General features: G+C 35.7%; 8 protein-coding genes across 11 annotated transcripts; 4 read left to right on the top strand and 4 right to left on the bottom strand.

The window, feature by feature from the left end:
- Positions 1-16,066: 16,066 nt before the first annotated feature.
- LOC108227658 (transcriptional corepressor LEUNIG) lies at positions 16,067-26,256 on the top strand. 3 transcript variants are annotated; one of them, XM_017402935.2, is made up of 18 exons: positions 16,067-16,350; positions 16,685-16,782; positions 16,870-16,979; positions 18,072-18,509; positions 18,629-18,717; positions 19,160-19,244; positions 19,416-19,491; positions 19,654-19,694; positions 20,543-20,851; positions 20,935-21,129; positions 21,767-22,012; positions 22,090-22,228; positions 22,929-23,038; positions 23,161-23,310; positions 24,070-24,225; positions 24,359-24,475; positions 25,526-25,732; positions 25,887-26,256. In XM_017402935.2, exons 1-18 carry the CDS (start codon positions 16,319-16,321, stop codon positions 26,028-26,030), a joined length of 2,742 nt encoding a protein of 913 aa, XP_017258424.1. In that variant the 5' UTR covers positions 16,067-16,318; the 3' UTR covers positions 26,031-26,256. The 3 variants fall into 3 exon arrangements, with proteins under 3 accessions (XP_017258424.1, XP_063935490.1, XP_017258425.1); XM_064079420.1 differs by having other exon boundaries at positions 16,181-16,350; positions 20,579-20,851; XM_017402936.2 differs by having other exon boundaries at positions 16,181-16,350; positions 20,576-20,851.
- A 3,624-nt stretch (positions 26,257-29,880) lies between these two features.
- Positions 29,881-30,354, top strand: LOC108225699 (gibberellin 3-beta-dioxygenase 1-like). The gene has a single exon (XM_017400630.1). The coding sequence runs from the start codon at positions 29,881-29,883 to the stop codon at positions 30,352-30,354; it is 474 nt and encodes a 157-aa protein (XP_017256119.1).
- Positions 30,355-30,793: 439 nt separating this feature from the next.
- Positions 30,794-31,339, top strand: LOC108225698 (gibberellin 3-beta-dioxygenase 2-like). The gene has a single exon (XM_017400628.1). The coding sequence runs from the start codon at positions 30,794-30,796 to the stop codon at positions 31,337-31,339; it is 546 nt and encodes a 181-aa protein (XP_017256117.1).
- A 1,629-nt stretch (positions 31,340-32,968) lies between these two features.
- On the bottom strand, positions 32,969-36,164 carry LOC108226780 (gibberellin 3-beta-dioxygenase 1). The gene is made up of 2 exons (XM_017401771.2): positions 35,633-36,164; positions 32,969-33,617 (listed from the first exon to the last, which is right to left on the bottom strand). The coding sequence occupies exons 1-2, from the start codon at positions 36,103-36,105 to the stop codon at positions 33,056-33,058; spliced, it is 1,035 nt and encodes a 344-aa protein (XP_017257260.1). The 5' UTR covers positions 36,106-36,164; the 3' UTR covers positions 32,969-33,055.
- Positions 36,165-40,426: 4,262 nt separating this feature from the next.
- LOC108224741 (protein TIFY 8) lies at positions 40,427-45,424 on the bottom strand. 2 transcript variants are annotated; one of them, XM_017399457.2, is made up of 6 exons: positions 44,880-45,423; positions 44,220-44,410; positions 43,632-44,056; positions 43,446-43,533; positions 42,121-42,352; positions 40,427-40,671 (listed from the first exon to the last, which is right to left on the bottom strand). In XM_017399457.2, the coding sequence occupies exons 1-6, from the start codon at positions 45,091-45,093 to the stop codon at positions 40,580-40,582; spliced, it is 1,242 nt and encodes a 413-aa protein (XP_017254946.1). In that variant the 5' UTR covers positions 45,094-45,423; the 3' UTR covers positions 40,427-40,579. The 2 variants fall into 2 exon arrangements, with proteins under 2 accessions (XP_017254946.1, XP_017254947.1); XM_017399458.2 differs by lacking the exon at positions 40,427-40,671 and adding an exon at positions 41,752-41,991 and having other exon boundaries at positions 44,880-45,424.
- Positions 45,425-47,131: 1,707 nt separating this feature from the next.
- Positions 47,132-49,071, bottom strand: LOC108225697 (leucine-rich repeat extensin-like protein 4). Its single transcript, XM_017400627.2, has one exon. The coding sequence runs from the start codon at positions 48,899-48,901 to the stop codon at positions 47,264-47,266; it is 1,638 nt and encodes a 545-aa protein (XP_017256116.1). The 5' UTR covers positions 48,902-49,071; the 3' UTR covers positions 47,132-47,263.
- Positions 49,072-49,323: 252 nt separating this feature from the next.
- LOC108224708 (ABC transporter G family member 32-like) lies at positions 49,324-56,942 on the bottom strand. Its single transcript, XM_064080417.1, has 24 exons — positions 56,501-56,942; positions 56,218-56,338; positions 56,044-56,132; positions 55,879-55,963; positions 55,580-55,739; positions 55,399-55,475; positions 55,249-55,302; positions 54,779-54,869; positions 54,382-54,683; positions 54,017-54,295; positions 53,545-53,861; positions 53,297-53,457; positions 53,099-53,202; positions 52,700-52,859; positions 52,481-52,603; positions 52,314-52,408; positions 51,890-52,222; positions 51,522-51,812; positions 51,135-51,218; positions 50,813-50,946; positions 50,511-50,738; positions 50,261-50,432; positions 49,903-50,157; positions 49,324-49,802 (listed from the first exon to the last, which is right to left on the bottom strand). Exons 1-24 carry the CDS (start codon positions 56,773-56,775, stop codon positions 49,530-49,532), a joined length of 4,263 nt encoding a protein of 1,420 aa, XP_063936487.1. The 5' UTR covers positions 56,776-56,942; the 3' UTR covers positions 49,324-49,529.
- A 4,363-nt stretch (positions 56,943-61,305) lies between these two features.
- LOC108192767 (pentatricopeptide repeat-containing protein At3g22470, mitochondrial-like) lies at positions 61,306-68,847 on the top strand. Its single transcript, XM_064079748.1, has 5 exons — positions 61,306-61,458; positions 61,683-64,704; positions 65,383-65,633; positions 67,748-67,976; positions 68,078-68,847. The coding sequence occupies exon 2, from the start codon at positions 61,768-61,770 to the stop codon at positions 64,327-64,329; it is 2,562 nt and encodes an 853-aa protein (XP_063935818.1). The 5' UTR covers positions 61,306-61,458; positions 61,683-61,767; the 3' UTR covers positions 64,330-64,704; positions 65,383-65,633; positions 67,748-67,976; positions 68,078-68,847.
- Positions 68,848-70,874: the final 2,027 nt, after the last annotated feature.

Genomic DNA, 70,874 nt, shown 5'->3' with positions numbered 1-70,874 from the left:
CAACGTGATGGACCAGCCCAGTCTAACCGGGCAGGTATAACATGAAGGCCTGATTAATTCCATTTTCGATGAGTTTAATTTTTCATAGTTGGTATGAATTCTTAGGATGTTAGAGATGGAGATTAGATATATGTGTTTTGTATATAACATGTGTTGCTCTTGATGTCGAAAGATTTAAATTAGGGTTTGTTTTTGTGTTCATTTATCACTCCCTCTTTTTTAGGATTTCGTGTGTGCGTATTGGTTGTAAACTTGTAATGTATCTTTTACTAGCTGGATACACCGAACATGTTTGGGTTTTGTTTTGATTGAATAATTGCTATTTTCTTCAGGTATATCTATCTAGGGTGTGTGTGTGTGTAATCAAATGCTATTGGTGTGTGTGTGGATGTACTAATTTACTATTTGCCATGGATCAATTGTTAATGCAAACTATACTAGTTAATCCCGAACCATTCTTGAACAATTTTACTGGAAAGCGTGTCATAGTGAAACTTAAGTGGGAAATGAAATACAAAGGTTTTTTTTTCAAGTATCTAGGATTCCTTGTCTTTGTGGATTCATACATGGGATGCGGGTATATCTAGGCTCCCGTCATTATGTATATAACATATTTTGTTTATCGACTTAGTGTTTTTTGTTTTAAGGTTGTTAATTTTTGAATTTTAGTACCATGTATGCCATATGATTTTCTTTGATATCACCGATGCCAAACGAGTGTCTCGTATTCATTCTACAGGTGTAACAATGTTATATATGCGTGGGGTGCAGGGTGCCAAAGGATGGAGACCTGAATGACTTGTGTTCTATATATGTATGTTACTTTGCCTGAGATTTCCTTGCCTAAAGATGCACTTCAAAATCAAGTGCCCTATTTCTCTTTGAAAGTGAGCATACTCTTAAATTGGGTTTGTAGTAATTCAGTTTCCTAATCTTTATATTTCATAAATACATTCACTCCAAAAAGGATGATTTTCCCATGATTTGAAAGTTATAGTGATCAAGTAAAGCTCACCCAGTACTTTGAACTTGTAGGATAGTAAATACCTGATAGGACCACAATAGCATTATAAAATTATTGTAATATAATGCAAATCTGTTCAACTAATTTGCAATGTCATGTGTGTCAACACTATTAGTGTTGAACTCCATCAGTAATGTCCTTTATTTTAGTGCTCTTTTTAACATTTTATATGTGGAATATCATCATTGGCATATCAATATCTGGTTTAAAAAAATTTTCACCTTGAGCATGCGTAATGTTAGGTCCTTTAAACTCACTGTATAATATGATATAGTGATCACAATCTGTAACACAGTATGACAATATAAGAGATTGAAAGCAATAAACTCTTATATTCACAAAGCTTTAATAGTTACAAAAACTCTCTCAGTGATTTATATTGTATCACTAAGAGCTGCTAGGGTTCTTAACAATATACTCGATAACTCAACTCATATAGAGTAACCCTAATCTGTGTTTATATAGACACAGTTACAAAATCAATCTCTGATTGATATCCTATAAATCAGCTAATAAATCTATCAATCAAAGATTGTTCCAGTTTTCTGTTTAGTTTCCATAGTCAGCAAATCACTCCTCAGCTTCTATCCTTCCTTGAAGTATATCCGCTTCTGAGCTCTTTCCACGTGTAAACTCTGACGAGTCTTGACTATGTAAACTCTGATCAGACTTTATTAAACTCTGATCAGCTTCCAGTTTAAACTCTGATGATTCCTGTTCTAAAACAAACTTTAAGAACATTAGTAATCATCAATTATATCTAACAATCTCCCCCAACTTGTGCATAAATAAGTTATGTGCAAGTTAACAGATAATTGATGATGTCAAAACAAATAAGTCAAATGCAACAGAGTTTAACTAATTATAACAGAAAACTTTTAACACTTACAGATACTCTACTCCTTAGCTGCATAGACACCATTTGCTGTCTTTAGATACTCTCTGAGGAGTTCTCTCTCAGCTTCTTCAAGCACTGTAATCATTTGTCTCTTGATCTCTCTCAGCTCTGGATCTGAAACTCCAGTTTGATAAATTGCAGCTCTGAGATCATAGATCTTGTTCTTCTTCAAGTCCCTATCCAGCCTGATATTGTAAGCTTTATCAGACTCTTCATTAAATGCAAGAGTTCTGATTCCACCTATTGTTTCAATCTTTGCTGAATTTTTCTTCATCTCCACCAGCTGTCCTTTATGATTGAGGTATTTAGGAATGAAAGGTCCAGCATTCTTGTTTCCTGTAATACCCATTTTTCTTCTGATTTGATCTTTAAGCAGGTTGGAAATGTGTTGTCCTGACTTGTTTTTCACTTGAAATATGTATGATACATATCTCAATTCCTCCCAATGTTTAGCATAGAGATCTGCTTCGAGTACTCTAAACACTGTTCCATCAGACATGAAGTAGATAAGAATATTATCTCCTCTGTCATTCTTCACCAACTGAACTGAATCTAATTTGTCCATTTTGTCTTGCAATACTCCAGTCTTGGGAGCACAGAGAGATGAGGGGTCATCTGGTCTTGATCCTATACTCTGATCAAACTTTTCATATTTGGATCCCAGCCCTCCTTTATCTCTTCCTGCCTTACGATGAGAGATTGGTTGAATTGAGCCCTTTTCAAAGCTTATCTCAGTCATCAGAGTAGGCTTTGCAAATCCAGCCAGTGGAGTTGTTGTTGGTTTGAACACAGCTTGAGCTTTGTCAGAGGTTGTGTCTGTCTTTGCATCCTTATTAACTTGAGCTATGTCAGAGGTTAATCTTTCTTTTTGGGGTTCTGCAACATGAGCTTTGTCAGAGATTGCAGCTTCTGTCTTCTTTTCCTTTACAACTTGATCCTTGTCAGAGGTTGTAGACTTCTTCTTATCCCAGCCTTTCTCCAGATGTTCATCTACTTTGCTTTTACCCTTGGAGGTGTATTCATCTTCAGAGTATACCTTTTTGACTGGTAAACTCTGATCAGCAACAGTAGCTTCCTTGATCAGTATTCCTTTTTCTTTTGGCTTGGTAGTTGACTTTGCAGGCTTTTGGATCTTTCCAGAGTTTATGGCTTCAATATGTTCCTTTTTCAGCTCAGCTTCCTCTGCAGCAATCAACTCCAAATCCAATTTGGCTTCTGGATTTTCTTGTTCAAAAACCAATCTAGCAAGCTCTTCATCAGTCAATGGTTTATCTGATCCAGCCACTGGTCTGTGCTTTGATCCAGATGTGACATTATGTGTTGGAGCAGACTTTGTGCTTTGCTTAGATTGTTTTTGACTGTCAGAGTTTGAAACTCTTCCACCAGTCCCTGCTTGAAATCTCTTGTGCTTTGTGAAATCATCAGCATCATCATCATCATCCTTCTTCTTTCTCTTCAGAGTTTGAGTAGTAGACTTGCATTTGACTTGAGCTACTCTCTCCCCCTTTTTGACATCATCCTCATCAGGAATCAGTATGGATGTGATCAGAGAAAGTGATGATTGGATGGCTTCAAGCTGTTTGGACATCTTTTCTTGAGTAGATTCAATCATGGTCATCCTCTTGTCCAGAGATTCATTGGCAGTCACCAGCTTCTGAACATTATCTCTCAGAGGGATTATAGTTCTTTTCTTCTCCAGCTCATTTGTTTCCTTGATATTAGCAACCTCTGTTCTTAGACTATCTATTGATTTAGATGTCTGGGCATGAGCAGGATGAAATGTCTTCAGATAAAGAATTGTGCCTTTGAGGCTTGACATAACATCAGAGTTTGAGATTTTATTCTCTGCCATAGATAGAAATTCTTCAGCTTTAGGTGGCTCCAGAAAATGTTGATGGCTCAACCAGAGTTTATCCCAGACTTCATTTGGAGGATCAACTTGAAGATCCCTGGGAAGTGGCTCAGAGTCTGTATTTAGAGTTTGTAGCCTTGCATTGTACTGGCTAGTAGACTCCCACTTTTGTTGTGTCAGAGGGACTCTATCATCTTCATCCTTGTCAGTATCTGAACTGTCATCATCCTCAGTATCAGAGTTTGCTTTGTCATCATCAGGAACAGGATCAGCAACTTTCTCCACAATGTCTTGAGCAGATTTTTCTTGAGCTTCAGACTGTGATTTGATAGATTCTTCACCAGTCTGAGCAAGAGACTGTAGAGCTTCCAAAGCTACTTGGTCAGATTCATCAACTGCATCAGACCTGTAGTTTTCTGGAGCTGTGTCATGAACTATGGCACCCTCAGGAATCTTCATTGGAGATTGAGGAATCTTCACTGGAGATTGAGGAATTGGAGTTTGAGTTCCATGATCAGATATGGGAGATTTGGGATCAGACATTGCTGTTTCAGTTTCAGCTGTAGCTTGCTCCTTACAAATAATTTCTTCATCTACTTCAGATGAAGTAGAAGATGCTGTAGCACCATCAGAGATTGGAACAGCCTGAAGAGGAAGTACCATCAGAGCTTGAGAAGGTTCTGGTAGAGTGGTGGATGGTGCTTGCTCTTCCTCAAGAGTGAAATCTGTGATTTCAGTGATCGGAATTTTTGCTCTTGCAGGCTTTTGAGCCCTTCTTTTGAATCTGGCTGGCTTCTGAGGACTGGCTTGAGCAGGTACAGAGGCTGTTGTAGGAGTGGGTTCAGAGTTTACAGCATGTGCAGGTTCAAGATCATCATAGTCATAAGCTGCAACCAGTCTTCTTCTTTTCTGCTTTTGAGGAGTAGTAGCTTCAGAGTGTACCGGGATCTCAGAGTTTGGAGCATCAGAGTTTAAGTGAGCCTCAGAGTTTACTGGCTCATCAGCGTTTGTTGCCACAACAGAGTTTGTTGGCACATCAGAGTTTGGTTTCAGAACATGTGTAGTAACAGAGGTTCTTGTTCTTTTGGCAGTAGAGGGGGCTGCATCAGACTTTGCAGCCCTCTTGGATTTGGATGCAGGTGTCCTGGCTGCTTGAGAAGAGACTGGAGATTGTTGATTTGCTGGAGGCATGTCCAGTCTATCTCTAATTTGAGCTGGAACTTGTAACGGCCTGAGAACTGGCCTCTTTTCATCTTTAGAGATGAGATCTTTGAAAGCCCTTTTATGCAACTTAAAAGGTCTGATCTCATCCTCAAATGCTATCTCGCCAACAGATGCATTGAACAATAATTGACAAAATCGAGAAAAATATACAACTTTACGATTTTCATTCATTCTTTCACCAATATTTCTAATAACTAATCTACCATAATCGAAATTAGTAGAATAGATTAGAGAATACCCAATTTGTAGCATGTCCATGGGTATTGCATCCCAGTTGGTAGACTTCTTCTGGAAAGCCCTGGTTATGCAATCAAAGAAGAAACTCCACTCCTTCCTGAGTCCTGGACGCTTCAGTTGGCCCAATTTGTCCAGAGAGTCATAGTAGCCCAAGTCAGTCATCATGACTCTTAGATTTGCATCGCCATTTGTGATGTAATTTGAATGTTCCGGTAGGTTAAGAGCTTGACGGACTGTGGCTAGAGTGACAGCATACTCTTCCCCTTCATAAGAGAATACAATGGATGGAGATCCATTTGTACCACCATTATCATAATGACCCGTCCTCCAAAAATTTATAATCTGACTTCCAGAGAGTCTGGCAGGAGCCGTAAGGGCTGTGGCTAGAGCACTCTGTGCCAAGAAGCGCTGGAAGGGATGATAATCTCTTGGGGCTTCAGTGGTGTCAAGTATGGCTGCGTAGTTGTTGGGGACAAAGTCCACACCTGCATGGGTGAATGTAGTAGTTGCCATTATCTCAGAGTTGAAGAAAGAAGGTGTTTGAGGAAGTGTGTGTGAGAAAATTTGAATATCAGAGAGAAGAGAGTAAGAGTTTGTTGAGAGTGTGTAAAGATTAAGTGTAAAAGTGAAGAAGAAGCAATAAAATCTGATGATAAACTCTTCAGATTTTGTTTAGCTGTACACGCTTGGGCTTTTTGTTTACTTGGACACCTGTCAGATTTTAACTGGTTGTTGAATGTTAGTGGGATGGAGAAAAGAGAGTAATAATCATGAGCGCAGTAAAACATGTGCAGTTATAAATGCTGATTACACGTTCTCCTATTAAAATGTTTTTGATGTAAACCCACTAACAATACACCCGTTTGGAATACTCCCTTCATATTCTCTGTATATTTGAACTCCTGTAATGTACAAGATTTTAAAAATCAAGATTGAATCTCTCGAATTTTAAACTCTGAGATTTTTATCAAAGAAAATAAATTTCTAAATACCTCAGAATGAAGACATAATTTTCAGAATATTCATCAATAGATCAGAGTTTGTCATAGAATCCATAGCTCAATAATGTGCTTGTGAAATAATGTGTGTGATTTAACATATTAAATCAGAGACTAGAGAATTTCACAATTTCGTAATTATAAGGTAGACAAGAATAATTTATTTAAACTCTCAAGACATAGACAAAAGATATACTCTGATGGAGAAATATATGAAATAAACCAACCCCCCCCTTCCTTTTTTTTTTTTTTTTTCAGGACGCTTTTCAGTGTAAATGAATCACGACCTTTAAATATTATTTTGCAACAGTATTTCTCCAGTAATCAGAGATTGTGACTGGTCACCATGGATTATAAAATCTTGGCAATTACTTAATACCAGTAAGTGTTTGGGTCTTTCCAGTCACTGTCATATAGACATCTAAGATCTCAAAGGAGTACTATGCTTATTTGCAGGGGTATTTATATAGCATCAGAGTTTGTAATCACTTGTCTAATTTTCTGAGAGAAAATGCAAATTAGCCAGTCTCACTTATAATTAAGATATGTGAAGTAATAGAGTCTCAATGATATCAACATGCATATAGTGTAAGGTAGTAGCACAAAATTGAGATCAAGATTAAAGAACTGAACTGAGATTCATGATTACTAATTCATATCATGCTTCATAGTATCTTCACAGGTTTATTTTCTCAGAGAAAAAAAATGAGATTATTAATCAAGATTCAGAGTTTACAAACATCAGAGAATATCGTCAGAGAATGACGATCAGAGAATATCATCAGAGTATAGCACACAGAGTATATCATCAGAGAATGTCATCAGATTTTAACAATCAGAGTATGTCAAGACAAATTTGTGAGCAATACATATGGTAATTTGACATTTGAAATTTGAAAGATCTGACCAGTATGTTTACTCAGTTCCTGATATCATTCCTAGCTCATTCACCAGCCTAGTAAAGGTTGCTTCACTGAGTGGTTTGGTGAATATGTCTGCTAGCTGCTGTTCAGTAGGAACAAAGTGAAGTTCAATGGTTCCTTCCTCCACATGCTCCCTTATAAAATGGTATCTTATGCTGATGTGCTTTGTCAGAGAATGTTGAACTGGGTTTCCTGTCATAGCAATAGCACTTTGGTTATCACAGTAAATAGGAATTTTAGAAAAGGATAACCCATAGTCCAACAGTTGATTCTTCATCCAAAGAATTTGAGCACAGCAGCTGCCTGCAGCTATATACTCTGATTCTGCTGTTGATGTTGAGATTGACTTTTGTTTCTTGCTATACCAAGAGACAAGTCTTCCACCCAGAAATTGACAACTCCCACTTGTGCTTTTCCTGTCAATTTTGCAACCTGCAAAATCTGCATCAGAGTATCCAATTAGACTAAAATCCGATTCTCTAGGATACCATAATCCCAATGATGTGGTACCCTTGAGATATCTGAATATCCTCTTTACTGCAATCAGATGAGGCTCTCTTGGATCTGCCTGAAATCTTGCACATAGACATGTTGCATACATAATGTCTGGTCTACTTGCAGTCAGATAAAGCAAAGATCCAATCATTCCTCTATAGTTTGTGATATCCACTGATGCACCAGTATCTTTGTCTAGCTTGGTTGCTGTTGCCATAGGAGTAGTTGCAGCTGAACTGTCTTGCATACCAAATTTCTTCAAAAGATTTCTGGTATACTTGGCTTGATTTATAAAAATCCCATCTTCAGTCTGTTTAACTTGTAAACCCAGAAAATAGCTGAGTTCCCCCATCATGCTCATTTGGTATCTAGACTGCATGAGCTTGGCAAATCTTTGACAGAGTTTAGTATTAGTGGAGCCAAAAATAATGTCATCAACATAGATTTGAACTAAAAGCAGATCATTACCATGATTCAAATAAAACAGGGTTTTATCTATGGTACCTCTAGTAAATCCACTTTCAAGAAGAAATTGAGCCAGAGTTTCATACCATGCCCTTGGAGCCTGCTTTAGTCCATAAAGTGCTTTGTCCAACCTGTAGACATAGTCTGGGTGTTTTGGATCCACAAATCCTGGAGGTTGTTCAACATATACCTCTTCATCCAGTTTCCCATTTAGAAAAGCACTCTTGACATCCATCTGAAATACTTTGAATTTCTTGTGAGCAGCATAGGCCAGAAAGATTCTGATTGCCTCCAATCTTGCAACTGGAGCAAATGTTTCATCATAATCAATACCTTCCTGTTGTGAATACCCTTTTGCCACAAGCCTTGCTTTATTCCTTGTGATGACACCTTCACTGTCAGTTTTGTTTCTGAATACCCATTTTGCACCAACTATGGATCTGTCTTTAGGTCTTGGTACTAGGGTCCATACTTTGTTTCTCTCAAACTCATTTAGCTCCTCTTGCATTGCTTGAATCCAGTCAGCATCTTGAAGAGCTTCCTCCACCTTTTTAGGTTCTGTTTGAGACAGAAAGCAGTGATGTAAACACTCATTTGCTGTATCTGTCCTTGTTTGCACACCTGCTTCTGGATTGCCAATTATTAAATCAGGTGTGTGAGATTTTGTCCACTTCCTAGCATGTGGAAGTTGACCATTTTCATCATTAGATCCTCCCCCTTGATCCATGCTCTCCTGATTCTGTTGATTGTTCTCTGTAGCTCCCCCTAAATTTGTGCTATCAGAGTTTGAATCAGTATTCTCTGATGAGTTTGAGTCAGCATTCTCTGATGAGTCTTGGGTAGAATCTGAAACATTCTGACGCTCCCCCTCAGCAATTGCTTCAATATCATGAACTTGTAAATTTTCACCAGAGTTTGCTGTATTTTGTTCACAGTCAGAGTTTGACTGTTCATCAGAGTTTGTTGAATCAGAGAATATCTCTTCATTTTCAAAATGCAGTTCTTCATGATCATCCATATCTGCTAAGCCAATAATTCTTTTGTCATCAAATGACACATGTATGGATTCCATGATCACCTTGGTTCTCAGATTATAGACTCTGAAGGCCTTTGTTATCAGAGGATAACCTACAAAAATACCTTCATCAGCTTTTAGATCAAACTTGGTAAGCTGTTCTGGATGAGTCTTCAATACAAAGCATTTGCACCCAAATATGTGAAAGTACTTCAGATTTGGCTTCTTTTTCTTCACCATCTCATATGGGGTCTTGTCATGCTTATTAATCAAGGTTGCATTTTGAGTGAAACAAGCTGTTTGAACAGCTTCTGCCCAGAAATAAGTAGGCAATTTAGCCTCATCAAGCATAGTTCTGGCAGCTTCTATAAGAGTCCTGTTTTTCCTTTCAACTACACCATTTTGCTGTGGTGTACCAGGTGCAGAGAATTGTTGCACTACACCTCTTTCTTTGCAGAACTCTTCCATTGTTGAATTTCTGAACTCAGTTCCATTATCACTTCTAATGATCTTCACTTTGTCTTCAGATCCATGATCCAGTTGTTTCACATGATCCATCAGATGCAAGGCTGTTTCATCTTTAGAGTGAAGAAAATATACCCAAGTGTATCTGGTATACTCATCAACAATGACAAGAGCATATTTCTTCCTTGCAATGGATGGTACATTGACTGGGCCAAATAGATCAACATGTAGAAGATGATATGGTTTGTTTATTGAGAATTCAGTCTTACTCTTGAAAGATGTCTTTCTCTGCTTGGCTTTTTGACATGAATCACATAATCCATCAGATGTAAGTAGTGATTCAGGGAGTCCTCTCACAAGCTTTTTCTTTATAAGCTCATTTATGGAGTTGAAATTCAGGTGTGAGAGCTTCTTGTGCCATTTCCAACTTTCTTCTGCAGAGATCCTTGTAGACAAGCAAATTGCTTTTCCTTCAGAGTTTGTAGGCAAGTGGATTTCATAAATATTCCCATGTCTGTGAGCAGTTACTGCCACTTTGCCTGTTGACTTGCTTACTATCTCACTGTGTTCTTCATAGAAATCAACATGATATCCTCTGTCACAGATCTGACTGACAGAGAGTAAATTGTGTTTCAGCCCTTGAACAAGAGCAACATTTGATATGATGACATTTCCAAGATTGATGTTGCCATATCCCAGAGTCCTTCCTATGTTGCCATCTCCATAAGAAACACTTGGGCCAGCCTTCTCCACAAACTCTGATAGCAGGGCTTTATTTCCAGTCATGTGTCCTGAACATCCACTGTCCAAGACTAGAATGTTCTTCCTGTTGCCCTGCAATCACAAAGACCACTAATTGTTAATTTTAAGGACCCAGACTTGCTTGGATCCCTTGGCCTTATTAAGTTTGTTAGCTTTTGCAGCGGTATTATTATCAGAGTTTGAGCTAACAGACTTTGCAACAGAGTTTGTACTAGAAACAGAGTTTGTACTTGCAGAGTTTTTATTAACCTTTAAAGAAGGTTTCAATTGATAATAATCATAATACAAACTATGATATTCTTTGCAAGTATAAATAGAATGCCATAAACTACCACAATGAAAACATGGATCTTGTGGTTTATATCTAATACTACTTTTTCTAACTCCAGACTTTGTAGGTAAAGAGTTAATGTCCCTGTTCTTCCTGCAAAAATTAGCAAGATGATTAGTATTACCACAGTTATGGCATGTCTTCCTAGGTGCATTTGGAACAGGCATGTAGTTATTACTCTTGTCTATACCAATCTTGCCATTTCTATTTTTCCTAGGCTCCTTGTTTTTGTCATCAGACTTTACCTCTTTAAGCTTATGTTTAAGCTGTTTCTGAGTCATCAGTCCTATGTTAACCTGTTTGGGCTTATCAGATTTTAAATTTTTGTTAATCTCTGATTTTGGTCTACTCTGTTTAGACTTAGAGGATTCAACAACAAATTTGACAGGTTTAACCTTAGGTTTTTGAGTTTTAACAAACTCTGTTTTTGATGACTCAGCTTCAGAGTTATCAGTGTAACCTAGTCCCTTCTTCCAGTTTCCACTACCTAAGATATCCTGAGTGGTTTTGCCTGAATTAGTCCATGTCTTAATAATCTCCCTTTCCTTAGCAAGTTCTGATTGAAGAGATGCATATCTCTTTGATAATTCATCTTTGACAATGACAGCATCATCTCTTTCTTTTTGAACTTCCAACATCTGAACTAATTCTTTTTCTAGAAAATCATTCCTTTTCTTTACACTCAGAGTTTCAGATCTTAATCTTTCATTTTCTAAAGTCTGATCTCTAAAGCTGATATGTAAAGTTTTAAGAAACAATCTTAACTCAGTTATATCTTCAGTATCAAAGGCAAGAGTAGAGTGAGGTACCTTGGCAGGAGATTCAGAGTTGTTGTCAGTGTTTGCCATCAGAGCATAATTGACTTCTTCTTCTGAATCAGATGTATCTGTCCAGTTTCCTTTCTTGGTGATAAAGGCCTTTTCTTTTTCCTTCTTGGCTTTCTTGCATTCAGATGCAAAGTGTCCCTTTTCACCACAGTTGAAACAGGTATACTTGTCAGCTTTTCCAGCTTTCCCTTCTTTGCCCTCATTCTTCTTAAAGTTCTTCTTGTCATAAACTCTGTCAGAGTTTCTGTCTTTTCTTGAAAAACTTTTGCCTTTGTTGAACTTTTTGTAGGCCAACTTCTTGAAGCTTTTCACCATCAATGCTGCTAACTGCATCATCTCATCATCACTTTCTTCAGAGTCTGAGGGAACATCAGAGTTTGAGTCATCAGAGTTTGATGATTCAATGTCAGACTTTGTGACATGAGCTTTTCCCTTGCTCTTAGCAGTTTCCTCTTGAACTTTCAGAGCAACAGACTTTGATTTTCCTCCATGTCGTTTGCTCCTTTGCTCCATTTCAAGTTCATGAGTCTTCAGCCTTCCATAAACATCATCAAGAGACATTTCTCCAAGATCAAGATTGTCTCTTATTGTAGTGACTTTCAAATCCCATTTTTCAGGAAGAGCTAGAAGGAATTTGAGGTTTGAGTCTTCAAGATCATATTCCTTGTCCACCAGAGATAAGTCATTCAAAAGTTTGACAAATCTGTCATACAGATCTGTCAGGGACTCACCAGATTTTGAGTCAAAATGCTCATACTCCTGAGTAAGGATTGTTTTTCTGTTTTTCTTAATGGCCTGAGTTCCTTGACATCTGGTTTCCAGAGCATCCCAGATTTGTTTAGCAGTTTTGCACCCAATCACCCTATTAGACATTGCATTATCAAGGGCACTATGCAACAGATGCTTCACCTTTGCATCTTTACTGATAGATGAGATGTCCTCTGGAGTATAATCTTTCTTTTCTTTTGGAACCATCTTTTGAGGTTCATCTGCAATCCCAACAGAGAGCTTGGTGGGCATATGTGGTCCATCAAAAATTCTGTCAAGGTATTCTGGATCAACAGAGTCTAAGAATATGATCATTCTTTCTTTCCAGACTGGATATTCAGATGCCTTAAGGATTGGAACTCTAAAGGACGAAGCTTGTGATTTTTCAGACATGATTGTGTTTAAGATCTCACTGTAGTAATCTTAACAGAGCTGGCTCTGATACCACTTGTTAGGTCCTTTAAACTCACTGTATAATATGATATAGTGATCACAATCTGTAACACAGTATGACAATATAAGAGATTGAAAGCAATAAACTCTTATATTCACAAAGCTTTAATAGTTACAAAAACTCTCTCAGTGATTTATATTGTATCACTAAGAGCTGCTAGGGTTCTTAACAATATACTCGATAACTCAACTCATATAGAGTAACCCTAATCTGTGTTTATATAGACACAGTTACAAAATCAATCTCTGATTGATATCCTATAAATCAGCTAATAAATCTATCAATCAAAGATTGTTCCAGTTTTCTGTTTAGTTTCCATAGTCAGCAAATCACTCCTCAGCTTCTATCCTTCCTTGAAGTATATCCGCTTCTGAGCTCTTTCCACGTGTAAACTCTGACGAGTCTTGACTATGTAAACTCTGATCAGACTTTATTAAACTCTGATCAGCTTCCAGTTTAAACTCTGATGATTCCTGTTCTAAAACAAACTTTAAGAACATTAGTAATCATCAATTATATCTAACACGTAAATTTCTTGAAATCTTGTATCCTCTTTTGAGAGGAATATATGAATGCAATCATGTATCTTATCGTGCTAATTACGGGATATCTAATCCTTCTTGAACAACTAAATTTAAAACATGACACACACATCTAGTATGGAAAAAATCATTATTTAGCATTGGATTTAAATCTCTAGTTAACATACCAATAGCCGACGTATTATTACTAGCATTTCAAAAGATATACTCATTAATTTATCACGAATCTTAAATTCTCTAAGACATGTCATCATGTTATAATAAATAGCATTTCCAGAGTATGGGAGTTCAAATTGATCGAAAAAATTATTCTTTTATTCATTTGCCAAGTATTCAAATCTATCCAGTGACATGTAATACACATAAAAGACATATATTTTTTGTCCAGCAGACCACACATCACTTGTTAAGCTAACTCCAACAAGGAGCTGAATGCTTATGTTCCACCACTTCATACGCTATAACAGGTGTAGATCCAGCAATGGAGACTTTAGGATTAATATTTGTTGGATTTTGGCTTGAGGCCATGATAGTTGGATTACACGGTATTTGAGGACTGTAGAAATATTGATGAAAAAATGGGAGAAAAAAGAATGAGATAAGGTGAAGTATTATTTATGTTATTCTTTATGAACTTTATAGAGAAAGAGAATATTGCTGTTAGAAACTGGTTGTCAATTCTGCTCTTACAAATAGCCGTTTTATATATGGGTGAGCAAAAAAAACCAAAAAACCGAAACTGAGCCGAAAAACCGAAAAATCAAACCGAAAAAAATCGTAACCGACAAAAACCGAAAAAAACCGTAACCGAACCGAACCGGTATAACTGTTTGGTAACGGTTACGGTTACGGTTTTACCCCTAAAACCGAACCGAAAAACCGAACCGTTTATAAAATATATAATTAAAATATAAAAATTATTATATAGTATTATATATAACATATTATATATAATATATTATATATATGTGCTATAATATATTAATTATATAGTTTAGTAAGAGAAATTGATATTATAAGTACATAAATATTTTTCTAAAATTAATAATAATATTAAATTTGTATACTAGTTTTTAATCATATAAAAACCGGAAAAAACCAAAACCGACCGACGGTTAACCGAACCAAAAAAAACCGTCCGAAACGGTTCGGTTACGGTTTCTACCTAAAAACCGAACCGAACCGAAATACACGGTTCGGTAACGGTTTTAGATAGAAACCGAGCCGAACCGACCCGTGCACACCCCTGGTTTTATAGCTGTGAGAAGGGTAAAATGTGGAAATAACAATAATTACTTTTTTGGCAGATTACATGGATGGAAGGCTGGTAGCGTGCACATATTCACATGGAGCATCAGTGCATCACATTATTTTATAAATTTTTGTAATAAATGGGCTTTTGTCTAGGCTAAATGGGCTTTTACGCTGCCATGCTTTTATCTGGGCTATAACTGGGCCAGATTATTTTTCGACCGAGCCGGACCAGGTTTTTATTGCAAAATTAAGGTCTTGTAAGGACTTGCAGGCCAATCCTGGACCAGTTCGGACTTTTCATATCCGGACTTTATCTGGGCTTTTTATCGGGACTATCTAGACGGACATTTTAGGCCCAGTCTTTTTGTTCAACTCTATCTTCTGCAATGGAATATAGCCCAGAAGTTTAAGTCACGGTCTCAGTACTTCGTTGAGAGATATGGGAAGGGATTTTGGGCAGCACTACAGACACATTATGAGGACTCAGTGGACACAACAATTTTTTGCAGTGTATAATGCCTCAAGTATGGGTCTGGTTGCTCGTGATAGCACCAGTCATCTTGTCGAAGCTAGAACGAAGTGTAATATAGATATGATTTTAGTTAATATGGCGGAAGCTATGGTTGTAAAGGAGGAGTTAAGTTGGATTAAGGTGCGGGATGTATTAAGGTTATGGTGGAGACAAATTGTTTACTGTAGTTCAAGCAATTCGAAGCAAAGCTCTGCTTCAATCACCTCTTAAGCATGTTATTCGGTGCTGTCGTAACATACTAGAAGACTTAAACACAATGTCTCTGTTTGTTGTTAAACGGTCTGCTAATATGGAAGCACATGAGTTAGCTCATCTGTCATATTCTTTCCTAGATCGAGTTTTCGATATGACTTCGATTCCTATTGGGGTCAAAGATGTATTGTCCAATAATTTATCATTATAATAAAATTCCATTGTTTGTCAAAAAAAATTGTAACTTTTAACAGATTTATTCAAATTTGTTGTGGTTGCATTTTTGCAGATATGGTTGCTCGCAATTGCAGATATGATTGCTAGCAGTTGCAGATATGAGTTGCAAATGCAACCTCCTCATTTTTGCAAAATTTTTCCAAAAAATGGTATTTTTGCAATTTTTATTAATATTTTTGCAAATTCTTTTTACAAATTATAGTATTTTTGGAAAAACCTTTCTAAAATTGGATATTTGTGAAAAAACTCCTAATATATTTTTGACTAAGATCAAGTGTGGTATATTAAATAAGATTTTTTTTTGGAAAAGATATTAAGTAGGGTTTTATTAAATAGCTTCCTGACTCTTTCGAAAAAAGGAGTCGTTGAAGATAAAATCGTTTACATCATACTCTCTCGTACTCTTTGAAATGAATTATGATCGAGTGAATGTGATTTGATTGATATTTTGAAGATAAAATCATTTACATCATACTCTTGTGCTCTTTGAAAAGAGTTATGATCGAGTGATTGTGATTTGATTGGTATGTTTTGGTGAATAATTTTCTCTATGTACCGACTAAAAACATTGAAATAAGATAAGAAAGAGAGTTGAATATCAAATCACAAATTCAGCAAGACTTCTCTCTTACTCGCTGCCTATATATACACATTATAATACATACACTCGTATCTATCTATCTCTCCCCCCTTCACCAAGTTGGAACTTCCATATAAATGTTGTTTTAAAGCTCTTAAATTCACAAGAATGTTCAATTTCCATTTCAAGTAATTCCCAAGCTGCTTCTTATCTCAAAGATCCATCACTTTTCAGATTCACAAAATGTCTCAGACTAACTGGGAAGCTGATAAAATGTATGGACTTCACTACTTTTCACCTTTCTTGTATCTATATGTATGTCTATATTTACTAGTACATGTTCTTTGCTTTATATGTTTGCTTTTTTGTTATAAAGTTTTAATTTTTATGAGTTTTTAGATAGACCCACTTTGGGGTTTTAGGGTTTCTAAGCTGCTTTGTATTATGTGATTGTATGGTTGGGGGTTCTTGATTGAGTGAAATTATGTGTACCCAAATTTGTTTCTGGCAAGATTAGTGATTCTAAGCAGCTTCTTTATGGTAAAGTTTCTGTCTTTATTTTGGTTTGTGGCAGGATATGAATTTCTTTCCTGTTCTTTTGAATTGCAGGCTAGATGTTTATATACATGATTATTTAGTAAAAAGGGATTTGAAGGCTTCTGCTCAAGCTTTTCAAGCTGAGGGAAAAGTGTCATCTGATCCTGTTGGTAAGATGGTTTGTGCAAGGAAGAAGTTACTGCTAAGTTATTGTTTTTTGTACTTGTTTTAAATGTTTGTGCATGTCAAAAATTCAGCTATAGATGCTCCTGGCGGGTTTTTATTCGAATGGTGGTCTGTTTTTTGGGATATATTTATTGCTAGAACTAACGAGAAGCACTCAGAAGTTGCTGCATCTTATATAGAGGTTGGTTTTCGACTGAGCTTTTTCTATAATATTGACTTTGAATTTGCTTTACTAGGCATAATTTGATTAAGTGCCCATGTCCTGGACCATGTTTATCTGTATTTTTCCGAAAATTGGACCAGTAACTTCCTTGAATTTTGTCTGATTTCCTGTGAAATCCTGAAGTATTAAAAATTAAAGAAACTCACCAACTTTAGGGTTCATAGGTTTTTTTGTGGTGCTTTAATTTTACGTCTTTCAAAAAGTGTCGTCGTTCCATTTTTCACATCTTCTCTTGCATACTATCTCTACTTCGTGTGTAGAAATTTTGCATTAGATATTGGTGGCGGAATAAGGAAGATGATGCAATTGGTGTTGCTGGGTGGATGTAAATTTAGTTCTTCACTTTCCAGAAAGTACTAGAATATTATATTTATATTTTATAAAGAATATGTTCTCAGAACCAAAGAAACAGTTTTTTAGGTAGCTAATTTAGTCGTACTTGGAATTTTGAGGTTTTTTGATGCAACATCATTAATCAACATTTCAACTGCCATATTACCTTCATTTGTTCACCCTGTTAGGTGACTAATGTGTACAGTTTATGTATAAAATACACAGTAACAATATAATATAGCTGTGAACTATCTATGTAGGATATCAGTTGCAAAAATAGCTTATTCTTTATAGGCAGTAATGTAGGAGTGAAGTTTGTCTTCTGGTCATCGCCCTTCTTTTGAGGTTCTTAGATGCAACACACATGGTTACTTATTTGGTGTCTAGTACAAGTACCTTATTTAAGATAGAGTATTGAGTATCGAGATTCCAGATTTTACTTAGTCATGGTACCAGTCACTGTTCTTTATGAGTTAAGTTTGTATGGTACCCTCAATTTGTTGTACAAGAACAGGAACTGACGAAGTTCTGTGTCCTTGCTCTAGTGGATATCCTGGTTTATGCTTCTCTACATATATAATATTGCTGCTTGCTAACAGTTTACTTCTCTATCATTTTGTAATGGCATTACTTTTGATCCAAGGTCATGTCATGATGAATGTGTTATAACCTTGCAATTGTAATATACCACATTATATGACAGTATTGATATTTCAGACTCAGTTAATAAAAGCAAGAGAGCAGCAGCAGCAACAGCAACCTCAACAATCGCAGCATCCTCAACAACAGCAGCAGCATCAACAGTTGCATATGCAGCAGCTATTATTGCAGAGACATGCTCAGCAAGCTCAACAGCAACAAGCACAGCAACAGCAGCAGCAGCAGCAGCAGCAACAGCAGCAGCAGCAGCAACAGCAGCAACAACAGCAACAGCAGCAACAGCAGCAACAACAGCAGCAACAGCAGCAGCAGCAGCAACAACATCAGCGTAGAGAAGGGTCACACCTCCTGAATGGCACTGCTAATGGACTTGTGGGTAATGACCCTCTAATGAGACAAAACACTGGGACTGCTAATGCCATGGCTGCAAAGATGTACGAGGAGAGGTTAAAAGTTCCGCTTCAGAGAGACTCTTTGGATGATGCAGCTATGAAGGTACAAGCAGTATGGCTTCTACTAATGTATTAGCAAAAATGTACTGTAGTTGCTGTTAGTTGCTGTCATATGATGATCATTCTTCCTTCTTTCTAAATTTGACTGTTTATTTCTTACAGCAAAGATTTGGTGATAATGTGGGTCAGCTTCTGGATCCCAATCATGCCTCAATACTGAAATCAGCTGCCGCAGCTGGTCAGCCTTCTGGGTAAATTTCTATGTGACTTGCCAAAATATTAATCTAAATATGAGGTTTGGTGTGAGGGACAGTTATAACATTATTTAAATTGTGCATTATGATGCAGAAGTCCAAAACTTACTAATATCAGTGACACGTAAAATCAGAGAGAATGCACATTATCTCACTATATCTATATTTTAATGGCAATATACACGTCTGTGTCTCTTTATTAAGGTTCAGAGTTGACTGGAATGATGCTTAACATATAGTAATTGGTAATGACAAAATCAGTCCCCTCTTTCTAAGTGGCCATGTATTTCTCTGTGCTAAGGGTTCTTTATTTGAGCTTCTATGCTTGAAAATGCTGTAGAGGCAAAAATTCGTATTTGTACAAATTTATTTAGAAAGTTAAGAACTTCAAACAATGGCTACAACAAACACTTGTAATTTACATGGTTAACGTTTTCAGGCAAGTGCTGCATGGGACAGCAGGGGGTATGTCTGCCCAAGTTCAAGCTCAAGCTCGGAACCAGCAGCTTCCTGGGTCTACTCCCGTTAGTTCAACCTTTTCTTGATTCTTTAATTTTTAACTCATGTTTTCTGCTGTCTCTTTGTGTGCATGCGCACACACACACATTTTAGGGAGAGGGTTTTCAATTACTAGATGGGTTCAAAATTGTTCCACTAACCGTACTATTAACCTATTTGTTCTTTTGGGTGTATAGGACATAAAAACTGAGATGAATTCAGTTCTTAATCCAAGAGCTGCTGGTCCAGAAGGATCCTTGATTGGGGTTCCTGGTACTATTGCTGACCTTGTATCTGTTAAGTTTAGTCAAGGCTTGTTGTCCATAAATAAAAATTTTTGGAGACAGGCACATGGGTAGTTCATATTGCTAGATCATTCATGTGCTTTTTAGGTTTACTATCGCATTTAACTTTCTGTCTTTCCCCTTATTCTAGGATCTGGCAACAATTTGACTCTTAAAGGATGGCCTCTCACAGTAAGTTTATTTCTGTTATTTCTGGTGGCAGTACGGAACAGTTATTTTTATTTTGCAAATGACTGTAATGTTGTATGAATTTTTTTATGTTTGGTTGACATGAGCATTAGTTTTTGACTTGCCCAAAGAGTTAGATATGTAAGAAATACATTTGAACATTTGAGTCTGATTTTTCCAAATGTTTGAATGTTGCTTTAAAATAGATGACTGACTTTGTCCACTGCAGCATCATGACGCCATTACTCTTGACTTTGTGGCTTAAATTATAGTAACTTATGCTTTTCATTTGCAAAAGTATTCTAATAATGCATTAATATCTTATTTATCTTTCTGAAACCTTCTAAGATGTGATTTTGAGATTGTGAGGCAGATTTTTTTTTATATTTATATTGATTAATTTAGATATAATATTCTTCTTCAATAGAACATGATTGTGTGCTTTCTAACATTGGAGGGAAATAAAAATTAACTGTCAACTTGGACTTGGTTCGACTATCAGATTGGGTTTAGCTGAGGACTAGCATGATGATAACCAAATCTTCGAACTCGGATCTCTATTTAGTTTTAGGGTAAGCCAAATATTTCGAGTGACTACTTAATTAGGTCCCCACCAAGTTGCCCCTAACTTCATTATGTTGCTATAGCCCATCACAGATGCTTGATTTTTTGTTTGTTGTTAGCTTGCATGAGGTAAAGAGTTCATATAGTTAGTTGTCGTAAAAGTAGTGACATGGCCTGGCATAGTGGTGATATTTACTATCTTTGTCGGGTTCGAAAACAAAAAATTGTATTTACCTACCATTAAAGTATTTTCATCTTATTGTTTTATCCTATGGCTCGTGTGTTAGGGTCTTGATCAGCTTCGCTCTGGGCTTCTCCAGCAGCAGAAGTCATTTATGCAGGGTTCTCCACCCTTTCATCAACTCCAGATGCTATCACCACAGCATCAGCAACAATTGATGCTAGCACAACAAAATTTGACATCACCATCTGCCAATGATGTAGAAAGCAGAAGACTGAGGATGCTCCTTAACAGCCGTAGCATGAATATGGGGAAGGATGGTCTTTCAAATTCAGTTGGAGATGTAGTTCCGAATATCGGTTCTACTTTGCAGCACCCATCTTTGCCTCGTGGAGATCCAGATATGTTACTGAAGGTGTTTTTATTGTTATAATTTGGATTTATTGTTTTCGTCTTCTATAAATTGTTGTAGCTCCTCAAGGCTTTGCTTTTGTGCAGTTAAAAATGGCCCAGTTACAGCAGCAGCAACAACAGAACAATAATCAGCAGCTTCAGCAGCAGCTTCAACAGCATTCTCTTTCTGGTCAGCAGCTTCAGAATGCTGCTCACAATCTTCAGCAAGATAAACTTGTGGGTTCTGGTAGTGTTACAGGGGATGGTAGCATGTCAAATTCTTTCCGGGGAAATGATCAGGTCTGCTCAACTTTTTCTTGGTTAGATAGATGTATTAGGGGTGCATAATAGACTGTATCAACTATATTTAGTTTAAAAACTTCCCTTGAAATGTTCCGAGTCCTGATAAAAATTCTTTCTACTTTAATATATGTTGGATATCTTATGTGTAGCACACTGTCCCATATCCACTATTGCGTGTTTTCTTTTGTGTGCGTATGGGTCTTAGATCTAATATCTAGTGTAATTTGTGCAAATGCAACACGTTGATTGTGTGACCTATTGATTAGACTGTTTTGCCAGTTGGTCCGTTAGGTAAGTGGGCTGAGGCTTACTATTTGAATTTGGAATTGGGCCTGGGTGGTTATATTGATTCCTACTGTGTGAGCTGACTTCCATTCTCTTACTTTTGCTATATAATGTCTCCTATGATGTGTGTTGGATGTTTAACCTTTCTAACCTCCATTGAGATGTCTCTTGCTAATTGTGTAATATAAAGTTACTCATTCCGATGTTAAATTTATCATTTATTTCCTAGAAAGAAGTGCATTTCAAGCTCCATCTTTTAGTTATTGATCCTCGTTATCACGAGACTATGAAATATATGTATCTGTTTACTTATTTAATAGGTTCCTAACATGGTTTCTTATGAATTAAGGTTTCAAAAAACCAGACTAGCAGAAAGCGAAAGCAACCCGTATCGTCTTCAGGGCCTGCTAATAGCTCAGGAACTGCAAATACGGCAGGACCCTCCCCAAGTTCGGCACCCTCAACACCATCAACCCATACACCAGGAGATGTTATCTCAATGCCTGCTTTGGCGCACAACGGCAGTTCTTCGAAGCCATTAATGATGTTTGGCAGTGATGGTACTGGTACCCTTACCTCACCGTCAACTCAGTTGGTAAGTATATTATTTTCACTTTCAATGAATACTGAACAGATTTTTCTTGTATACTAACTGGCATATCAAACTTACAGTGGGATGATAAGGATATAGCCCAGGCTGATATGGATCGTTTTGTGGAAGATGGGTCTCTTGATGACAATGTCGAGTCTTTTTTATCCCATGATGATACAGATCCTAGGGATGCAGTTGGTCGTATGGATGTGAGCAAAGGTTAGTCATATTATTTTAAAAAACTCGTGGAAACAGATTATTATCAATTTCATCTATGCTTCTAATATGAAAGTCATATGATTGGAGCAACACTGACCTGGTAGTTGCATGATATCATCTGTTGTTTGTACAAGCATTTTGTGATGCCAAACCTCACATTCTATGCTGTTGTAGAATTGTGACCATAATCCTTTTTCCTCCTACCTACCACTTGAGTCCTAGTTATTTGGACATCACGAGTAGTGCAATGCTTTACAGTAAGGTTTTTTTAAAATTGTAATTGTACATTCCAACAATATTACCGAGTATATTTGAACTATCAGCTAAAAGAGTCATGACAAGTGTTATGAAAAGAAATATGTTTTGGTGTGTCCCAATTTTTGACTATTTTTCTGTAAATTTTATCATGCCCCATAAAATGTCAACTCTATTTTCTATAAATAGTTTTTTGCTTTTCAATGTCACATGTCCTTAATAGATTATTGCAAAAATGTGTGCCCACTTTTTGAGTGCGAGACTAGCTACATATTCTTAGTAGGATAATAGGAGTATTATTCATTCTGCATGGCAACAATCATTTGTTAATTGCTCTATTTTTCTTGCTTGTAATTGATATTAGTCGAATTGGCATATGATAACTTTTGGCTTTTACATACTATGTCTTTATCTTAATGACATCATTGGCTTCACTTCTTTATAGGATTCACATTTTCAGAAGTTAGTTCTGTTCGTGCTAGTACTAGCAAAGTTGTTTGTTGTCACTTCTCGTCAGATGGTAAACTGCTTGCAAGTGGTGGTCATGATAAAAAGGTAAACTTCATGCACTGAAATTTTAATACAACTAACCTTCATGGAGCATGTTCTCTCTTGTATGAGATAATTTCTGAAGAAAGTAATCAGTAACTTGCTTGCATTATGGCTTTCTTCTACAGGCTGTGTTGTGGTATAGTGATACTCTAAAGCCAAAATCAACACTTGAAGAGCACTCGGCATTAATTACAGATGTTCGCTTTAGTCCTAGCATGCCACGTCTTGCAACATCCTCTTTTGATAAGACTGTCAGGGTCTGGGATGCTGACAATGTAAGTCGATATTTGTTTGGGGACTCCTTTGGTTGGAAGTTGGAAGTGATATGTCTTTCAGTATTTAAAACCTGTAATGAGAAGTTCACTTTTTAAGTATTTATTTGTGCAGCTACTCAGTTTTTGATATTAGGTAAGAGTAGCACTATAGTAGGATTTCCTGTGTACTTTTTCTCCTGGAATCCTAATCACATAGTTTACCTGGAACTTTGCCATAAATATGGGCTACATATAAGTAAGATGAAGGAAAATTGACTTGATTTGTCTGAAAGATAAAAAAAGGGTTTATTAGATAATGGAGGTCTGACTTGTCTGCATGTTTTACGGCTATACTTTTGGCGAGAATAGAGTTACAAAATGTATTGATATCCTTTGTTACCAGGAATCTTCAGTTTCACTGTAATTTCCATCTTGTGTTGACAGAAGCCACACCTTAGGTGTGAATATGTAATCTAAGTTGGATGCTTTATTGGAAATCGGACACCTTCTCTTCAGAAGTCAGTCCAAATCAGAATGCCTATTAATGTGGAGCAAGAGATAGTAATATTAGTTTAGATGTAAAGCATATTAAACTTCTCTGTCTGTCACCTGTGTGCTAACCTCTCTCTCAAAACCTTTCTACATCACCTACGGGCCACATGCTTTATACATATCAATTTACTTAAATCCCTTTTGTCCTATATAATCTACATCACATTTTAATTTTTTCCGGGCATTCAATTCTTACTGATCTATTTAACTAATCAATAAAATCTACAGCCTGGCTATTCACTCCGTACCTTCACCGGTCACTCTGCATCTGTGATGTCTCTAGACTTCCATCCAAACAAGGAAGATTTAATCTGCTCCTGTGATGGTGATGGTGAAATAAGGTATTGGGGCATTAACAAAGGTAGCTGTGCACGAGTGTTCAAGGTAAAGACTATGGGTCAAGAAATTTGGTTTGACATTTTTTGTTATCCTTTGTTATTAACTTATTATTCCTCCTGGAGAACTGATGCATGCTGGTTCATGTGTTAATTGGTCTTGCCTTCTGTGTTGAAATCAGGGTGGAACGACTCAGATGAGATTTCAACCCCGTCATGGAAGATTGCTTGCTGCCGCTGCAGAGAATGTGGTATCCATATTGGATGTGGAGACACAAGCATGTCGGCACTCATTACAGGTTGGCATTTACTCGCACATATAATGTAGTATGTTTATTTAAGATTAACCTGAGCCTGTCTGTTTGGCAATACGTTTCTTGCTACTAAAAATGTCATAGAACCGTCATTCTCAGCAGTAACGGGGGCAATATGTGTGTTTCCTGAGTCTAGATTGTGCATACTTCTGTACAGATGTTATTCATCTGTTTACAAACCATGTTTCTTAGGCATGGAGATAGAGAGTGGACCTTTGGTACAGTGTCATTATCTGGATGCTCTGGTCGATGCATTGATGGTGTTTAGCCTTGATGGTCGATATCTTTATAGAGAGTGGACCTATCCATGGTTTTGAACTATGCCTTGATTGCCAAATGCTGGGTTGTCTGGAATCCCACCTATTATTATATCAGACGTGTCAGTAATCTGAATTGTAGACTGCTATGCAAATTATATGTTGACAAGTGTGTTCGTAAAAATAGTTTAATGGCTCTAAAGCTACTCTGCAAGGCCAAGTAATTGAAATTGGTGTTTGGTTTTAGCCAGATGGAATTCAGGGGTTTGGCAAATTCCTGGATGTAATATCGGTCCCATGTGTAGATGTCGCTTGTTCATGTATTCTTTTTTGTAAACCTTGTCTTAGTGTAGCAATTATGGTCCAAGCTGAAACGGATACTAGTTTTAGGGAGTGGGTGTGATCAGAGAAGCCTAGAGGTGTGATAAAATAACAATTTGTAATTGGGAGTATATTTGAATATGTCAATGCTTTAATAACAGGTCAGTTTACCCGAATTTTGGGAATGACAAGAGACTGGATAAACTTGTGATTTCAGGAAAGAAAAAAAAAGGTCGAAAAGAAGAGTTGTCAATTTTGTTTATCCCACAGACTGCACTGATATAAGGATGTAAAGAAAGGCTGGTTAATAATTCAACATGTTCAATTTAGTCTCCCCAATGTTGTCAATATCGCTACCAATATTCTGTTTACACAGACTTTAGAAATTCTATCTTATGGTTAAATATGTTTCCCTGTCCTCAGTGGTTGACCTTATGGTATGTTATAATTTCTGTAGGGGCATACCAAACCAATTCATTCTGTCTGCTGGGATCCGACTGGTGAGTTATTGGCATCTGTTAGTGAGGATTCTGTCAGAGTTTGGAATCTGGGATCGGGCAGTGAAGGGGACTGTGTTCATGAGCTAAGTTGTAATGGCAACAAATTCCACTCATGTGCTTTCCATCCTACATATTCTTCCCTACTGGTTATTGGCTGTTACCAGGTAAGTTGCTTTCTCCAGTCTGTCAAAGAGTAAAAGTCTTTTTTTTTTTTGGCAGTTCGATACATAAATATAGTCTTTTGACATGAATGTTTTCATTAAAAATCTGTTTAAATTCATTGTTTTATTTTTCAACTGACTTGTGCTTTTCTGGCAGTCTTTGGAGCTATGGAACATGTCTGAGAACAAGACGATGACTCTGTCCGGACATGATGGATTGATTGCCGGCTTGGCTGTGTCAACAGTGACTGGTTTGGTTGCCTCGGCCAGTCATGACAAGTATGTTAAGCTCTGGAAGTAATTTTGAATGTATTATTAGTATTGTAGACTAGTTTTTCCGAACTTTGTAATTCTAATGCCAACAGTTCAAATCAGATCGTTGTTTTAGTGTCCTGACACAACACCTCAATCCCCGAAGTTAGTAGCTGACCATGTTTAATTGGTTATTAGTTGTACCTGTGAACCAAGTTTGGGACTCGGTACTTTAAAGGTTTAAATGTTGTAATATATGTTGTATTATCCCTCAATCTTCAAGTCTCAGTTGGCAGTTTGTAACTGCCTGTTATTTTCCCCTCACTCTGAGGGGGATTTCTAATGTTGGGTCAGTGGCACCACAGCATGAGTAGGTTGTCATCACCTCATCCTATCTACGTTCTATATATTAAATGTTTGCACTATTTTTAGTGGGAACTTAATTTTAGTATAATTGTCGATTGGTAGGTGAAACATAGGATATTAGTATACCTTGGCTTTTACACCAAGGTTTTCCTCGGGTCACTTTTTTTTCCATAAAAATTCTACTCCCTCTTTTTTTTTTAATGTCACTTTTGACTTCTGCACGTAATTTTGGGTGTGTTGACCGGATAGTAAAAAATATTATTTTTAATTGATTTTTTTTGTGAATTAAAATTTTGATTACATCTTTTTATCAAAAAAAAAATTCAAAAATAATCTTTTTAACTACCCGGTCAAAATACTTAAAAATATGTTCTAAAAAGTTAAACGTTATATATTAAAAAACAGAGAGAGTAGTTTAATGGATTGGATATGATTTTGAATTTGTACGTAGTCTATCATATTTGTATTTAAGGTAGAATGTAGTAAAGTTTGCGTGCTCTAGCATTTTCTATTTTAATAGATTTATAATTTCAATTAAATATCATCAAATTTACAAAAATAATTTAAAATCCTGAGAGTATTATCAGATTTTTAAATAAAATTTCAATAAAATTTTTCAGGTTTCCAATACATTTACACATAAAATTAAGAACAAAAGTATATATTTAAAAAAATTCAATTGAATACATCCTTATGTATATTACCAAATACATATTTTATGTGGAATTTCATAAGCTTTCGGTTCAAATTATATTTTTTTTTAATAAAACTTAAATGACTTAGATTTCATCATGAGTTGTCATTGTGGTTTTATATCTTCTAAGAGATAGAATTTAATCGACTCGGCCGCAACCAAATTCAACTTTACTTAATAATTCTCACACACACTGACACAACAAATATATATCACGTTTTGGTCACTCAACTGACCGGAAATTTGCAATTGGATCATCCAACTCTAAAAACTTTCAGTCACATTATTATACTTTTAAAAATTTTCATTCAGGTCACTGGCCGTTACACTATATTAAAAATTTGACGGAAAGCCGACTAAGCGTCGTGACTTGGCCTAAATAAATCCAACATGACATGTATAGTTAGCTAAAACGGCATTATGGTCACTAAACTGACTACAAAGTTGCAATTAGGTCATCAAACTTAAATAACTTTCATTTAGGTCACTTATCATAATATCTGTTAAAATTTGAAAAAAAAAGAAGAATTAAAAACTATCATGCAACACCTTTTTTATCTCTTAAAAAATTTCGAAATTTATTAACAAATGAAACAAATACAGACACATAAAATCAATAGTTTCACCTACAAAAACTTAATTTTTGTTTATCTCTTATTTTTTTATGTATCTTAAGATCATTTTGAAAAAACTCATTAAATTTTCTATATGAGCTTGCAAATATCGTTTTTACAATTTAGAAGTTAAAGCAAAATCCAAATAATTCGTATATACACCTATATATATCGTTTGTTCAATTTAGAAGTTAAAACAAAATTCAGGTGATCATAGACGAGGCATTGATGTGTAGATATTCTATACAAAATAACATTTGGCGTAATCAGTAACAGATCTTTTTCTTATATTGCTTATATTTTCTATATGAGCTTGCAAATGATCAGGAAATGTTAAAGTCATATCATCAAATAGATTAATGAATATGATATATTTTAAAGATTTTTTATATTTCAAATCTAATCGAATTCAATATTTTATAAAATTCATATTTATATGTCAGTGAATATCATGATATTTTTATGGATTTTAAAATCTTAGAATAGTGCCATAATATTTTTAAATTTAATTTAATTTCTGATTGAATATCATAAAACTTGAAATTTGAAATTTTTATGTTAATGTAAAAACTTTTAAGATTTTTTTATATTTGCAGAATTCTAGTATATTCAATTGAAAATTTTAAAAATATGTTAAAATCTTGATATATTTAATCAGAATTTTAAATTATCTTCATGATGATATTCACTCAAGATTTTAGATTAACTTAAACATAAAGCGGTACTGATATATTTTAAATTCCATTAGAATTTAAATTATATTCAAAAATTAATATTTTTTTAAATTTTGTAAAATGATGGATTTTGTAAAATTATTTAGTGTATTTTATGTTTTTAGAAGTCCCACTATAATTCACGTAATCTTAAATTCTAAGAGTAAGTCCAATGGAGTTGTTAAAGTAGGTGCTATTGCTATAATATAGCACCCAAGCACAAAACTCAACTCCAATGGGATGTTAAACTTAAATGTAAAATAGCAAAATGCTATACTTAGTTCTAAATATAGAACCAAGTATAGATGGTGCTATAATTGCCACATAAGCATGCAAGTGACAAAATACTTAATAAAATAATAGTGACAAATATAGTTATGTACTTTAAGATTATGTAATGAGAATATAGTTTTATTTGGATATGTTTGGTTCTATTTTACATTTACCATTGGACCATAAGTTCTATTTTAGCATCAAAAATCACTTTTTGGTTTCAAATTATGAAAATAGCTACATCTATTATAACATCACCATTGGATTTGCTCTAAGAACTCCCTTGAAACCGCTAGAGTCTATATAAAACTAAAATCACGTACGTTCTATTAAACTCGATAAATTATTATGAGTACATTAAAATCCGGATCACTACAAAAAACTCGCGTAATTTCGATAAAAAATTTCTGTCGATTAGTTAATTTTGATGGCATTCTATCAAATTTATCGAAAATAGCAATTTTCAACAACTTATTTTGACAGCTTATTTTTGATAAAATACCGTCGAAATTAAAGTCCCTGTTGATATACACTTATTTTAAAATGAAGTAGCTCTTCACCAACTCAAAGAATGAATAGTTAGTATTTCACATATATTAATTTGGAAGTACAACGTAACATCTCTTGTAAAAAAATTTTATCGAAGGATTTGGTTCATCCTCCAAATTCTCAAATTTTTTATATTCATGGTATTAATTCCGGCATGTGATTGCCGTAAATTCTTTTTCCCGTGTTGATCCCGTATGTATCAGATTATTATTTTGAAACCGAAGGGATACAAGATTCTTATATTTTTCAGTATGAATTGAATATACCTGAATATGAACCGAAAATAATGAGGATTGCATATACCCCTTAAAATCTACTATAATCTATTAAAATCTGTACATCAGTTTAAATTTATCACTACCCTTAACCACCTGAATCGAATATTAGTTTTGATATTGGAAATTTCATAATAAAATGACTAAAGTTGGCAAATAAAAACTTGAAGATAAGAACAGAAAAAGGAAAATATATTATATGATGATATCCTTTTGTAATTTTGTTCTTAGTATGCAATATATACATGAGAGAATTTACTGCAATAATGATGAAGATATTCGTAATCCCAATATCCAGATAACTTACAAAATTTAAGTTATGATATCTGCATCTGCCATTGTTGTGCTATATAAACTTTTGTGTGTGTGTGCATGTTGCTTAGTCCTACACAAGGGAAACAAAAACTCTGAAACAATGGGTAGCATTACAGAGGTGTTTAAAAATGACCCTCTCCACCTTGACTCTGCCATTCCCCTTGATTTTGATACACTCAAGTCTGTTCCAGAGTCACATGAATGGGCTCTGGAGCCCTCAAATCATTCCCTTGATTCATCCAAGATGTTGCCGGTGATTGATCTCACACATCCTGATGCACCACACCTTGTAGCCCATGCAGCCAGGACTTGGGGGATTTTCCAAATTGTGAACCATGGGGTGCCTTTGGGACTGATGCAGAGTGTTGAGAGTGAGGCAAGGAGGCTGTTCAATCTCCCAACTCAGGACAAGATGAAGGTTTTACGGTCCCCGGAGAACCTGGCAGGCTATGGCGTGGCTCGGATTGCGCCTTTTTATGACAAGTGTATGTGGCATGAAGGCTTCACTATCCATGACTCTTGTGTTGGTCATGCTAAGATACTTTGGCCCCATGATTATGAGAGCTTTTGGTGAGTTTTCTAATGTTTTCATTTCCTATTCATGCACACTACACATTCATTCATGAGTTTGTACTTTTATGACCTGTTTGGGAACATGCATTTCATTTGAAATTCTGGATTTGATCAATTAACCTGTTTGTGAATTTAGATTTGGATTTCATTTGAAATCCACACATTCAAATATTAGTATAAATCTGAGAATTTAAAATGACAACTCAAATCCTGTCATTTGAGATCCATCATTTGAAATGAAATGCATGTTTTCAAAAAGCCTCTTATTGACATTCTACCTCTATGAATTCATCTCATCAATGAATATTTATCTCATTTTTAGCCAGATTGCTAAGATTATAATCTACTTGTTACTGTAAAAGTAAAATTCTGATTTTAACACAAATTTTTACTTTTGTTGTTGGATGGACAATCAAATGCCTACCCATAGCAACACAATGATGGAGTTTCGCCACAAGATGAAGCCTCTTGCAGATCAACTCCTGCATTATCTCCTGAAATCACTCAACATCCCTGGAGAACTCGTACAAATCTGGGCAGAATCGACTGATAAGGTTTCTGGGACGATACAACTCAATTCCTATCCCCCCTGCCCCGACCCGAGGCACGTCTTAGGCCTGGCGCCTCACACCGACACACTGCTGCTCACACTCCTCAACCAGTGTCAAATCTCCGGCCTCCAATATTTCCGCGACGACATTGGCTGGATCTCCGTGCCTCCAGTCCCGGGCGCATTTGTGGTCAATGTGGGGGATACATTGGAAATTCTGTCTAATGGGAAATTTCCAAGCGCTTATCATCGCGTGACAGTGAACGAAAACAAGCACAGGATATCGTATGCTTATTTCCATGGTCCTAGCATGGACTCCCCTGCTGAGCCCTTGGACAAAGCTGAGAAGCCACTGTATCGTTCTATGACAGTTAGAGAGTATTGTGCCATCAAGGCCAAGCATAATGAAGAAGCTTTAGGCTTGGTTAAATTGTAACTTGCTTGCCATTCTGGCCTGGATACAATGCCACTATTGCCATGCATTGTATCAGGCCCATGTTATCACTTTTTATTATTAAACGTTGCTTTATAGTTTTAAAATTTTGGGAAAATGCCCCATTTATCACATTTTTCAGTGTACAGAAAATTTGTACATAATGATGTGGCAGGTGATGTGGTGGGTTTTAATTGGGGTGGTTGGTGTAAATACAGGGGGCCCATCCAATTAGAATCCACCACATGTCATTATGTACATGTTTTTGTACACAATTATGTGCACCAAGCATTTTCCAAATATTATATCTTGAAAAAATGTCTTAAATATCATTTACAAAAGAAAGGTTAAGCAGCATTTTTTCAGTGTTAATTAATGCACCAAATTTTATGTGTTTCTTTTCTTAAACACCAGAGGTCCAATTTACAGTAAAACTCATCTCGATTATGTGCCTAAGTTGCTATTAAAAATCTAAAATTCGATTACCATCAACAATATATTAAAATAAATTATTAATTTAAACACATATATCAAGTTATCAACTATTAAAATACATCTTCATCATTATTAAGTATTAAAATATATCCATGTAGCGTACGAGTTACATATTAGTGCATGAATTAATCAAAAAAATTCTCTGTTTTTCAGTCTTTTCCCACCTTTTTCTTCATGATCCTCATCACTTGCTCTTCTTCTATCTCTTTCGCACACATATATATTTTCAAACTAATAAAACTATATAAAAATATTACTTACTTAAACACTTGCAACCGACCACCGGAAATGGTTGGTTTTGACTTTGATCAAAATGACATAACTTAATTTTACTTATTCTTAGAAATTGAATTTAAAAAATTCAAAAAATCTAATTTACTTTCAAATATATAAGAGACTTCCTAGGTAGTCCATCTTAATCTTTTTTTTTTTGAAAAGGTCCATCTTAATCTTAATACGTCAACTTTAAAACCGATCACCACTCTGTCAATAGGTTATACAGTAATCGATTATAGTTATGTCATGTCAGCAAAATAATGTCGTCTCCGTTATAATCAATCGAGTAATGTCAATCGATTTCAATACTGTCCTTTTCTTCAAAATCGATCAGTTTCAACCCCTTGATTTTATTCTCATTATTTTCTCGTGTCGACAGCAATTACGGTTTGAGTTGCATGCATAAACTGTGAAATTTTATCTAAGCATTACCAGCACAAGACTCGAATGTCTTTTGCTTCACGATCTGCTATATGTGCATTATTTGGACCTACTCATATCCTCTTATGACACATTGACTCCTAATTCAACATAGATACGCAACTCTCTAATCTTGACCCATCCCCATCAACTTACTTAACATTGGGCCTGTTTGGGAAGCGGAAGTAGCTTCTGCTTCTGGCTTCTTCTTTTCTTGACCCGTTTGTGTAAAGAAGCAGAAGCATTTTTAAGAAGCTGAGAATGCTACCTTCTCTCACACAGCTTCTGCTTATTTTCCAAACACTTTATTAACTTATTTACTTCTCAATTCTCCTCCACTTCTTTACTTTAAGCAAAAAATCACTTTTTTTAAGCTTGGCCAAACGGCCCCATTGTCTTACCTAAACACCCACACATACATTAACAGAACACGCACGTCAAATTTGTGCAAGCTCAATACCTACTTTAAAATTAACAGAAAAAACAGCATCAATTATGTTAACAGTTTTACAACACATGAAGATAACATTAAATCCTCACAAAGGAAAGCGCCTTGTCAAGATGCTTGGCCTTGATACCGATAAACTCTTTAACCGACAACGAACGGTAAATCGGAACCTCAATCCTAGACAGCGGCGCGACTTGAGCGTCCGTCCGCGGTCCATAAAAGTAAGCGACCGAAATCCGATGCTCCTTCTCACTCACGATCACCTGGTGATAAACACTAGGAAACCTCCCGTTAGATAAAATGTGCAACAAGTCCCCCACATTCACCACCAGCGCATCCCTGACCGGGGCCACCGCGATCCACCCCACACCGTCCCGGAATATCTGCAGGGCAGAGGAGTCATGGGTCTGGCTCAAAATGGTGAGCAGCAGGGAGTCTGTGTGAGGAGCTAAGCCAATGGCACGGCTAGGGTTAGGACAACAAGGATAAGAGTTTAGCTGTAATGCTCCATTATTGGAGTCATGAGTTGATGCGGCCCAGCTTGTTATATCTTCTTCTGAGATCTCCAGTGATTTCAGAAGGAGGAGCAGTATCTGATGGGCCAGTTCCTTCATCTTCTTCTGGTATACATCTATTACATCACTGCATAATTAGATTTTCACATGTTTAATTAATGTTTTATATATACTCACATGCATGCATAATAATCACACTTTTCTACACATGCCATCAATAATACAGAGTCATGAAAGTAATATAATATATCTACCAAACAAACAATACACTTGACAATATTCTCTCCACCAGAAAAACAAATGCACTAAAGTTAGTTTGAGAATAGATTATTCAAAAACTTTTTAACAATAAATATTAAAATCTCCATATTGAATTATTTTGTCAGATGAGTCTTGTCATGCAGGCTAGCCATCCGATCATGTAAACCACTGAAAATGATTCTTTTTCTGCAAAGAATATACACCTTCCGTCCCACTCAATTCTACACAGTTTCCTTTTTGGGATGTCCCATCATTTCTATACATTCCCAAAATAGCAACTTTTTATAATATAAAACACTACTCCACCCACTAAATTCTCCCACTATCTCTATTCTATAATAATAAAAACACTATTACACCCAATACTTTCCTCCACTACCTCAAATCTATTATTAAAAAATATATGGGTCCCACCACTTTACCCACTTTTCTTACATTTTTTCTTGGTCTCCGTGTCCAATCCCAATGTATATAACTCATTGGGACGGAGGGAGTATATATATATATATATATATATATATATATATATATATATATATATATATATATATATATATATAAGGTCGTTTGGGCAATCTTAAAAAAAAGTTACTTGTAGCTTAAAATAAGAGAGTGGATTAGAAATAAGAAGTAAATAAGTTAATAAAATGTTTGGAAAAAAAATAAGAAACCCTGAGTGAAAAATTAGCACTCTCAACGGTCAAGAAAAACGGAAGCTAAAAATAATTGTTTCTCTTAAACAAACGGGCTCTAGGTATAGAGTACTTGATCTGAAAGATTTAAGACGAAATCAAAATATTTTTTTTCTTACTAATTTTTCTAAATTCACGGGGACTAAACGTAAGATGAATCAGACAGCGGCTCAATTCAGCACCAACCTGATTTCGTCATTTTGCGATAGATTTGGCTGGTTTACACGACAACTACAACAATAGAAATTACACGTTTTTGTGTGTTTGCCTCATTAGTAAAAAAAGACATTTCCGGTGGATTCACTTTGATATTGTACCAGAGTCTGGAGATTGTCACGTGAAAGTACAAGCATACACATGCTTCCTATTATCTACGGGAGAGTCATAGTAATCTCGATCAAAATTGAGTTTTCTGAGTAAAGAAGAGTATTAGAAGAGAATGTGACGATCTAGTTCTACCCGCGCTCATCGGCTTACAGAACTCATCACTCCCAAACCCTAAAGAAAATGATCACAACATACCTTAGGGTACAGTATATATTCTTCAGAACTTTAGGGTACAGTATATACTAGTACTATATTGCAGATTGGTCAAAGAGAGCACCAACTCGACAAACCTTGATTTCAATCATTTCGATTTCCAATCTTTCACTTTCTGCTTTTCATATGTTTATACAAAAGTGTTTTGCTCCATTAACAAACCAAGATTACTAAACAAACAAACCAACGTAGGAAGGACAAGATATACGCAACTTTATCTTCATTACGGAATGAATAAGTATTCTCTAGAAAAAACCGGACTTGTGTGCATTTATTACATAATTAATATGGAAATTACAAAGAAAACAAGATATATCAGGCGGCAAAGTGAAAATTTTAAAAATATTTGTTGAAGTTTAAAAATTGAGGTGAAAATTCTGGCCAGGCTATTTTCGATTTTTTAGTCGAAAATATCGACTTTTAAATTCGACTAGCTAGCTTGATTCGAATTGGTCAGTTTCGGTCAAAAATAGTTTAACTGTCGAAAACAACTATTTTTTTTACCGAAAATGACGGTCGAAAATAGCCGCATGCACAAACATGTTAACGCATATTGGTATTTATTATAAATAATCTATGTAAAAATCCAAATGATGAAAATTCTTGAGATGATAAACAAATCATATATAAATGTAAAACATATTCTTACGTGAAGCTTTCATAATCATGAGGCCAGAGTTGCTTAGCATGATCAACCGACGATGATCCTATAATAGTAAACCCTTCATGCCACATAAACTTGCTAAAAAACGGCGAAATCCGAGCCGCCCCGTAGCCGGTAGCGCCCTCCGGCGATCGCAAAACCTTGAGTTTCTCCTTCACGGGAAGAGAAAACAACCTCCTGGCCTCAAACTCAACATCCATTAACACACCTAAAGGCACCCCGTGGTTCGTCACTTGAAATATTCCCCAATCCTCGGATGCATGGCCTATCAATTTTTGTGCATTGGGGTCCTTGAGATCGACGAGGGGTATCGATATCTCGTCGATCACCGGCCGGAGGACGTCGGAGTGAGGCCATTCGTGGGATTCGGGCACGGAGTCCACGGCGTGGAAGTCGAGGGGAATAATGTGGTGAAGGTGCACGGGAGTGTCTCGGTAGGCCTCGGAGAGATTACTCATTCTAGTGTTGCGATAACGGATCAGATTGACAACAGAAGAGTTCAAGTAGACTGCTCTTGATGGGGATTTATAATTTATAAATAAATTGAATAATGCTAGAGGCTCGGATCGTTGTTTGAAATAGTTTTTTTGTAATATATTTAAATATTTAAAAATGACAAAATAGTGACACGTGAAAATGGATGGCGACGATGTAGATTATTATACTTGTATACTCCCTCCATCCTCTATGATTTCCTTTGTCCATGTCCATGTTAATCTAATATAAAAAATTATATGTTAAATTTATTAGTTATTTTAAAAAGTTAATAGCAATTTTTAATAACGCATAATTTACTTATTATAATTGATTCACGTGAGTTATGACGGTGGACAAGAAAAATGAGACTTATATAATATTGTGTCCGTTTGCTTATATTTATTTTTCAGAAATAAAACCACATTTTCACAGAGAAATACATGAAATTATACTTTTTTCTAAAATAATATTTTTTTTATCACATAATGAACATGAAATATCTCATTAATATTTATATCTAAAAATTTATAAAGATATGTATGTTACAAAAAATTAAGTCCTTGATAAGGACTTAATTTTATCATCCATTATAAATGAAAAAAAGTAATCATGTCATGGAGTCAGTATTCGGAGAAATGAAAATAATTATGTTCGAATCATGGAAGTAAGCGATAATTTAAGTTGGCTCCTGTTCGGAGAGAGCCAAAATTTATGAATATTTATGTACAGTCGAGAGTGATAACAGAGGAATGTGGTGAGTGAATGTTAAAATAATAGGCAGATGGATTAAACAACATGTGGTATTAGGTGGGTTTTGGGACGGGGTGGTGTCTTCTTGCAGATTTGGAAGTTTTTGTCTGCTCCCTCCGTCCCTCCCATTTCTTATCAAATGGGTTGGGCACGGAGGTTAAGAAATATGTATAAAGTAGTGGAAAAGAGAAAGAAAGTGGGTGTAGTGGTGGGACTCATTGATTTTTAATGTATAAAAAGGAGATAGTGGAGTAAAAGTAGTGTGAAAAGGAAAGAAAAGTGGAGAAATTGTGGGATTCATTGACTATTTTTGGTAAGTTTTGAAATGTAAAGAATTGGATGGGACGCCCCAAAAAGGAAAGTGTAAAGAAATGGTTGGGACAGGGAGTAGTTTGTAGCACGGAACAAGACAAAAGACGGATAAAATATGAAAAGATTTATTTCATGGTCAGGGATCTCCATTTATTTTTGTCTTTTGGACTGACCTGATGTTTTGTCGTTTCTGGATTCAAACCTTACTCAGTTAAGTACTCTGCTTAAACTACACTGTATTATCTAATCATGGACCGGGGCGGATTTAGTAAGAGGGACTGGGGTCTGTTTGGCTTGTTAAGAATCGCTGTACACTCAATTAAAATGCAATTATCTCCGAGAACAAAACGTCTGTTATGCTTAATATCTTTAGTTTGATCTCCATCTGTCTTGATTCTGCCTTTTATTCGAATAGTCTTTTCTTAAGAATAGTTGTACTGTTAGAGAATGTGCTGGTAAAAAAAGTGTTGTAGAAATCAGATAGAGTAATTGTTTGGTAATTTTTTGATATCTGCTTATTTTCAGTTATGATATAAAAAAAAATAATGTTTTTGGTGAAGTTTGATAATGAAATCTATACCAGTTTTATGCAAAAGCTGAAAGGCAACTTTTTCCAAAAGCATGGGAGTACCTGCTTTTTTTTAAAGCAGCTTTTCAGCTAAAAACTGTTGTTCAGAAAAGTTGCTTTTAGATTTAACAAACAGTTTTTCACCAACTTTTCAACAAAAACTGAATACAACAGCAGCCCCAAACGGTACCTTAGGACACGTATCTCTTCTAAATTTTTATTTTATAATTTTTCAACATTCTATATTTTATAAAATTATAAAAATTTCACAAAAAATTTAAAAATATATAGATATTTTTCGAAAATTTGATTGATGCATCTTACCGTTCGAATCCTAGATACGTCCCCAATCACAAAAAAAGATTTGATGTCTCAGGCATCCCAAATTTTCACGGCTAAATGCTTTTTCTTTTCCCGTATTCGTAGGCGTGTGTTCGTCATGCCTCAGACCTAGGCCTGGCAATTTGACACGTAACAAACTAACACGAAACGAAACGACACGAAAAAAATGGATATGAGTTTTGATTTTTGATACACGAAACACGAAATTACACGAAAGGACACGAAATATTTGTACATAATTATTATTATATATATGTCATAATATATTATATATATAATTGTGTAAAATATATATATTTATATGTATATGTAAATATATATTAGAGATACATTAACAAATTTGTAGAGAATTGTATGCAGGTATATATATATATATATATATATATATATATCATTCATATTTAGTAAAATTATACAGGAAAATATATATTAAAACTAATTTTTGATTAAAATTATATTAATATTTTTATATATAATATACACGAAAAGTACACGAAACGATTCGGATCGGATACGGGTTTCAAATTAGGTACACGAAATCAATAACGGACGGATTTCACCTTCAAGTACACGAAACACGAAAATACACGAAACACGAAAATACACGAAACGAAACGATTGCCACCTCTACTCAGAGCACAACATTTTTAACGAGTCTCGATGATTTTATAGGATCAGGAACGAATTTTGGTCACTGTCTTGATTACAGCAAGAAATTCCATAAAAGACAAAGAAGATAAGTATGAGCATACGTAGTTATCAAAAGTTTCAAAACTTTGAACGCTGCTTTGAACCAGTAAGATGCTGCATGACTCTTCAGTGTCTGTTAGCTCAAACTGAAATTTGCAGCATGATATTTTACCTAGAGAAAGTGACTACCTCTGCGTGGAGTCAAATTAAAAAGAAATCTATGTTTTACAAAATCTCTTTTATCTAGGTACAAGTACAAATTTATGAAACCTTCAGTTCAGTTATGTTCTCCATTTTCTTCCCTGCTGTTAAAAGGCCAATTCGAATATTTGCCACCAATTTCATATTAGAGAATCTCAAGTTAAAAGTGTTGGATTTTATAATTTTAGATATTTTGAAAAAACTAAAAGGAAAATGATTATATTTTAAAAGTTAGAATCTAATAAATTCTCTCATAAACAAAGTTAAGTATAATTTATTTATTATTTTTTTAACGTAGGAACCCGCAGCACTATGATATTAACTGACTATATTATTATAATTTGTTAAAATTTTATCAAATTTTATTATGATATTATTTTTTAACGAAGAAACCCGCAACACTACCATCATGTAAGTCTACCATTCAAGAGCCGAAGAGCGGAATGTAGATTTTTCCTGTACAAAACATGCATTTTGACTCATGTCTCTCTATGGTTATGTAGAATTCGCATGTCCATGCATTTGACTATGTTGATGTCTGGAAAATAATTGGAAAAGATGTTTTCACTAGTGGTGTGTACGTTGTTAAGAATTTTAATATACTTTATTCTATTAGAAACTAGAAGCCTCATCTGCCATAAACTCTATCAGACTACAGGCTGAAACAACTTCTGAGCAATATGAAGATAAGTTATTATAGAGCTACATCATGCAGAACATCACACAATAATGCCTAGGTGATTTATAGAGGAATGAAGACTATCTTGACTTTTTAGAAATGGCTAGCACCCTGTTATTTGAGTGTTGTTTTGTTATATACTCTTAATTTAGGATACCATGCTGAGGGCTGTTCACGAACCGAGCCGAGCTGAGTTTTGACCGAGTCGAGCCGAGCTTTAAATTTTTTCTTATCGAACCGAGCCGAGCCGAGCTTACTTATCGAACAAAAAAGTGTGTTCGAGCTCGATAACTAACGAGCCGAACACGAGTTTGTTCACGAACAAATACGAGCCGAGCCAGAGAAAAATAAGGCCAAACCGCTACTTTACTCTTAAAATAGCAAGCCAAATAAAATTTTTAGTATGTTTTGATGGTACCATATTATAGTTGATATTCTCATGATCGATTTGATATATTATATGTTGAATTTGGCGTTCAATAACATATATATATTACGAAATTATTATGAAAATATTCTTTTTTTTCGAGCTTTAACGAGCCGAGCTCGAGCCGAACGAGTTCGAGCCGAGCTCGAGCCGAACATACTAAAAGCTCGGCTCGAGCTCGTTTTCTTAACGAACAATTTTTTATGTTCGAGCTCGAGCTCGTTAACTTAACGAGCCGAGCCGAACGAGCTCTTAACGAGCCGAGCTCGAGCTTGTTCACGAACAGCTCGGTTCGTTAAACAGCTCTAACCATGCAGCTAATCACTAATAATCTCTAACTAACAAGAATACATAATCCAAAACCTGAAGAAAGGAAGTTTCAAGGTATGTGAAGGACAACAATGATTGGTAATATATAGTGAAGCTTACAACATATCTTCTCAAGTGAACTCATATAATACTATTAGCAGATGCATATTGCAGTTTCTATAACTCATGTTTTCTCTTTTCACCACTAGGTTCTGCCACTTGATTCAGGTCCTTCAAATCTTTCACTACTAAACTTCCTCCATGAGATCCTGAGACATTAGATACAAAAAAAAATACTCATGTCTAGCTGTGAAAAACAAACCAAATAGTAAATGCATTATGAATTTTTGCTCAAATAGTGACAAACTTTATTACAGAACAAATAAACACCATTGCATAATTAGCTAGGTCTGTAATTGACGTTTCTGCTACTTGCGAGTTACCTAATACAAACTGTGCTTGGCCTGCGCCCTTTAATTTAATCGCAATCAAGCAGACATAAGCTGAAGTGTTTTATTTTCAGAAATTACAAATTTAGTAATTTTTGTTTTGATGAGTCCTAAATCTTTCTTATAGAGGTATCAAATTAATGTTTGAACTAGCTTCCTTGAAAGAGGTTATTGCAAAAAGGGTCTCCAAAAGCTCTACAAAGGGTAAAGAAAATTTATATGACAGTAATAAGGGAGCCTTGTGACTGGGAAAGAATCCTTTTCCGGCCTGGTTTCTCAAGGATTCATAGCCTAACTGAGTTTAGCCTTGAAAATAGCTTCTACATGGTTGTCATCCATTGTTATGAGCTCGGAGTGTGATGGCGGTTCACTATACTACATACGAGATGAGATGTGTATAGTTGTGCACACCTATAATTATACATTAACCCTTTTGGCATTGCCAGTACTGATACAAATGAAAAAAAGCAATTTTTAGTGATATAAATTCGGACCAGTTGTCATACATATATTCTTATAATAATTGCAGGAGCTATACGTCAGTGATAACATTAAATTCAAGCATCAAGCATAGCAATAAAAAGCTGTTTTAATGTGAGTTTCTTTTGTGAGACTCAAATTATCACAAATTAAGGTTGAGAGAGCACTGCATACGTTAAATCCATCTATGGTAGTTTTTGGAGCTCTCATATAATAATTTTACTGTAACACTGAATATCGTACTGGTCACAGAATCATAATGGAATAAACCCATTCATCAAATGGCGGTTTAGATTAATCAGCAGGATAATGAACTATGGACAGTAGAGATTGACCCAACATTTAAATTTATGTTTCTAACGAAAACTCACCAGCTCATGCCACCCAAGAAAAAAAAATTAGGAACATCAGTTGCACCAGTTTGACTATAAAGTTAGACATATATCTGATACCAAGGTAACCAAGAAGTTCAACAATATTTTTACCAAACTATCCTATAAAAAGTACATCTTTCGTGGATAGACGGATACTAAAGCCTTCTGGTATTACGATGTTTATGAAGAAACACATTTATCGTATACCCACATGCCTTATAATAGATATCCAGCTAGCAACACATTTCATAATCAGAAGGCAGACTACTTTCATATACGATGTTACCTGAAACATGAGAACACCACCCAAAAATGTGTATACTTTATGTACATAGATAATAAATACAACAGTTTCCCAAGGTTTTCATAACCCTAAAGAAACAACTGAAACATATTCTAGGAGTGAATTGCTGACCTGGGGAAAATGGCGTTTGGTTGCTAGACACGATCCCATGACTGGAATTCCCAGTCATCGAAAACCTGTGACGGAACTCCCTCGGAAATACAGAGTTTATAGCCATGCCTGTTTCATTCTCAGTACCAGGAAGTTCTATTTCGGTAGGGGGTGGCCTAATAGTAGAATTTTGTGTGAAATCTGTGGACCAAGATCCTCCATTTGAACCAGCTAAGGCCATTATAACGTCGGCCTGAAATTAACATTTAAATAAGATGGTTATCACATGTTTCTAAACTTCACATCTATATGTCAGAGTAAATTAGTCTTAAAAATCATGATCAAAACAAGGAACAGTTAGAATATGGAGAAAAGAAGGAACTCACTATCTTCAAGAGCAATAATTTCAAGAGCTGATCAACCAGTTTAAATATAAAAAACAATGCATAAAGTGGCAGAGTTATTTCACAGTTGGCCGATGGTCAGTAATCTGGTTAAGAACTCTGAAATTTAATTATCACTTTCTTGGTATAATGAAGAAGACTGTTAAATTGGTGACATATTAAATTGTAACTTAATTGCTTTTCCACTAGAACACAATGTTATAATGTTAGCTGGTCTACCCTCCAATTCCGTGAGGGATTGATATAACAGAACCAACTACAAACATTCCTTAACTAGTTCTACTTGACCTAAAGAATTTTGACCTTCATGCCTAAATTAAGACTAAATTATAAATGCACAGTCCATGTCCAAATTGTTGTAATAAGATCTTTACACTCCAGTCTCTTAAAATTTTATGTCACAATTATCAGATTATTTTACCACAACTGTCCTCTCCTCAATTTTACGGCACAAGCATCACTTAGACTTGTACTTAAAAATGGTGTTATAGGGAAGGTGATGTGTTTCTCCAACACGGTACAATTCACTCAAAACAATACTGAAGTGATAAATGTACAAGAAAGGGGAAGATATTAATGTAAAAAAGAGTCTCCACATGGTACAGTCTGTGGGGCAAAAATGTACAAATGTAAAACAACAAGTTGATTATATTGCAGATATATGTCGACTTAAAAAGCAAATTAGGCAGATTGTATATAACCCCTTCCAAAATTCACTCCGGCTAGAACAAAGACAGCAAATTTTAAGAATCTTTGTTAAACGATCTGAACAGAACTTATAAAGATAAGATATAAACTAAAGCCACCACATAAGATTCTGATGGTCTGAATAATAATATAAGTTCATTAACAGTTGTTAGTTGTTCATGCAATTTAGCTGACTGTATAAAAAAATTGAAAACTACCTACTTCAATCAAATAGACGCAATTTAGTTGACAAACCTTGTTCGGGTGAACATCATCAAACACATGGGCTTGACCACCATAAAAGATGGTCATCTGGCGACTAACTAATGCTTCCCCTTGTTGACTGCAAATATATACGGAAAGTATATCTCACACAACACTCTCAATGTAAAAATATAGCATAAGGGTTGAACAGCGATACAAAGAAACAGAGAAGCTTACTTTGTAGATGACTCTGTCTCAGCTATTCGATTACCTGAATTCTGGTTGCTAGCACTAGGTGCATTTCTGTCTGAAGTTCCTCCACTGACATTGATAGAACTCAAAATACCTGAACCCTTCATTCCAGTTCTTGATCCTTCATCAGCAGCTTGATGAAAAATTGAGGGGCCTACATTGGAGTCTTTGAATCTAGTTGATAGGTGTTGATACCCAAAAGGAACAACTTGACCTTTCAGTGAAGAATATGGCAGTACCGGGCCAACACTAATTGGAGTAGCTCGCTCCCATTTTGAAGCGTTCACATCAGCTCTAGCACTGGTGGCTTGTTGCAACACAAGAGAGTCAGAGGTCGGTCTTGTTGGATGCATACCAAGAAATGCTTCCTCATCTTGGGGCCGTCTAGGTCCTCCAGTGCCTCGGAACATCTGAATTCGGAAAAACACCCAGCATCAGAGATCATATATTGGAGCCACACGGCCCCTCAAACGATTTATATGGTATACATCAATTAAAAATAAGGATACATTATATTGTACTTCCAAAAAAATTCAAGTTGTGGCAGTGGTAACTGAATTAGAACCATGTAACCTTCATTATATGTGAGGTCTCTAAAGAGTGAGGCTGCATTTGCTGCAACACATCTCTTGATGACCCCAAGTAGCCGCTTTCTAAGCTACTTCGCTTGTTTCTGGTAAACCTACTAGCTATCTCTGGTCCAGTGAGATCCCTTCTTAGCCCATAAAATGGCACCCCCTCGTAATGATTTCCAGCATCTTTTTCTGCCATAGTTAATGCAAACAAGTATCAAGCTCTAGTCTGATCTCTAAAGTACCCCACAAAAACCATCTACAATCTCAAACCATAAATAGTTATCAAAAGTCCACATTTCCACATGTGCTTATGCAAGAAACCACCTTTAGTACTGTGATGAAAATGGTCCACAAATCACTCATGAAAAAAGAGAAAATTCCAACAAAGATACTAGTACTACAGATAGATCACACACACATGGACTTTGAAATTTTACAAAAACAAGATACTAACTTCACTAGTGACCTCACTAAAACTAAACCACAAAACAGTACCATAACCACAGAAAAAATCAATTATTAATCATAAGCACCAATTAAGTTAGTTGGATAAAGTGGGTTATTTTAACACACTCATACAAACATAAATAAGAACCAAACAGAAGCAAACAGTATACACACTGATAATAAATGTATGCATCACAAGTGATTAGTTTACCAGAAGCCAGATCAGAAGTTGATGAGATGGGTCCACGGGGCCCACCAGAAGAGGCGGCAGAAGCCGGCGGAGCAGCACCGGCCGGCGGCAACAAATCTGACCCTTTACTTAAAAAATCATGAAAAACAGTAGGCTTCACATCTTGAGCAATGTCATCAGTATGAGTATTATTATTGTTGTTATGAGTGTGAGCCATCATTTGCAGTAGAGCCATCTCATCTTAAATGTGGAGAGAGAGAGAGAGAGAGAGAGAGAGGGTTTGTAGTTGATGAGAGTTTGGAAGTGAAGCATTAAAAAGCAAAAGCTGAAGAGGAATCAATAAATGGGGGGTTCATTTTTATTCTTGTTCTTGCAAGTCAGAACAGTAGGACTAGTTGTATTATCACCCCACCTACAGTGCGTGTCTGTGTGTGTGTCCGTGATGTATGTAAGTATAATGTAAGTATATGTTGTTGTGATTGAGAGAGTGTTTTTTGTCTGGGACTGCACAGACTCAGACTGCTGTCCGTCTTGTTACATTTCCCTCCTTCCCTTTTCTCTCTCACACGCCAATACTGTATATTTCTCTTTACGGATCATTAATTCTTTGGTTACCGACTTACCGGATATTTTTGTTCGGGTTGTCTAGTGTGTGCTCATGAGCACATGCTAGCACCAAATTTTATAAATTTGTTATTGAATTTTTATTAATGTAGTTGGTGAATTTTTAGGAGGTCTACTATTATAAGAAAAAAGTATAAGTCAATCAAAATCCACCATATTTATAGATATTGGTGTCTAGTGTGTGCTCATAGGCGCACACTAAAAATGTATCAGATCATGCATCGTTGCATTCTTTTATTTCATTTTCCGATCAGATTATTGGATGAATTTCATATAAATTAGATTCGAAATTTTATGATCAATATTTATTTTACTTTTTTATTATTAAAATCACTGGTTGAGAGAGCAGTATAAAGGTTTAATGTGGTTATTTCCAATCTGATCATTTTATTTACATTTTTGATAGTCACTTAACTAAATACTTAACTTGTGGTCATTCGATTTAACCAATAAAATATTCATTCTCTATGCCAATACTCAAGTACTCTCTTCATCCTATTTTATATTACCCTCATCAACTTATTATACATACTATTTTTGATAGTGGGTGTTTGGCAAACATAGCTTATTGCTTATTTAGAAGAGAAGTTGCTTCAACTTATTTATGTAGCGTTTGGCAACTTAGGAGAAGTACTTAAAATGAGGCTTAAAAGCTTCGAAAAAAAAGCTAGGAAATCTAGCTTTTTTTGGATTTGGAGCTTATTATAACAAAATAAGTCACGAGTATCCAAACACTTTTAATAATTTATAAGTTCAACCCAACTTTTCACTTATAATCCACTTCTTTATTTTAAGCAATAAATCACTTCTTTTAAGTTCAACCAAACGGCCCAATAGTATCTTTCGCTTTTACACCCACTACCTCTTTATACTCTCTTTTTATTAAATAAACACTATTACACTCACTATTTTCCTCCAATGTCTCAAATCTATAATTAAATATTGATATGTTCCACCACTTTATCCACTTTTCAACTATATTTATTATTTTTTTTTCAATTCCGTGAAAGTCAAACCAGCTCATATAAAATGCGACGGAGGGAGTATTGATTTAACACAATCTATCAAGTAAAAAACTTTAAACATCATCTCTTCTCAACAATTGAGGCCATCGCCAAATCCATCAGAATGACTTCTTTTTCCAGTTTTTTCATGAGCTCAATGAGTAAGTTTGTACTTGACACATCTATAATATTTCACACATAACTTTGCACAAGATTAGTATTATTTATAAAGGAAATTGGTCAACACAATCCCTTTTCATAGCAACCACCTCCCCTAATGTTGTCAAACAAATGTTGGAATTGCCTGCAATGGCTTCAAGTTGCTTGTTCTTGGAAACAATTGTTTGAAAATATAATATACCACAATGCTAGAAAATCCAGAAATGTACTTAAAATATTAGTCCTCTATAAACAACTGCATTGAACTGGTTTGTAAGAATTGAAACTGATCTTATGCTATCAGCTAAGAGAAAAAATGGAGATAAATTTGTAAGTCTAACAGATAATTTTCTCAAGTTAAATTCAACTGAACTAATAATCCTTCAATAGAAACAGAGAAGGCACCCTATACTACATATGTCTACCACTTATTAACTAACATAATTAAGGAATGAAAAATATTAAATTTTGAGAAAATGGGGATGATTTGATTCTCTTGACAGTGCATAGAGAAGCTAGCCTGCCTCTAGTCATTGTGTGGGTTTATCGATCATGGCACATTGCAATGTATTGACTGGATGGAGGTTTTGTTCTGGCAAGGAAGGGGGAGTTATGTGATTATATGGATGGTGGAGGCCGAAAAGATTCTGTAAGATGTGAAGTTGAGGCAGCTAAAGCTGAGGTATCTGGTGGTGGTGGCTGTTGCTGTGAGCATGGTGGAGGCTTTGGAGGCGTTGGAGGTGGAGGCGGATGTGGGTGAGAACATGGTAAGGGAGGTGGTGGTTGCTTGCCCTTTGATGGGGCCGGTGCAGGTAGGTGGATATCAGCATGTGGCGGTGGAGGTGGAGGTGATGACTTTTGTTGCGGAGGTGGAGGTGATGACTTGGGGGGTGGGGGTGAAGAAGGGACTGGAGTAGGAGATTTTTGTGGAGGTGAAGGCAGAGGTGGGGGAGATAATTCTTTAGGTGGTGGGGGCGGTGAGGGAGTGTCATGGCTACATGGGCATGGGGGAGGTGAAGGTGGAGGCGGAGATGGTTTTGGTGGTGGAGGAAGGTAAGGAGCATGTGGTGGAGCACATCCAAATTTGCTGCAATTTGTAGGCCTGGACAAAACTAAACTACATTGTGATGTAGTCCTCTGGTTTGGCCTATTGCGCAAACAATTCTTCCTATCTTCGTGCAGATTCAGACATTGTGGGGGATCTCCTGTCAAGTAATTGTACTCATATGTGAAACTCACCAAGTGAGGAAGTGCACAAATCGATTTCGGGATACTCCCTGAAAACACATTATGAGCCACATTGAGTTCCTCCAAGTTCACCATATTAGTGATACTATCAGGGAGTGCACCCTCTATCTTGTTATGACTCACATCAAACACTGTCAAATTTTTCAGGTTTCCGATATCCATTGGCAAACATGATTGTAGATTGTTGTTTTGGAGTATAAGCTCCTGCAGAGTAGCTGACATGTTAGTCAAACTGGCAGGAAAGCATCCATGGAAGTTGTTATTGGCTAGAACAAGGACAGACACTGTTGAGCTGCCAATGTTTTTTGGTAATTCTGAGGCAAACCGATTGTTGTTCACAAACACAGCATCAAGTTTCTTCTCGAATAGCTCATCCGGGAGCTCACCTTCAAATTCATTGTATCGGACATCCAAGTAGTTGAGCTGTGGGAGTTTGAGTAGAACAGAGGGGAACTTGCCAGCAAAATGATTGTTGCTTAGATCTATCTCAAACAACAAGTACATGTTCAGAAATGTTTGAGGAATGTTACCACAAAATCGATTCGAGTTGACATGAAACAAGGCAATGTCATATAAAAAGCCAAGTTCACCAGGGAGGTGACCTGCTATGTCTGCATGGTTGAGATCGACGCCAGCTACAGTGTTTTCTTTGGGATCATCCAATGCGGGCTGACAGAAGACACCGGTGTAGTTGCACACAGAAGCCCCGACCCAGTTGGCAGTTGTGTTAAACGGATCCGAAAGAATGACATTCTTCCAAGCTTGCAAGGCAATGTAGGCATTTTTAATTCTTGGATTTTCAAACTCAAGAGTAGGATCAATGATTAAAGGATAATGTTCAGTGCTGTGCAATAGTCGTCTGTGGGGAATGTACTCAGCTCCAACGTTGTCATGGTTACTTAACCTGGTTGCTGAGACATTTACGACGACTAAAATGAGAAACAAACTATATCTGAAATAGAAATTCAAGGGTGGAAGATTATGACAGTGCTGAGTCTTTCCCTTCATCACACACTGATCTAGTACCTGCACATATGTGTGTGTAATTCGTGTTGGAAGCTTTGGAGAGCTTGTACAAGGTAGAAGAGTGAGCTGAAGAGTGAGGCTGAGGCTGAGGACAGTGAAACTAGTGAAAAGTCATGCAAAGATTCAGTTATACAGTTGCTTACACAAGTTAGTTTTCCAGATGAGCTTTTTGTGGTTCTGTTTCATGATTAATAGGCTCACTATATTGACTATGTAATGTTATTAAGATACAGCCTCATTTTTCGATTGCATGTTTACCACTCTTATGACTTCAATTATCAAATCTTACATACTTGTTCTTTCTCTAACACGTAAACCTACATTAAACCGCAACATTTGCTCTTATTAGGTGTTTCTGTCATAGTCCTTCCCACCCCGAAATTATTCATGGAAAAATTCATATTTCATATTTTTTATAATTTTTGCTAAATCATAAAGCTTTGCTGAATCATACAAATACATAGGTTCTTCGAAACGACTGATCTTATTTTCACATTCACCATTATTAGCAGTTAACTGCATGCATGCATGGCTGCATGCATAGTTCCTTGTATATCCCATGATTCATAGAGAGGACTTGCCTTTTCTGTTTGCTTCTTAAGTTGCGCCATCATCTTGTCTGAAAGTTTAAGGTTTTGATGGCGAAAGCAAATGTCAGAGCGAAGAGCAAACAGAAGCTGACCACGGCAATGGCAGCAGGACCTAAAAGATCATGCCTGTATCCAAACTGTTCTTTCAGCAACTGCTTTATAGCCATTGTTTGAGCACCACCTGCTAGCTTTACCTGTGCATCCACGTCTCCGTATTGGGATACTAATAGGCCGTACAAACTCCAAGCTACCGGATTTCCCCAGTAGTACCAACTCCAGTATATTGGAAGTCTCTGTCAAAAGAGAATAGAATGAACACTTAGAAAAAGATAATATCAAGACATGCATGTGTGCTTCAATTTCAGGGCTAACACTCGGATCTTATTGCCATACCTTGCGAGCAATCATGAATCCACTGAAAAGATTCCACATCATATAGAAAGGTGCAGCAACTATGGCAGCAATGTTTTGGTTTGGCGTGACAGAAATGGTCATCATCCCAAAGAAAGTGAAGTATAGTAAGGTGAAGTACATGAAGTAAATGTACCAAACAAACTTCAGAAGGTTCTGCTCGAAAGACGCCATAGAGTAGAAGATGATGCTGTAAATAACTGACTGAACATAGACATAGGGGAACTCTATTGCAATCTGCAGACAGCATTTTAACAAGTAAGAAACTCTTTACATGATTCAATACTGTTAAGCTCGAACTGAGTACAATGAGCACTTAGAAACAAAATAATGAATTGACCTGAGCAAATGCAAATGGTAGTGCAGAATACATTCCAGCTGCTCTTTCTCTATATGAGACAGACCTTTCAACATAGACTACAGGTTGAACAGAGGAAGCATTTGTGATTCCGATAAAAAGCACTGCAGCATACATTGACCCCATTGCATTGAATATATCCTGTTGTGATTCCCTATCATTGCCAAAATGTAGGGCACACATTCATCACAAGTAACCGAGCCGAAAGTTCATTTTAAAGATAGGAAGGTACCTTCTGGAGCCGAATCTCCAGCATATTGTCCCAAACATGAGTGATATGATGACTGTGTAGAAGAAACGGACAGCAGTGTATTGCGGATTTCTCCAGTATGACAGATTTTGTTTCCAGATACAAGTGACAAACTGGCCAAAGAATGATAGTGAATATTTTGAGGGGAAGTTCAGGTCAATTGAATCTCTATCCGGCTTGCATAAACGGTCAACCAGTCTTTTGTTTTGCCTGATATGATATCATTTCTGTTATAGAACTGAATATATTAATGTCAATGAAAAGGTGTCAAAACATATGCATACTGGAATAACTCTGATCTGTGATAAACTTCTGCAAAGTCCAAGCCAAGGCGTATTTCTTCAGCTGAAGAAGTGACCTCCAGAATCCAAGCAGCAGGGTTACAACCAGGCCTTATGGGAGAAACTCCTTCAACTGCCTAAAGAAGTTGAAGATGCAAATATTATGACACTTAAAAGGGAATACCAAGGTCATTTCTGCATAATAATAACAGCTTTATCTTTCTTGAAAATTAAATATATAAGTACAAGTTAATTATGGACTACACATATCAAAGTAGAGCTGTACATCATATCTCAGAATTTCTGTAAATAAAAAGCAACAGACCTCAAAGAACTGAACAAGCTTGTGAGAATTGTTTCCAAGAGGACCAGCATATATGAGCTGTCCACCACGCTTCATCAGTAGGAGCTGCATAACAGAGACTGAGGAATCAGTGACCATGGTAAATGCTTGACCTTATGAATATGTCTATACTTGGTGAAATGTTGAAGCTACAAATCGTAACTAACAACTAACATTACCAGTATTTAGTCTTTCGTAAATAAATAACGACTATATGCAGATATCAGAAAAGTCATAAGCCAAAAATTGTAACAATCAGTTTTCTTGTAAAAGTCATGTTGCACCAGCAAAGTGCCTAAATGATGCCAGGCTACTGAAACTTAATAAATATCACAAAACTATACAGATTGTTCAGTAAAAGTCTCTAACCTCATCAAAAGATTCAAAAATGTCAATGCTGGGCTGGTGAATAGTGCAGACAATTGTTCGTCCAGTGTTCACAATGTTTCTCACAGTTCTCATCACAATTGCAGCTGCCCTGGCATCCAATCCTGAAGTAGGCTCATCCATGAATACAATTGATGGATTAGCAACAAGTTCAACTGCAATAGTCAGTCTCTTTCGTTGCTCTGTTGACAACCCATCCACCCCAGGAATACCCACCAAAGCTCCACCCAAGGGAGTAAGTTCAACTAGTTCCATGACCTCTTCCACAAAATCCTGACAGTAAAATCAAGATGTCAAACGAAAAATGTAACTGGGGAAAAACATAAGCAAAAATAAACCAAATAGTTTACCTTTTGAGTTTTTGAGTCGACATGAGAAGGCAACCGAAGCCAAGCAGAAAAAAGAAGTGACTCATGCACAGTCAAACATGGGGAGTGAACATCATTTTGCTCACAATATCCAGAAACTCTGGCAAATGTTTCTTGTTTTTTAGGATACCCAGAAATATATATGCTCCCTTCAATATATCCCCCCGTTTTTCTACCAGCCAATACGTCCATCAAAGTCGTTTTACCAGCACCGCTGACCCCAACTAATGCAGTAAGCAAGCCAGGCCTAAATGCTCCTGTAACATTCACCAACAGCTGCAACCTGTCTTGTACGATTCCTTGTTGCTTTAGTTCCTGATGGAAACATGTACTGGAATGATGGTTGTGCTTTTTTACAAGCGGAGTTAATTGATATAGAGGAAACTTAAGTGATCAAGTGATATACCAGAGGGACGTCCACATAATAGCTTATGTTTCTGAAAGACATGGAAAGCGGTTGAAATGGAAGTACCATTCTTCTTTGGTCTTTAACTTTTTTACCTATAACAGAAAGGATACATTATTTTCTGGATAAATCATTAGCAAGTAAGATGGTCAGGATTCCAGACTAACCAGCAAAGGAGTGTGAATGTTGCAGATATTCGCGTAATTCAATAACTTCAGATTCACCCTCCATTTTACTGTCTCCTACTTCAGCCTCTTTCTTACATATAACCACTTGCTGATTTCCGAGTGCTGTATAGAGTGATCATAAGATACTTGATGTGGTGCCACAAATTTCTGGATCAAAAAAATTGTACAACTGCTACTGGTTTGAGAAGATAAACTTACGGTTAAGGTAGGCCAAAAACAAGGTGTAGAGGATGTTGAACAAGAGAGCATAGCCCAGCAAAGCACCGACTCCAATCCAGTACCAATAACTCTCTGGAAACAAACTGCGTGCTTTCAGTAGCATCCCTCCCAGAGATTCACTTGTGCTGTTCCCAGCATTCTACACAGTCAGAGAAAAAGGAACTTCTGATAAGGATGTATGTAGCTGCAGATCACACGGACGAAAAAGAAACTTCTGCAGTTACAGACATTTTACACGAAGCACGTGCTTTTGGCTGCTAGAGTTTCTATTTGTAAGTGAATATATCTCCAAAGAAGTGTTGTTGTTTAGACATTGTTTCTACATTTAAGCAAAAGACCACGATTGCAATGTGTTCAAGTATTACTGATTTTGATTACCTTAATCCAAGAATGTCCAAGAAATTCATTAACAGAAGCGGCGTTTTGTGCATACATCAGAGGAGAAAACCAGTAACCCCAGAGCCACCAATCTGGGATACTATCTGCCACAAGCGTAAAGTGGGAAAAAGAATAAGACAATACTGTTTGAAACAGTTATTCATATAATTCTTTTGATAATTAAAAAAAATGAATGACCTCTTGAAAGCACAAATCCTCCTAGAGCCATAACAATCAGCATTGCAAACGATCCAAACGTGTTAGCAACTATCAGATTCCTCCCTAAAGATGCCATCACACGGAAAAGACCAATGGACATCTGGTGCAAAGAGAAATACAACAAAAACTGGCGTAGGCATCTGCACATTACAACTCAAAGTAAATGTGTCTACCTTCATAGCAAAAATTTAACAAAGCAGCAGCTCTGGCGACAGTAAAGTAGTTACCTGCTTATTTGAGGATCAAACCCAACCGCGTAGTATGTAACTCCTACCCACATGCCAGACTCTAACAAAGAAAATGGAATACTTAAAATCCAAGAAGGAATTGTGTACACCCAACATGGATAGAAGCGTAAGTCTCTGTGTTTGTACAAGATAGGAAGCTTAGCTATCAACATAGGGACCTCCATGAATCCGTTGAAGAGAATCATTACTATGGAGAAGTAAATAGCACCAAGATAAACACCTCCGTCATCCAGTGTATCATGGTGCATAGTTGTCCGAAAAAATACACTTACCATGATAATAATGATCAGTAGAAGCTGCATTGGTCAGATATCTTGTATCAGTAGTTTCATAAATTCTTTTTGTTTTGTATTTTACAACTAAAAACTTTTCGCTTTACTGTAGGAATAGTATTTATGATACGAGATTTCTCAGAGAATAATTTTAAAAGGAATGGAACTATAAGTTGTACCTGGAAAAATTTGAAAATGTGAACAAATGAGTTCCGTTTCAGTAGTAGCAGCTGCCAGGAAAAACTGATCTTTAGAAGCTCTGCCTTCTTTACACCATAGTTACTAGTAGACAGGACTGCCGGATGATTATAGGACTTATCAAATTGTACAGCAAGTTCTTGCGACAGAGCATTTCCAAGCCAATATGTTTGAAATGCTTCAACAAATTTTGCTACAGTTATGTACTGGTATTGCCTGTTAAGGACCCAATATTGTTGTTGATCCTTTTCTGATATCACCTGTGTAAAATCATTACAAAACCATCAGACACGGGTTCTATCTTGCTTACGTGCCTCAAGGCTCAAGCTCAAGTTCAAATGCTTACTTCCTGCAAAAAATCTGCCACGTTTTTCCTGTATGGGCAATGGAAGCCCATAAATGCAAAGAAATCAAGTGCAGTTTCTCGGGGACCTTGATATACAATTTGTCCTTCACTTAAAAGGATGATATCATCAAATAACTCATAAGTTTCAGGATCTGGTTGCAACAGAGAGATGACTGTGGTCCCATCTAGAGCTTGAGTTGCATGCCTGAGATACTTTATAATTTGATGTGTGGTTGAGCTATCTAGTCCAGTTGAAATTTCATCCATAAAGAGAACTCTGGATGCACCCATTAGCATTTCTCCTGCCAAAACAAGACACATTTGTAGAAATTAAGAAGCAACGTTGCCTCTATACTAAGGAACGACATTAGTGAGTACCACAATCATGAATTGTTACCTGTTGTGAGTCGCTTCATTTGTCCCCCAGATATTCCTTTCCGCATCTCATCACCCACCAATGTATCAGCACACATATCTAATCCTAGCATCTTTGTATATATTCAGAAAAACAGGCAATTAAATCTAGCGCCACAGGATATTTCAGCTAAATGAAAAACATTAATAATACAGCATGTTTCTTGATTGTTCAATGAAGAGAAAGAACTTTTATAGTAAAGCATCTTAAATTAATAACTTAAAAGCACAGGTATATGCTACCAAACATTACATTATCATGCATTTTCTAGTATTGCAGCTGGTTTGTAGCTGAACGCCTAATAACCGGTAAAAGAACCCTGCAAACGACTCAGAAACTAACCCAACAGCAGGCTAGTCATTTATGGTAATATGCATTTGAGTTCAATGTATGATTGTTGCTAGCTTGGTTCTAAGCATGCATTGGAAACAAAATGATTCACACATACATACCTTCATGATGTATTCAACAACAAGACTTGTTCTCTGGTCTCCCAGTGCTACTGACTAGAAGAAATAGCACGAGGGTGTCACAAAAAAAGTTGTAATGATAAAAAGAAAGAAACTACAAGTATTAAGACGGTTATCAGCAGTGATACAAACCTTAACAAAAATATCAAGATTATCATCAGGTTCAATTCCCAGATCCTTCTCTCTTCTCAAAAGTTCCATTAGCATATCTGTGTCATATATAAAAGGGTTAATTCAGGGTCGACAATGTCACAAAATGAAACAAGATGACAGATTCAAGACAAATATATATATTCACTGTCCATAAGCTTGCCTTGCTTGAATCCAAATCCTTGACACTTCCCTGAAAGTTCAAGAGTCTCCCTCACTGTCATCTCTGCAATGTGCCAGTCCCGTTGACTAACATACGCAGAAGTCCTTTGGGCCACAAACTCATTTAGTTTATGCCCATTATAATTGATTTCGCCTGACATCTTAAAAGAAACTAAGGGTTACTCAACAAATTACACTAACAGCTCCCTGATTTTGTTAAACCATTTACACTCTTAAAAGAAATTACACTCATTTAGTTCTAACTAAGAAGTCAAAAATAACTGAAGAAATGTGGAGTACCTTCAAACCAGGAACAAGTCGACCAGCAAGAGCTAAAAGCAAGGTCGTCTTTCCGGAGCTTGGAGGACCCAAAAGTAATGTCAATCTGTGACAGACTTACATGCTAAACACTCTGAAAGTACACTTAAAGTTTACATAAATTTATTTCATTTCAGTTAACTTTACCTGGAAGGCTTAACAATACCACTGATGTTGTTTAAAATTGAGTACTTCTTTCTTTTACCAGGAAATATCCCGAGCTTTCCCAACAAGGCCTTCCGCGGACATAAAAAACACTTATTAAACCAAGAACACAAAGTTGTATTTACTGTTACACTGTATATATGCCATACAATTTACCTCAGTCATGTTAAAGATAAAATTAGGAACAGTCGGCAAAGCCCTGCTCCCGACATGGACCGAGGCTTCTACCTTGAGGTCCTGAAACCGAACCTCTACTTTGGGAAATTCCAGTGCAACTCTGCATTGTGAAGAATTTCTCAGGTTTCGAAAAATCATTTCACCTTAAAGAATAAATTTTTGAAAATATATCAATTCTGAATAACCAAAAACAAGTGATGCCAAATTCTAAACACCAAAAAATTAAAAAAAAACGAAAACACAAGAATGTAAAAGAGCTTACACATCGAATCGATTCCTAATCCTTTTGAAGAACATCTCTTGATCATCAGTAACAGTGGCAATCAACTTATCTAACACCATTTTCTGTTCTTGATCTCCAAGTTTACCAACATCCAAAAGTGAAACCTTTCCTTGAAAGTTCCGAAAAACTGAAGTCCTTGCCTGAACATTAGTAGGTGATCTCTGTAAAACAGCAGCCAACTGCAGAGCCTCCTCATCATCAGTAGCACCATTTTCATCAATTTTACCAAACCTAGTTGTTGAAGTAGACCACATTGTAGTAAATTTAGTGAAAAAATGTACAAAAACCCCTACTAAAACTAAATGTTCTGAGAGGATATAAAGAACAATATATGACTAGTTAATGAGGTTGAATACATTGTCATTGTGATAGATGAGTCCATCCAACAACTCTGAAGGCTAAAAATGGTTGTTAAATTAATTGGGTTACTATCATTTTCCATTATAAACTACCCAGCTGTCTGTTTAAAATGGAAAGTAGCAGGGTTTTAGGTAAGACATTTTTCAAAAAATTTTGGTGTAAAAGTAGTTAAAACGGTTAGGAAAGAATTACAATACCAACAAAATGTATAAAGGATTGTTTGGTTCTTTTCCGTTGCACCAAATTGTTTTTGACTGAAACCCTTTGCTCTTCAAATCCTACTTCTAACCTTTAGCTGCAAATTTCTAGTCCCATGTTCTTGGTCTTCTCACACCATTTATAATCCCATTATTGTTAATTTTTTAAATTTGCAATCCCATGTTCTTGGTCTTTTGAAACAGTACTTTTTAAACTGTAAGTACACAAGTAAACAGTAGCTGTAGTATATCTTTCATGGGAGATGGTTCTGAACAATTGATTGTTGACAACAAATTATTTGTTGTTTTTTTTGCGGAAAAGAAAATAAAAAATTGTAGAATTGATATCTAAAGCACGTATGGGCGGTCAATTTTTTTCGGCTATAAAAAACGGCTTATAATTTGGTGTAACAATCAATTGGCAGGGATCTGGACCCATCTTTTATTTTTAACTACTTTTTTGACCTTTTAATTTGAACAGAACGGGATACTGCTCATTAATGTTCTACAAGCCAGCTTTTGGTTCACCAATTTTAGACAAAGGCTAAATCTTCTTTGTTTAATTTAAATATTTCAAATTATAGTTGTCTATTCTACTGCTCTGAAATGAGCCCTCTCATCAGCTGCTTCATTAGCCACCCAAAGACTCAACTAATAACAAAATCTCTTGATAAGAGCCATCATACCTAACTATAGACCAACAAAACTTGCATCTAGGATCCGAACAACCAAGAGCCCTAGAAATTTTTGAATACTTTATATATAGTTATAGTATATGTAAGAAATTTGGCGAGTAAATAGAGATTAGGGCCCCAAAACTGATTCTAAGTCGGGTCACGTGCATCTCAGGGCCGCCCCTATATTGAACAACCATTGTCAGTCTTGTAGCATTAAATTGGTTGCTGCAAACCCATAAATTTTTCCTAGTTTTTTGCAGGCTGCGCTCGTTACTTGTCCATGATGATCACTAATTACAACACCCATCACCACTCCTCCTTCTGACTAATTCTAAAATAGCTGACGAGTATGAACGCATACCATTTGTCGTTATTGGTTTTGGTTGTCGATATGCTCCAAGCAAAGAATGTGCAGAGTTTAGACGTTTCTTGTCATCGCTGTCAATAAATAAATCTTCTTCATTCCAGATAGACCATTGTAATTCTTTGGATTGTAATTCCATATTTGAGCTAAATGTTACCTCTAATTTTCCCAGATTTACCAGTTCACCAGAAGCATTGCATATCCTTCTGATTCCTACTTGACCAAAGCATTTTTATAATATTGCATGCTTGAGCATCGCTTTCCACAAAAAAATTATACTGAGAAATTTCTGGAGCATTTCTACATACTCAGATCCTTGCATATATATTCTATTCACCTCCATCTGTATTAAATCAGAGAAAACTGATGCACAAAGGTACGAGGACCCCTTTCGGGAAATTTCAGAGGCTCCCCAATGAAGACCACCGCATTTGATAGTGTAGACTCAAAGCAAATCCCAGTTTAAGCATCGCTGTTTTTTATGAATACCCCCCTCAACCCGATCATAAGCTTACTCATGCCCATCTTTACCACCAGACAGCCCCTTTTTTTCTGCTCACCCACTGTTCATATAATCAAATTTTTCAAAAGCAACTAGGCCTGGGCAATGATTTTGGATGCACTTAGCAAAAATTAAAATTGGGGACTCTTGTATGTTAAAATTTTGTTAACTCCAAATACATAAAAGTACTTTTAAGATCAAATCATGATTTATGAAGAAACAAACAAGAAGCCAACTGCATATTCTCTTTTTCCAGAAAAGGGAAACTAATGAAACCAGCCATACACACCATCTTATGTGCATGCAAGGTCGAACTAACCAAACATTGCCAACGAGGATTTGAGAAAAAATTGAGAATAATTTTTGAGTACCGCATTTTCCTTCTTACAATTATTATTCTGGTTCAAGTCTTATAATCACGCGTCTATGTTCATTAGTAATGTATTAACTGTGATCTTGCTTGTACTCTGTAAGTACACAAGTAAATAGCCGTAGCATATCTTTCATAGGAGATGGTCCCTGACAATTGATTGCTGACAACAAATTATTCGCTGTTTTTTTCATAGAAAAGAAAAGAAAATCGTAGAGTACATATCTAAACCGCGGATGGGCGGTCAATTTCATTCAGCTATAAAAAAACCGTTTACAGTTTGTTGTAACAATCAATTGGCAGGGAGGGATTTGAACCCGTCTTCTATTTTTAACAACTTTTGTGAGCTTTTAATTTGAACAGAACAGGGTACTGCTCATTAATGTTCTACAGGCCAGCTTTTGGTTCACCAATTTTAGACAAATGCTAATTATTCTTCAATTAATTTAAATATTTAAAAGCTGGTTATTTTTCATAGTCTTGTACAACTGATAATTTTAAGAAGTAGTGTAACATTATTTCAAAAAAAAAAAAAAAAGGTAGTGTAACATGATTAAACTTGTTTTCATTGGAGAAGGAAAACCTGAGTGCCTTAGAAGAATCATCACACCCAAATTATAGTTGTATTCTACTGGTCTTAAACGAGCCCTTTCATCAGCTTCTTCATTAGCCTCCCAAAGACTCAACTAATAACAAAATCTCTTGATAAGTGCCGTCATTTTTTTTTGTCCCGAAGCATATTGAATCCGGATGTGGTCCTAGCTATATACTGACAAAACTTGCATCTAGGATCCGAACAATTAAAAGCCCCATAAATTTTCGAATACGTTATATATATGTATGAAATTTGGTAAGTAGATAGAGATTAGGGCCCTAAAACTGATTCTAAGTCGGGTCACGTGGATTTCAGGGCCGCCCCTATATTGAACAATCAACCAGTGGTAGTCATGTAGCATTAAATTGGTTGCTGCAAACCTATAAATTTAGGTTTATAGCTTTAGCACCAATGATGTTCACATTTCATATTTCCTACTCCCTCTGTCCCCCTCATTTGTTTACAGTTTTTTCACACTGCTCGACACGCATTTTAATGCGCATATAAAACATAGTTCTATAGCTTATTTTTAAATTTTTTCTTTTTTGTATAAAAATTTAAACATCAAATTTTTATACAGAAGAAAAAAAAGTTCAAAATAATTTACCGAACTACGTTTTACGAGAGCATTAGAATGCGTGCCGAGCCCCCGTCCCCCAATGTAAACAAATGAGGGGGACGGAGGGAGTAGTTTTTTGCAGGCTGCCCTCGTTAGAACAAGTCCAACAGTTTCTTAATAGAAACCCTGTATATATAATAAAATATAATGTCCTAGTGATTTAGAACACTATACACATACATGCATTATCTTCATGTCTTAATATTAATATATTTGAATAGATTAAAATGGTTTAGGACAAGTGTGATAGTGCCTTATAAATAAGACACATGTAATATGTCATAATGTTTTAAAGCACCATTAGATTACATCTTTATCTCAAATGCCTTAAATTTTAACTTGGGACACGGTTATAGGACACCGTTGGACTTGCTCTTACTTGTCCAATGTCCATGTTGATCTCTGATTACAACACCCACCACTCATCCTTCACCAACCTTTAGGGGAATCTTCCATATGTTAATTGATTTACCATGGCCTTTGTTCTAAAAATAAAAAAATAAGTCATTAATCGCGAGTTAATTCTTGTTTCGTAACTCGTCCAACTGATTAAATATCTATTATCCAATTATTCATCCGATTGATCCCCTATCAATTCAATTAAATCTTCAATTAAACATTGTTACGTAAGTTCACCGATTAAGTTCGATTTCAACTTTTTACGACACTAACCATAACTGGCTAACTGCTCTTTTGTGTATGATTCTATATTCGTCGAAACCTTATTTTCCTCTCTTTTGTGTATGATTCTATATTAAATAAATCTTACTAAAATATCATATTCCAACCATATTTTCCTCTCTTTTGTGTATGATTCTATATTTGTCGAAACCTTAGCAGACCCGCAAAAAATCTATACAAAAATTATACATCATTTATTATCATATTAAATTATATATATTTTATTTATAAAATTTAAATATTAATAATATTTTATTTTTGAATTATAATCAATTAATACCGTCAATAGCATATATTCAACAAATTTTACGGCCTAATTTAGAAGCCAAACTGATTGGATATGTTATTGAGTTTCTATAAAAAAAAAAAAATTGAAACTAGCACATCTACCCAAACTTTAATTTTCCTATAATTTACCTCTTGAAGTAATTTTTAATATCTCGTTTTCCTGGGTGCTGGCTTTGACAATAAAATTAGAGTTGGTAATTTGATATTTTATATATGTTGTGAGCAGTTCCAGGGGTTTTCATAAGCAGCTAAACCCTAACAACTTTTTCAATTCACCCGCAAAGGTACGAACTTTATCAGTGTGTATTTGTAAAATTCCTTAATTATCTTCCTTTATTTATGCTCTTGAAGTATTATATTGAATGTTCTCAACTTCAAGTTGTTGCTTGTGTAAACATTTGTATAACAGCCAAGTTATGCTCTTTCTTGCAAATTCTTGTTTTTGGAATCATTTGGTTGAGTTTCTGATATGTGGGTCAATGATATTTTTCCTTGTTTATACTCACAGGTTGGTTTGTTTGTTTATGTGGGCTCTTCTCAGTTTATCCTATGATGTACATGCTTAGAACCCCAAGATTGAATCTTGATTGCAGATGAGTTTTTGTGCTGTGTCTGTAGGGAAATCTTGTAAGAGAATTTTGAATAGGGGTTTGGTTATAGGTGAGTTTATAAGGTGTTTTTCATCTTTGGCTGCTCAAATTTTACAAGTTTCGGATGAAGATGAAAATCGTCAGCTGAGTTATGTTCAGGTAAACTCTGCTGTGAAAAGGTATGCTTCCCGGGGTCAATTTGTTAATTCTATGGAGAGTTTGAATCTGTTTCGGGTGTTTCCGTGGAGGCCAACAGTGCATGAGTATAATCACTTGATTCGTTCCTATTTAGCATCGCGGAACGTGGCTTCAGGAATCTTGATAGAGCTGCATAATGTGATGAAAGTGTCTGGCATATACCCCAATGTCTTGACATATAAGCTTCTGTTAGACGGGATGGTCTCTTTTGGGAGTACCAAAGATTGTGTTTTTATGGTGGAGGAAATATGTAAAAGTGGGTACTGTCCCCCTTTTTATTCTTTGTCGGGATTACTGGACAAATCTTTGGAGTTTGGCAGCCTACTGGACTCACTTTGTGTGCTAGATTTGATGTTAAGATTTAACTATTACCCAATGCCATTTGCTGCAAAAAGGTTTATAGCAAGCCTTTGCCGAGGTGGAATGTTTCGTGAGGCACATATCATATTCTCTCTTCTTTTGGAGAAGAATCGGAAATATTTTCAACGTGCGTGTAAGTATAGTCACAACCAAATTCTATGGGCATTGTGCAAACGTGGTCAGCTTAGTAATGCATTGGCATTTTTTTGTTCTTTGGAGAAGAAAGGTGTTGTGCAAGATGAATCATCATATACAGCTCTAATATATGGGTTCTGTGGGGCAAGGTTGTGGAAGGACGCTTCTCGTTGTTTAATTTTAATGGAAAGTGTCGGTTTTAAAGCTAACACAAAAACATACACCATCGTCATTAAACTTCTTTGTGATGTTGGAAGGATTAATGAGGCACTAGGCTTACTAAATAAAATGAATGAGAAAGGATCTGTTCCAGATTTGGTTACCTTCAACATAATTCTCCCTGAGCTTCTGTTAATCGGGATGGTCTCTTTTGGGAGTACCAAAGATTTTTTTTTTATGGTGGAGGAAATGTGTAGAAGTGGGTACTGTCCCCCTTTTTATTCTTTGTCGGGATTACTGAACAAATCTTTGGAGTTTGGCAGCCTACTGGACTCACTTTGTGTGCTAGATTTGATGTTGAGATTTAACTATTACCCAATGCCATTTGCTGCAAAAAGGTTTATAGCAAGCCTTTGCCGAGGTGGAATGTTTCGTGAGGCACATATCATATTCTCTCTTCTTTTGGAGAAGAATCGGAAATATTTTCAACGTGTGTGTCAGTATAGTCACAACCAAATTCTATGGACATTGTGCAAACGTGGTCAGCTTAGTAATGCATTGGCATTTTTTTGTTCTTTGGAGAAGAAAGGTGTTGTGCAAAATGAATCATCATATACAGCTCTAATATATGGGTTCTGTGGGGCAAGGTTGTGGGAGGACGCCTCTCGTTGTTTAATTTTAATGGAAAGTGTCGGTTGTAAAGCTAACAAAATAACATACACCATCATCATTAAATTTCTTTGTGATGTTGGAAGGATTAATGAGGCACTAGGCTTACTAAATAAAATGAATGAGAAAGGATCTGTTCCAGATTTGGTTACCTTCAACATAATTCTCCGTGAGCTTTGTCACCAAGGTATGCTTAGGATGATGCATGCGCTACTTCAACATATTGATCAAAAGGGTTTTGCTCCTAATCAGTTCACATATGCATCTTTGGCTGGAGGGCTCTTGAGGAGTGGATACGTAACACTTGCCAAGGACCTGTTGCATAGTAGTATGTCAATAGAGAGTGTTACTGATACAGCAATCTACAACATTTACTTGCATGCTTTATGTCGTGAGCATAAAACAGAAGAAGCATTGTGTCTTGTGAACAATTGGATAGGAGGAGGTTTTATGCCAAATAATATAACATACAACACAATTTTGAAAGGAATTTGTGAGGAGAAAAGTATTGGTGATTGTCTCAAGTTCTTTAATCATGTCAGGTGGAGTGGGAACACTCCTAACTTTATTTCCTACAATAAGATGTTGTCTGCAGCTTGCAAAGAGAGAAACACTTCCATCATCACAAGGCTATTGTATCAAATGGATCATGGAGGCTTTAATCTTAATAGAAGTGGTGCTACTTCTTTACTACTTTACTATTGCGAAGCGAGGAAATATCCAGAATGCTTAAAGCTTTTGAAGTCCATGATGACTAATGGTCCTAATCCCACCATATCGACTTTCAATTCACTCATAAGAAGACTTTGTAAAATGCAGGCCTTGAACATGGCACATCGAGTTTTCAACTATCTCAGAAGTTTTGGGTTATCACCTGACAGTACTACATATATTATTCTTATACATGCTTACAGCAAGGTAGGAAATCATGCGATGGCGTCCCAATTGTTGACAGATATGTTCAGTCAGAAACTGATGCAGCTACATGTAAGTCATTTTCTTCTGGATTTACAGGGAAGCTGTAATATTAGATACTTGCCGTGAGACCAAATGCATAAAAGTGGGATCACTCCATATATTGATATTTAGATGCAATATTGGAAGTATTATTCGGATAAATTTGAAAGATTGTATCATTACGGAACGAAATGTGCAAGGATCAGTGTGAAGGTAACACGGTTTCTTGTAAAATATCGAACAAAGAAATTCTGAAGGCTTGAATGAAGAATTTTCCAAGAACGGTAGAACAGTTTTTGTCTATCTTTGGTCAGAAATCTGGTAGAAAATTTAAGACGGATAACTATAATATTTTTAGCTTGCCATGTAGTTTTTACTCAAAACAGTAGTCCTCTTGCTGTACTACACTCTGCAATCTGCATGGAAGGATGTTGATCCTACTTAAGATATATATAGTTCCAGGTATGTTATTTTACCAAAACTATTACAGCTTTTGCATTAGCTGTTCAATAAAGATTAAATGCCTCTCAATTTAAAGGACTTAGAAAAAACTGAGAAAGAAGGTAAAAGCACTTTGCAATTGAGGATTTAACATGTTACACTGTTTAGCCAAGGCTCTACTCCAATCTTAAGTAGACGAATCAATCTGAGACACTAATAGTTATATGAGCGTTTGGGTAAGTTAAAAGTTTTAAATAAAATAAGTGAAATAGATGAAATAAATCAAGAAATGGATTTTTGTTCAAGAATGAAATCTTATTGGAACTGTCCATATCCGGCTAGTCCTGAAACGAAACATATAATATGCAATGCCTTCTTCCTGTTAATATTCTAGATGGTTCATTTTTCTTTTTAAATCATTTTTTTGTTCATAGTATAATTTTTTTTAATCTGTATATAGTGTTAGTATACCAAAATACATGTAAGTTAAATTATTGTAAACTGAGAGGGTGAAATAAAATTCACGAGGGATCTATATATTTATCGGACTTGAGATTTAGATTATCATACCATTGTTCATTTATAAATTCTATTTATAATACGCTCTCAATTAACTTACCTTGGCCCTTGGGGTGCTAATCTTTGATGTATTAGTTCTACTTATTCTGATTGTGGTTTCACTTCTCTTATTGGATACAGGGATAACCTTTGAAAATTTACAATGATTGTCAGAAAAGTATATTTTCTGGAGGGCTGATGATATTTTTGTCACTTGTATGATGTGATGTCGGATTGTCAGGGCAACTTATGCACTTCTGCCTGTAAAGAATAAAACTTGGTTTGTGTTTGGCGAGCTATAGCATTGGATTTATTTAACACAAATGCATAGCTCTTCTTCAACTACATCAATCAGCTGCTCTTCCTCACAGAGGAAATGACTGTCAAAACGGGTACTATTACGGTCCTTTATGATGCATTGCGCTGGTCCTTAACCAATTGGTGCTTTAGTTGGCTAGTTAGTAATTAGTATATGTGAAGTAAAAATGCAGATACCTAATGCAAGTAGTCTAGTACTGATGCAAATGATTCTACAAAAGCTCTAAAGAGGGGATAACTGATAAATAGATGGCTATAGGACAAGTAGTATCTGCTTCAAGTATAATACTAAATAGTAGATTGTGTGTATTGATTTATGATGCCTCTATGAAAGGAACAACAGAATTAGATAAGAGATTAATAAATCATGGAACTCAAAACTGAAGGATTGCACATGAAATAGAAAACCTGAGTCAGTATGTTTGCACAGGGAAATATTTTAATAAGTTCCCATTAAAGATACAAAGAACATGAACTGAAGACATTTGCATCGTTAGTTTCTCCTCTGAGCTTAATTTAGTTATTCTATTCATATTACATGTAATAGTTAGTCCAGACTCCACTAATTTTGTTAATTCATGTAATATTGTAAAAAATAGCATCATAATATATCACTACACTGATTATCATGTCAAGCATAATAGATGCATTCACTTTCAAGTTATTCATCCATAAATAGACTAAAACAACAATGAAAGTCGTTTATTATTAGAAAGATTACCTAAAAAAAATGAAGATTTTCTGTAACTAAATGCTTTGAGATTTTAAAAATTGTATTCTTATCAAAATTTTTGATGGCTAGATGTTAAATAAAGTTCTATAATTTCAGTGTGTGCCATTGTCCATTTACTTAATCGGTTTTTTTAGTTTGTGCCCATGGGCCACACTAACCACTGTTCAGTTAGGTGGCGGATTTCCATTGGTCCCAATCCCATTAATAATGATTGCCACCCTGTATGCACAAAAATCTCCACCAATCAAAATCTTCCACCTAAGTAAAAAGTAGTTGGGTGTACTAGAAAGAACCTTAATTAATTATATAACTAATGGATATTTCTCGTATTAAAGAAATTTTATGATGACATCACTCTTATAATAAATCATTTAACTATATGATACATATACCACTATATGGTTTGCAATAGCCTAATAACAAGTCCCCTCCTAATCATGGTTCACATGATAGTATAAAATCTACTGCACTGAAAAATATGCAACATGCAAAAAAGAGCTTTTAAAAATAAATTATGCAGGAGAATCCAATGCCCCCATGTAAATTAGGGGTGCAATCAAGTCGATTGCCTATGCATATCAATATGAAAATATTTGTACGGGATTCAAATTAATGTGTTGCTACAGATTTTCGTATTTGTTTAGATTAATTCAAAAAAAATTAAGTGTACCGGAAATATTGGTGTGGTTGTTATATATGCAGGAGGGCCCATCATTATTAAGAAGTATGAGCCAATCAAAATCAGTCAAACTTATAAATTTTAGTGCTTAGCATGTGCCCATGGGCACACCATAGAAAAACCGATAATTAAATTTGTTCATTTTATGGAATGTTCTTTCAATATTTTATGTTTTATATGCTATATTTCTTTTTTATTGATAACTAATGAATTCAAGTCGAACATGTATGTCCCTGACAAGAAGAGTCGGACAATTATTTTAAATTATGGATTCTAGTACTTCTAATGTATTTAAACTATTATGAATAAATATGATCATATATCATAGACATAGTGGTGGGTTTCGGCTTGATATTTGTCTGAATAATAAAATAGGATTTGAGTTCGTTTGCTTTTTAATTTGAGTGCTTATGTTCATTTTACAACTAGCAAATCCGGATCACCGTATTCATTCTTAGTCCACCATGAGATATGATCTTATATCAAAGTGCTGGGATTTGGCCTGATATTTGTCTGAATAATAATATAGGATTTGAGTGAGTTCGTTCTTTAACTTAAATACGATTTATTTATTTTTATTTATAACTAGTTGGGTTAGATCCAAGATCACTGGTTCTTTCTTAGTCCAAGTGTAGAGTATTTCCTCTAACCCCCTCCCGCACGCACACAATCCTCCTCACACATATGCATGCATTGTGATCACATAATGTTTCTCTACAGAATATTTTTTGTTTACATTTTTCTTATTATGTATATCTGTTTCTACCTGGATGTAGTTGACTTTTGATTCCGTAAGCTGATTTGCGGAGATTGACCACCACGCAAGTGCATGTGCAGTAGCAGCAGGACATATCTGGGTTCTACTTGCAATTTGGTTACCTCGAGATCAACATCAGTTTCACTAGCATGACAGTGCTTGCTGTATTGCGACAAAGAACAGATATTCACTGTCTATCTTGGGAGCCATTAATGATGAAAAAACCTTGAAAAATTGTTTTAGATCTGGTACATTATTTTTTAGAATTTGTGAACATGTTCATTTTTGACGAAATGAATGTTGGTATTGATGTCAAATTATGAGGCTAATGATCAACTCTTTGCAACAGGAGGGGTCATGGTTACCAACTTTCTGCTACAGGACACTCTACTCGAGCTATAGCTATTCGAATTGAAAAATGATAAATTTACTACTAAACTTGCAGGGCCAGGGGGGTCAAGAATGGCTTTTGCGATACTTTTGAACTGCTCGCATCGAACAGATTTGGGTTGAACAACATATTGCCTCTAGTTGATTGAAATTCTTCATACGAGTCACACCGGCCAAGGTCAGAGATGCCCCAGGAGACGGTTGCATGAAGCACTAAGGGTCTGTTTGGGGGTGCTGTTAAAAATTGCTGTGGTATCAGAAAAAGTGCTGGTCAAATAAGTGCTGTTGTAGAAATCAGATAACTGTTTGGTAATTTTTTGATATTTACTTATTTTTAGTTATAATATAAAAAATAATAATGATTTTGGTGAGGTTTTATAATGAAATTTATAACAGCATTCTGCAAAAGCTGAAAAACAGCTTTTTCTAAAAGCATGCATGGGAGGACCTGCTTTTTCTAACAGCAGCTTTTCAGCTAAAAGCTGTTGTTCGGGAAAGCTGCTTTTAGATTTACCAAATAGTTTTTCACCTGTTTTTCAGCAAAAAGTTGTTGCTGCTGTCTACAACAGCAACCCCAAACAGTACCTAAATCTCGTGCTGGAACACTGGTTGGCCTGTGTATATTTTGAAGCTGTAATCAAATATTTGTTTGAAAGAAAATGTTAGTAATACTACTTTCAGTTTCATGAATCTTCAGGAGCTTAATTACATTTTGTCGGTTTGAGTTAATTTTTTGGAGTCCTCATTTCAGCGGAGTCTTGGAGTCCGCATTCTTCAAAATTGTATAAAATATAATCTAGTAGTTATAAATTTATAAATTATTTTTTTTTGTTCAACAATATTTTTAAACATTATGTTCAACAACGTAATCAATTGTTTTATAAATCACAGGATGCTATGTTCTACTTCTATAAAATTAATTGTTGTGCATATTGATTATGTTATAGAATGTAATATTTAGCTTGTTGAATGTCTAAAGATATGGTAGAACAAAAAATAATAGAATTGAAATCACTAAATTATATTTTATCTAATTTTGAAAGAATGAGGATTCCAAAACTCCACTAAAATGAGGACTCGAAGGAATTTTACTCTCGTGGGTGGGTTTTTGTGTACAATATTTGTTCCGACAGTTTTCAGGTTTTTGTTTTTTTTTGCTGATAATTTTTCGGTTTCTCACTCTCTCCAACTACTTTTTAATTTGCGGCACGTCAGATACTCGAATCTAGGAGTGTAATCGAGCCGAGTCGAACACTGTCAGGCTCGGCTCGAGCTCGACTGAAAAGTTCGGGGTTGGAGCTCGGGTTCGAGTTCGACCGAGCCTTTCATTCCAAGTTCGAAACTCGGCTCGTAAATAGTTCGATAGGCTCGAGTTCAGCTCGAAATTTTGAATCGAGTCACCAAATATCGACAAAAACTCGAAATATGATCGGTTTGACTCGAGTTCGATTCAATGAAAAATATAAATTATAAATAAAATGTTAAATATATTTGTAAATATATATATATATATATATATATATATATATTAATAAAATTAAAAAATGATAGATGCTCGAGAAGGCTCACGAACCTTACGAGCCGAGTAATTTGAAGCTCGAGCTCGGCTCGGTAAAACATCCAAATAGCTCGAGTTCGAGGTCGGCTCGATTATTACCGAATCAAATTCGAATATTTTCTGAGCCGAGCTTGAGTAGCTCACGAACAGTTTGGTTTGTTTACACCCCTACTCGAATCTCTGATTATTACAAACACTACTCAAATGTATTTCTCGCAGATGTCTTGATATTCCTTCTGTCCCTTTTATTTATTAATATTTTTTTCAACTGCTTGACACGCATTTGAAGGTGTATATAAAGTATAAGTTTACAACTTTCTTTAAAAAATTTCTTGTTCTGTATAAAAATTTAAACCTTAAACTTTTATTCGGGAAAAAAAATTAAAAATAATTTATGAAACTACATTTTAAGAGATTCTTAAAATACGTGCCGAGGCTCCATCTCTTAATGTTAAAAATCGAGGGGGACGGAGGAAGTATAAAACAAGCTAAGTTTATTGCTTGATAACAACTTAGACATGTCCCAAGATTTTGGGCAACCATGATAGCAAGAATGAAATGAAATTTATACCCTAAATTGGAAGTGATCGAAGAAAGTGTTTATAATTTTTTTTCTTAAATCATTCCATTTCAAATTATCCCCATTAGAAATCTAACATATATTTTGAAAGAAATGTTCATTACACTTCAGGTTTCCTAAAATATTTATCATAATTTTTTTTTAACCAAATCATATCTGGTCACTATTTTTTGCTGCCTTTTCCTTTCTCCAATCTTTTAAAAATAATTTTTAGTGTCACCTTCCATGCATAACACCAAACAAATACATATTATAGATATAGGGATAAAATATTGTATTTATTAGGGGTGTTCGCGGTACCGGCGGTATGATTTTTTCTTAAAACTGCGAACCAACTCGCGTATGCGGTTTGAGAAAATTTATAAACCGCAACCGCACCGCGTAATATAGAAATCACGTAAACCACACCACAAAATTGCGGTGTGGTGCAGTGCGGTTCACGTGGTTTGTGGTTTATACATTTAAAAAAAATTATACTTTTGAATGAAAATATAAATATAATTTTAAACTATATGTATTTAAAAATAATTTTTATAATATATATATATATATATATATATATATATAAATTTAGAGTTATGATACTCATCAGAAGAAATATAAACTAAAATATAAGTA

Source organism: Daucus carota, chromosome 6, assembly GCF_001625215.2.
Source record: "Daucus carota subsp. sativus chromosome 6, DH1 v3.0, whole genome shotgun sequence".
In the NCBI taxonomy this organism is placed as follows: domain Eukaryota; kingdom Viridiplantae; phylum Streptophyta; class Magnoliopsida; order Apiales; family Apiaceae; genus Daucus; species Daucus carota.
This window is presented reverse-complemented; position numbering and strand designations above follow the sequence as displayed.

Bases quoted from the DNA above. Each gene is read 5' to 3' on its own strand.
- LOC108227658 (XM_017402935.2), top strand. From the start codon at position 16,319: ATGTCTCAGACTAACTGGGAAGCTGATAAAAT. The intron at 16,351-16,684 runs GTATGGACTTCA...TTTGAATTGCAG, and splicing joins AACTGGGAAGCTGATAAAAT to GCTAGATGTTTATATACATG. The intron at 22,229-22,928 runs GTTAGTCATATT...ACTTCTTTATAG, and splicing joins TCGTATGGATGTGAGCAAAG to GATTCACATTTTCAGAAGTT.
- LOC108225699 (XM_017400630.1), top strand. From the start codon at position 29,881: ATGGGTAGCATTACAGAGGTGTTTAAAAATGACCCTCTCCACCTTGAC.
- LOC108225698 (XM_017400628.1), top strand. From the start codon at position 30,794: ATGGAGTTTCGCCACAAGATGAAGCCTCTTGCAGATCAACTCCTGCAT.
- LOC108226780 (XM_017401771.2), bottom strand. From the start codon at position 36,105: ATGAGTAATCTCTCCGAGGCCTACCGAGACACTCCCGTGCACCTTCAC. The intron at 33,618-35,632 runs GTAAGAATATGT...CTAATTATGCAG, and splicing joins CATGATTATGAAAGCTTCAC to TGATGTAATAGATGTATACC.
- LOC108224741 (XM_017399457.2), bottom strand. From the start codon at position 45,093: ATGGCTCTACTGCAAATGATGGCTCACACTCATAACAACAATAATAAT. The intron at 44,057-44,219 runs GTTACATGGTTC...TTCCGAATTCAG, and splicing joins AGACCTCACATATAATGAAG to ATGTTCCGAGGCACTGGAGG. The intron at 40,672-42,120 runs GTCAGCAATTCA...CTAATGTCTCAG, and splicing joins CCAAACGCCATTTTCCCCAG to GATCTCATGGAGGAAGTTTA.
- LOC108225697 (XM_017400627.2), bottom strand. From the start codon at position 48,901: ATGAAGGGAAAGACTCAGCACTGTCATAATCTTCCACCCTTGAATTTC.
- LOC108224708 (XM_064080417.1), bottom strand. From the start codon at position 56,775: ATGTGGTCTACTTCAACAACTAGGTTTGGTAAAATTGATGAAAATGGT. The intron at 52,860-53,098 runs GTAATCAAAATC...CTGACTGTGTAG, and splicing joins TTGGACATTCTTGGATTAAG to AATGCTGGGAACAGCACAAG. The intron at 52,409-52,480 runs GTTAGTCTGGAA...TTTCTGTTATAG, and splicing joins ACATTCACACTCCTTTGCTG to GTAAAAAAGTTAAAGACCAA.
- LOC108192767 (XM_064079748.1), top strand. From the start codon at position 61,768: ATGAGTTTTTGTGCTGTGTCTGTAGGGAAATCTTGTAAGAGAATTTTG.